This window comes from Talpa europaea (assembly GCF_964194135.1).
Source record: "Talpa europaea genome assembly, chromosome: 4".
NCBI classification, from domain to species: Eukaryota; Metazoa; Chordata; class Mammalia; order Eulipotyphla; family Talpidae; genus Talpa; species Talpa europaea.
Window position 1 is genome coordinate 62,089,660 of NC_140070.1, and position 72,089 is coordinate 62,161,748.

General features: G+C 40.3%; 1 protein-coding gene across 1 annotated transcript; it reads right to left on the bottom strand.

The window, feature by feature from the left end:
• Window positions 1-10,972: 10,972 nt before the first annotated feature.
• MINDY4B (MINDY family member 4B) lies at window positions 10,973-58,467 on the bottom strand (the record flags this gene model as incomplete). The annotated part of the gene is made up of 12 exons (XM_084232622.1): window positions 10,973-11,115; window positions 13,082-13,262; window positions 31,387-31,548; window positions 32,180-32,252; window positions 34,167-34,237; window positions 38,052-38,117; window positions 38,649-38,814; window positions 42,473-42,564; window positions 43,603-43,722; window positions 56,337-56,504; window positions 58,089-58,116; window positions 58,355-58,467. The coding sequence occupies 12 exons, from the start codon at window positions 58,465-58,467 to the stop codon at window positions 10,973-10,975; spliced, it is 1,383 nt and encodes a 460-aa protein (XP_084088748.1).
• Window positions 58,468-72,089: the final 13,622 nt, after the last annotated feature.

The window sequence follows — 72,089 nt, forward strand, 5'->3', positions numbered from 1 at the left end:
GTGGTGTCATCTCCAAGCCTCCAGCTGCTACCATGAGTTGGGTCCTGCCCTGCTGCCTGCCGGTGTGCCCAGGCCCTCATTGACAGGACAGAGCCATCCTGCACGAGCGGCCTTTTGTTTGGTACTTCTGGACACTGTGGACACTCTCTGGAGTGAGGTAACTGGCCACCTGTGACCTCAAAACCTCTTCGTTTCCCTCTTGGTTAAGTAAACCCCATTGTTGTTCCCTGAGCCTGAGTGGTCTTGTAATTGTGCTCACAGGTGAGAACTCAGACAGTGACCTGTCCTCTACCTTGGCACTGGCCTTTGTCACTCTATAGCCCCTGCTATAGTTCCTATTTCACAACCATCTCTCAATGTCTATTTTGAAAGATGATTTTTGGTACTAAGCTACTATCTGTTCCCTACCTCCATGCTAGAGTCATACTAGCACAGAGAGAACCACCTTCTGGCCCACTCCCTTCCACCACATTTTTCTTGTCCTCTGGGGACTTTGCCCATGACTTTGTGGACGCAAGTGGTGGCCAATGCAGTTTTTTCAAAATAGGGGAAACTTATGGGATATGTGTAGCACCAGCAAGGCACAGAACAGTTTCTCTATGATCCAGGCAGACAGGTAAAGGAGAGTATTGGAGGCCTCAGTGGCTTTTCAGGCTTTTGTTGAGCTTTTTACACCATTTGCAGTGCGGCACCCAGGCAGGTAGGGGTGCTGGGGGGCTGGAAGGCTGGCAGTGTCTTCACTCTTTGGGCAGTGTCCTTGGCTAGTTTTAGTGCCCCTTGCTGCCCTGTATCAGTTGGCGCGCTTTGATGGTTTGAGAGCATGACCAAAAAAAGGCTTCCCTTTTCTTCACTCTTCCAGATCTTCACTCTTTCCGGACTCTCTAGCATTCTCTCGCAGCCTCTTCTCTGCTGCTGCTTCTACTGCCGTTGCTGTTTCTTCTACTACTTTCATTCTGCGGCTCTGCTGCTCTTCTTCTGGTATCCCCATGATACCACTCTTATAAGCCCAGTCTCAGCCCAGGTGTGCCCACCTATTCATGCTCACATCCTACTCCAGGTGCCCGCCATCAGGCAGGCATGTAAGACCACAGAGGTCTATCATTAATGCTAATGGCAGGAGGGTGGAAAATCCTGATAATTTTCACTTATCCTACAATATGTGTCTTTATTAAACATGTTTTTATTCAGAACACACAATGTGCCCGTTACTATATTAAGTGCTGGGACTGATCAGTGAACAGGAGACAAAAATCCCAATCCTTATGGAATTTATATCCTAGGAGAAGGGGCAGACAATGAGTGAAAAGGTGAATGAATGAATGAATGAATGAATGAATGAGTGTTGTATAAACACGGGGCAATGGTCTGCTGGAACTGGTGAGCCTGTACCTGGTGCTAATGTAGCATCGCCAGAGCATGGGGTGGGATGGGAGGAAGGAGCCCCAGAAGGAACCAGAAGTCCGTGAACCCTGTCCTTGCAATTTCCTAGATATAGGACTTTCGGAAGCTTGCTTACCCTTCTCTGAATGTCTCTCTTCACCTGGAAAACAAGGTACTAAATCCACCTTCAGGTTTCTTATGAAGCTTACGATAGCTGATACATGGGGTAACATGTTGCAAAACTAACACTACTTAAATGTAATCTATTTCATATTGTTTTGATTATGAGTTTAAAAAAACAGTGACAGAGATGAGTCTGTTTGGATATTTGTTATATGCTTTCTGTGGGATCTTTCTCTTGCTATATAAACATTATTTCAGTATTAGATACTAAGACCATTTCAAGTTTGAGATTTAAATCAAAGCTTAAAGAAGCATGTGAAATAGCCAGTAGTCGTAGGTGGCCTCTGTTTAAGTTTGAGGCTGACTTTGTTGTAGTAGAGTGCTCTTAGGATTTGACATGCTAGGAAGATTGCACTGGGTACTTCCCTGGTTGCTAAACTGAAGGGATGATAGACCCAAGGGAGGTTGAAAGAGTTGTTGGTGGGGAGTCCAGTGGAGGTGGGGTGTGATGACAGAGTGTCCCGGTGCAGGAGTGTTAGGGGAAAGACCCTCGGTCAGTGTGAAGAGTAGCCATTTTATCAATCTGAGTCTTTCTGTCAACTGTGGCCTTTAATGGAAAAGGCATCAGTAGTTCTGAACTGCACACACAAAGTGCCCCTTGTCATAACTTAGTAACAAGCTTAATTTAGGGTCATTATTTGCCTGATACTGCAATGCTACTTATTTCCTCATAGGCAGCCATTTTTTGGTCATGCTCTCAAACCATCAAAGCTCACCAACTGATACAGGGCAGCAAGGGGCACTAAAACTAGCCAAGGACACTGCCCAAATAGTTTACTGGTCACTGTCTGAGTTCTTCACCTGTGCACACAATTGCAAGACTACTCAGGCTCTGAGATCAACAATAATAGAATTTATTTAACAAACCAGGAAAAAAGAAAGTGTTATTGAGGCCAGAAATGGCCATTTCCCTCACCCAAAGCAATGTCCAGTGTCTTAAAGTCCTAAGCACAAACGCTCCCAAAATGGTATCTTCCCACCACTGAGGACTCAGAGCTCCTCTCCCGAACAATAGGCCACAGTCCCAAGATGGCGTCTTCCTGCCACTGCAGACCTGGAGTATGTGGCAGCCAAACTATAGGTCAGGTTCCAGTTCACAAAGACAACCGAAGACACAAGAGATGCTCCCCGGAGATATCGAGGTGTCCCAGCGCAGCACCAGACAAGCGACACTGAAAATAACAGCTGCAGCAGCAAAACAACCCGACAAATGGACACAGTCACACAGCTCAGCGAGGCACCCAGTTCCAGGTTTTTGCTTTCCCTGCCAGGCTGTAACAACAACAGAACTGAAAACAGTTTCAGTACCTCGGCTACCTATAAAGCTTCCAAACTATTCCCTCGTGGAGGTTCACTGCTGAAAGTCTCTCCATATCCTTCAAAGACCCACAACAACCTTCTAAAAAAATCAAACAGTGGGGGCAGAAATCGGTGACCCCAAAATCACTGAAGTTCTAAAAATGCTAAAATCCCCAAAGCTGAATCCCAAACACTAAATCCTGCAGGTTGTTTTGCAGTCCCTTTTATTTTTTTTTTCAATCAGTCTCCACTGCCATCAGTACTTTGTTCACATTTTCCCTGGGACTATCCATCCTCACCATCACCCCTTCAGGGGCATCGCATAAAACAGTCTTTGGCCTTAACCACCAGTTACAGTCATGGTCTCAAAGTGTCAATTTGTGTCAAGATGTTTGTGTAAACAAAATGATGGCTTTTAATATTTTTTAATCACAAAATCTTTATGACTCAAGAGGCAGCAGTGAGGACAGAGAGAGCAATTGACTAAATATGGACATAAGTCAAAATTAGGGAACATTTTCCATGCTCTTCAAGCCTTTTAAAGAGTATACACACATATTTGAAAACATATGCCAAATTATTATCTATTAAACTTCAACTGAAGTTGGAATCATTTTATTCTTTTCTTAATGATTGTTTCACTATTGTTTGAGGGAACCTAAAATATTTAAGATATAACAGTAGTCCAATTATTTTTGAAAGCAGATTGTGAGCTCTAGTTACTTAAATATGATAAAACTGAAGTTCAGGGAGGGAATACTGTTATCATCTGATACAAAATGGCAAGCTAGTCTTATGAGAAGTTAGTTTTTGTGACTAAACAGGTATGTCATGGCTTCTATAATACTGCTCAGTTGCTATATTTTACCTTTCCTCTCTATCTTGCTTTCTGGGCAATTTACTCCTTACCAGTCTGTCTTGAAATACCTTAGCTCTCTCTCTCTCTCTCTCTCTCTCTGTCTCTCTCTGTCTCTCTCTGTCTCTCTCTGTGTGTCTCTGTTTCTGTCTCTCCCAAGCATGCACATTCACGCACACCCACACACATCATCATCTTCAATCTCTACTTTCATTTCTTATTCTTTTCATCAAGAAAGGGGAATTGTTTGATTAGATCACCAAAGAATATATTCTAGCAACTCCAAAGGACCAATTAAATTTATTTCTCAGGCCAAAAGATAACTCATAAAGCACTGCATGAAAAAGAGGAGTGGACAAAATGGAAGGGACGGGATGGTTTTAGGAGCTATTTATTGAGCAGCAGATTCCATGAAAACAAAACTACCCCCAAACTAAGCATTTTCAGGGAGAAGCAGCTGTTAAAAACCAGTCCAGCTGTTGCCGGTAGGTTGGAATAGCAGTGGCTGTTCACACACATTTTCTTTGGTTTTTCCTGTACCATGTTGAAGGCAGAACAAGAAGATCCATCAGCTCTTATATCATTAGCTATTACATTCTTGGGTAGTGATTCCGTCTTTCTCTGATGCTAGAAGCCTCAACCTAAGTATGCAGGGCACAGTGACCCCGATCATTGCCAGGAGAGAAGTATTTTACATGGTGTACCATTCCTTTTTAGAAATGAGAAATGCCATTTTATGGAAGAGATTTCAAATTGGCTTTTCATTGGACATGCCAACATCTGGGGCAACTACAAGCAACTTAAAGCCATGGTTACAACCATGTCCACATAACAACTCTAGCCATTTTATTACCTTAGAAATTCAGACTCTGGAGTATGGTTGATGTTATTCTGGATTGGATTTTCAATTCAGAAATGACTCAGTGTGCATGCTCACACACATCTTGTCTGTGATCTAGTACTGCTTTCTGAACCATTCTGTACACCCAAAACAAAGAGGCTATTTTTCCTACAATGAGTGCTGGGTTCACTTAGCCCATTCATTTGCACACCATTTTCCTTTCCTGTGGTTTTAAATCACTTAGTTGGTGAATCTGTCTTACTTTTAAGTAACAGTCAAGCAGGTTGCTTAACTGCCAGTTTTGTTTTGCCCTTCAGGGCACCTGCCTTTCTTCCAGGTCATGTCTGATTAGATGTTGCACAACATGAATGGCTCTCAGACCATGGCCCCAGGGAGCTGAGTGCTTATTCCCCGCAGCACATCTCAGGAAGGGACCACATGCCCTTTCTCTCCCAGGGTTATAATCTCATGCAAAAGGAAAGCTGGGTAGAGGCAAAGGGACTTGATCAGTAAGGGAGGGTCTGATTTTAGCATGTGAAAAAGTCAAACACCAGTTTCTTTTTGTGGAACTGTGTTGGTTATGTTGGGAGGAGGATGGTGCTAAAATCTTTACTCAAATTCTAGTCCATCCCTTGCCCCTAGGCAGAGTTATGCTTCTTAAAGCTTGCCAAATTGGTATCAATACCCAGCGTCATAGCTGCTTTTATAAAGCAGCTTTATTGACTACAATTTACATTCTATAAATGTTTAACTGTTTAAGCTCCTTACTTACAGAGTTGTGCAACTATTACCATAATCTAATGTTAGATCACTTTCATCATCCCATGAAAATATGTCGTACCCATTCCACTTATCCCCTCCTCCCCCTCTGCTACTCACTTCTTCCTGCAGACCCAGGCAGCCACGGATGCACTTTCTCTCTCTGTAGATTTGCCTATTCTGGTGATTTTATATAAATGGGAACGTATATAAGTGGTGTATTGTGACTGATTTCTTTCACTTACATAAATTTTGAAGTTCATCTGCTTAGTCATCAAGGATGTAGCCATCTATATATACCATTTCTTTTCAACCTGAATAATATTTTGTCATGTTACAGAATGCATCTCTGTGCAAGGGGAAGAGCATTGTAGTGCAGTGAATGGGCCGCATTTTCTCCACCTCTGTTTACATGCAGCTGCCTTGGATTGCAGCTCCCAGGGTGCCATGGTCCAGCTTCCTGGGACGAAGGAGGAAAGAGAAACAATGGCAGAAGAGACATGAGGGTGAGAGGCACTTAGGGAGGCTGCTCTTGGTCCCTTTTACAGCCTGTTTGTTTTTTCACAATATAGGTTTTCTGCACTTAGGTGTGGTCACCACACTTTACCCACTACGAAAGCATCCAAAGTCCTCCACCACGGTCCATGGTGCTTCCCTCCCCACCCTTTTTCTTCCCTCCCCCTCCACCCTCCTGGGTGCCTCAGATCTATGGTCAGTTGCAAGGGTTGGTTTTAAAGTTTTTCATTCTCTGATTGTTTGTTTGACTTCTCTAGATTCCACATATAAAAGAAATCATCCATATTTATCTTTCTCTTTCTGGCTCACTTCACTAGCTTAATCCCTTCCAACTCCATGTTGCTGCAAGTGGCATGAGTTTATCTTTTTTTATTTTATATATGTACCACTCATCTGTTCTGGGACATTTAGGTTGTTTACACATCTTGGCTACTGTAAACAGTGCTACACAGGAGTGCAGGTTTCCTGTGGTAGATAGCTAGGAGTGGTATTGTTGGGGTATATGGCAGATCCACTTTTAGTCTCTTGAGGAATCTCCACACTTCTTCCATGGGGACTGGACCAGTCTACATTCCCATCAACAGTGTAAGAGGATCTTGACCTCCTGGTGGGTTATATGGTACATTTTTATTTCAGGTGTCTCCTTCTGTCCCAACTCTCTCAGACCTGCCTAACCCCTTTCTTGTGGTTCCCTGCCAGAAAGTGTCTTAGATGTTTGGCAAGCATTTGGGTCTAAGATACCCCGCTTTGGGCCAAGTCTGTTTTGCTGGACATTTGCCCATGAGGGGATGGGTAATTTTCAGAGTTTGATCAGGAGTCTGTCATTTGAAATTCTCCTTCTCTCTCTCTCTCTCTCTCTCTCTTTCTCTTACACTCTACACACACACACACACACACACACAAGAATTAAAGATCTTTGACTCTAACACTTTACATACTGCTTTCTTTCCCTTTGTGCAAATGGATATGCACCCCTGAACAGCTGGGAGTCCCTAGGTTCCCCTTGGTTGCACAGTAACAATTGTTTGGATATATCAATGTTGTTTATCCATTTATCAAGTGATATAACTTTGGGGTGTTTCTACCTTTTGACTACTGTAAACATACAACATCTGTGTGCAAGTTTTTGTGTGTACATGTTTTTTGTTTATCTAGGGAGTGGAGTTGGAGCTAAAGTGATAACTTCATATTTAACTTTATATTTGAAGAATTGCCAAGCTGTGTTCTAAAATGGCTACACATTTCACATTCCCACCAGCAATGTGTGAGGATTCCGGCATCCTCACCAACACTTGTCTTTTCGATTATAGCCATCTTAGTAGTTGTCAAATGATATCTCACATGTTGATTTGCATTTCCTTATTGGTCAGTGATGTTGCACATCTTTTTTGTATGTTTTCTCAATCATGCATAGATTTTTTTCTCTAGAAAAATACCTATTCAAAACATTTGCACATTTAAACAATGAGCTATCCTTTTATTATTGAATTATCCGAGTTCTTTATAAATCTGAATACAATTTTTCATCAGCTATGTGGTTTAAAATTTTTGTGTGTTGTTTTGATTATGTGAAACAGAAAATTTTTAATCTTGGTGTATTCCAACATATCAGTCTTCTGTCTAATGGCTAGGGCTTTAGGTATTATATCCAAGAAATCATTGCCTATTCCAAATCACAAAGATTTACTCCATTGTTTTCTTGTCAAGAGTTTTATAGTTTCAATGTTTACATTTAAATCTATGATCTATTTTGAGTTATTTTTTTTTATTGATGTCGTAAATTATGTTGATTGATTTTTGGATAAACCATCCTGTGTGAATCCCACTTGATCATGAAGTATGACCCTTTTGATGCATTGCTGGATTCAGTTTGCTAAGGTTTTATTAAGGATTTTTGCATCTGTGTTCATTAAGGAGATTATTGTATAATTTTCTTTTTTTGTCTTGTGATTGTTTGGTTTTGGTATTAGAGTTATTGGAGTATTTGGAAGTATTCTTTCTTTTTTAATTTTTTGGAAGTTTGAGTGAGATAGGCATTAGTTCATCTTTGAAAGTTTGGTAGAGTTCACTTGGCCCTCTGAAGTGGCATTTTTTAAGCAGAGATGCGAAGAATGATGCTGGGGAGGGAAACCCATGCACAAAGCCTCTGAGAGGTGATGAACTTGGCTTGCATGGAGCATGGTGACAAAAAGGAGAGTGGCATGAGCTGATCCAGGAGCTAAATCTTATGACTGGAGATCATTTTAAATTTTTCATTTTTGCCCTAAGAACATGAAATGAATCTATACTATGAATATATCATATTCAAATTTTAAAGAGATAACTGAGTGCTCTGTTGGAAAAGAATTTGGAAGGGGATGAGAGAGAAGGTGAAGGAACACTCAGGCAGCTATTTTAATAGTCCAGGGCCTTCCTGATGCAAGTGGAGCTATTCTGAGTGACAGTTCTTGCTGCCCTCATTGAATGGAGGAGAAAGTCTGACTCACAGGTGAGAGCAATCCTACCCACCATACTTAGTATGCAATCCTAAGTATCATAGAAATTAAATATACATCAACTTTATAATTATTTACTATTTTTGTGTGTGTGACAAAATTGCCCACACTGAGCTTTGTTTGATGAGATTGAAAAAATGTCATTGTTATAGCACCACCTTGTGGAAATTCATGAGAAGTTTTTTCACTGGCTTCAATTAAAAAAAAAAAAAAAGACACACAATGTTCTCCAGGAGGTTTAACAGTTATCAGTCACCCCAAGCCCTTCTTCGAAGGAGATGGGCTTTGTATGCATCCAACAGAATTTAGTTTTCATCTTCAAAAAAATCAAGTATTACTGGGTCCTCTGTTCATATGTTAAAACAAAAACTCATTTTCACTGAACACTGACATAGTGATTAATACCTCTCTATATATTGCAACATTATTATGTTATATGTAAAGCCTAGGTAACTAACCTTCCCTGTTTATTTTACTTATTTATAGATTTTTTCTAAGAATTATTTAAGACAGACTATAATAACATGCCAAATATGGCAAAATAATATAAATAAAAATTCAAAGGAAAAAAAGCATAGAGACAGAAAATAGATCAGAAATGAGACCAATCAAATATGCCTATATAAGGAACAATAAACTGCCAGGTAGTGCTTTTGGTTGTCTACACACTAGTCAGCCTCCCTTTCCCTTCTGCAGTGGTTTGGTTTTGTCCTGGTACTAAGTTCCTGTGTTGAGTCCTCAAGGATGAACGAGATTAACCTGAGACACTCATGTACCCCCTAGATAAGCCATTTTTGTTAGACATTTGTGCGAGTTCTTTTTAGTGAGATGTACTTCCTATGATTTCTCATTTGGCTCTAAACTTTCTAGAAGTCTTCTCCAAAAGGGACATTCAGTTAGAAATAACTCAGTGTCCATAAATTGAAAACGGACATGCATCTCGGGAAAAACACAATATTGCTAAGACTAAGACCAGGGTCTACAGAGACCTGCTCATTTGACTAATGATTTAAAATCCCAAATAAAACACCAATGATAAAGATACTGTAATCAGCAAGCCAAGCCAAATTGGCTTTCTCTTTTGACATAATCTGTTATTCACATTGAAGTTTCATTTTCTATATGCTCCTTAGAGTTAAAACATATTCACCGAGCCAAATGAAAATGCATTTAACAAATTAACTTTGGACAACCGGTGTAGAAAAGTCGTTCTTTACATGCTAACCTTTGGCTTGTAAATACAAAGCTCTAAGTCTCTGAGTTGGCAGACCAGTGAGGCCTGTAGGGAAAAGTTCTAGATGGTGGCTAGGTACTTTTAGAAAGAATATGTGTCTACTTTGTGTATTTCTTCAGGAGACATGGGCATTCAACAGGACAGGGAAAGATTATATTCTAAAAAGCACTGGTTTCCCCTTTGAACGACGACGTAAGAAGATATTTTATTTTTACATATACCTTTATCTAGGAATCAGACTTCTTTCTTTACTTTTAAACATTTTTATTGAAGTAAGATTGCATTATAACATTATGTAGGCTCCAGCTATTCATCATTACAAATCAACATCTGCATCTAATACATCCTGGTCACCACTAAAATGTCCAATTCTGTCCTTCATGATACATTTGATCCTTTCACCCGATTTACCCATGTACTTTCCCCCTTCCCTTCTCATAATCATTAATTTGGTCATATAGTTGTGAAGTTTATTTTTGTTTTATTTAGTTCATTTTTTAATTTTATTTATGTTCCACATATGAATGGAATCACACAGTGTTTGTCTTTCTTTGTTGTATTTCACTAAGCATAATTCCATTTAGGTCTACCTATGTTGTTGCAAATGATAGGATTTCATCTTTTTTAATAGCTGAGTAGTGACATTATGTGTATCCCACATTTTCTTTATCCAGTCCTTCATCAGTGGGCATTTATGTTATTTTCAACTCTTGGTTATTGCGAATAGTACTGCAATGAACATGAGGGTGTGTATATCTCTTCAAAAGCAGGGATTCTTTCTGAATTTATATATTTGTCCATCTGTGTATTTATATCCAGTTTATAAAGAAAAGAAGCAAACGTAACACTGATAGAAGTAATGTCTCCTTCATAAGCTTGCCTTGATTATTTAAGCCCATGAGTCAACTGCTATAGATGCTAAGCTACCAGGAATAGTCCCTGCCTCCAGCCCAAAGAAGCACATTTACTATTTTAATGACAAGAACTTGCTAAAGTGGGCATGTGAAATGTAACCTTGGAAAGGAATGTTTTCCATGCCAGGAAGTCTTTGGAAAGGTTTGAGTTTTTGCCATAACTAAAGATCTGATGATGCATGACCAATGACTTCATCCCCAAATAAAGGCTAGTTGCCTGCTTCTGCAATCTTCGGGGAGAATCACACACACAAAAAATAGGACTAATTTGGAAATAACATGCAGGAAAGAGACTTCATTTTCTCTTCTCAATAAAATGAAAGAACCTGTATATGTGAGTACAGAGGCATCGCTGTGCAGACACTGGCATAAGCGCCTGTTACTCCCATAACACTGAGAGCAACTACAGAGGACTACCTGAGATGAGAGACACAGAGAGAGACAGAAAGAGACAGAGAGAGTGCATCATTGCACATTTGCACATTCTGGCTGTCTTCAGAAAAAGGGAACTGTTCCGTTCCAGTTGATGGTGGCTTCTCTCCACTTGGTTCTGATGACCATCTCCACAGGAGAATGCCGTCTCCGCAGTGTGTGTTCATCTTCATGTTGGCCCCTTTCCCAGTGATGGGAATGAGTATCTGAGGAAGAAATGGTGCTATTTAGGACCCCACTCTCTTTAGGTCATGCCAGAAAAGAAGGGGAAGAGGAGTGGGCAGGAGGTGACCTCAGCAAGTGGGTTCCTACTAGTTAAGCAGAGGGCGATTCCCGAAGATGGCATGTTGAAATGACCCCAGATAACAAGTCTGAGGGCCTTCCTGGTGGCGCATGAGTTAAGCTCTCAGCACTATCAAGCTATCACCAGCCACTGTGGCCTGAGTTCCATCCCGGCCAGGGAGCCACCACACGGTGCAGCAGACCTCTCCTGCTACCCTGCTGCTCCCCTCAGCAGTGTATTTCAGCCAGTCTGCCTGTTCTGTTCCCCGCTCTGTCTCTGGTGGATCCTCTCACTCTCCTGCAACTCTGGCCTACACTCCAGTCTTTATATGCATAAATAAATAAAATAAATCTTAAAAACAAGTCTGATAACCAGGTTGTTGTGTATTTTGGAATGTGAATATTGACAAGTCATGTAAATGCAGGTTGCAGCCCTATCATGTGACAGGCATAGGTCTGGAGATGTCAGGAAAAACAGGAAAAGGGAGAGATCACCACTTTACTGCTTCTGAGAGTATTTTTGCATATTGGGGAGGAGGGTGAGGAAGTTGAAAACTGGGTTCATGGGTTTGTCTCATGTGAGCTAGGTCACACTGAGAAAGAACATAACATCTCTCAACCTCATTTGTGATACTAGTAACTATTTAGGGGGCACCGCATTTTCCTCCAGTAAACAAGGATATCATAGGACTCACCTCCTATAAATGTTGGGAGAATTTAGTGGAATAATGTATGAAAATTTCAACATGGAGTCCAGACAGAATGTTTGTGATGCATGTGAGCTAATAAAGAAATGATACTTTCCTCAAAGAAAATAGCAAAATGGAAAAGATAATACATTTTCAGGAACATGTTATCAATGTCCCAAATACATTAAATGGGCTAATACATATTTCTCATAATTAAAAGAAAAAGAATCAGGAACTGCACAAATAGCAGTGTATTTCAGTAGATCTGCCTGTTCTGCTCCCCACTTTTTCTCTGGTGAATCCTCTCACCCCCCACAACTCTGGCCTGTACCCCAGTTCTTGTATGCATAAATAAATAAATCTTTAAAAAAAATGGTCACTAAGACACTTTTTCCGAATTTACTTAAAATAATGAAAAGTTGTTTAACACCAGGTCTGTGATGCTAACTGCAAATAGTCAGATATCGAATTAACAAGGCCCCTTTCAAGAGTCAAGGCTCCCAGATAGAGACTTCCAATCTCACCATGTTTTTTTCTTTTGTAAAAGAGCAAATGTTTACAGGTGTTTTTAAAGCTTGTCTTTTTTTTTTTTTTTCCTCATGAGTTAAAACAAATCTATGGTTGTCATTGAATTGAAGTGACCTGTGTGGTTGTCTCCTTCTACCTTGGACTGGAACTTCCTAAAAGTTTGTTGGGACTGTGTCTTAATTATTATTGCTTTCCTACAATCTAGCCCACTTACTGTCTAGTAAGCCCTCAAAAATGCTTTTTGAACTATTTGAACAGAAATGTGCTATCAGGTTGGATATTTACATCACTGGTGATCATCTGATGTTTGGTTGTGGGACAGACTCAGCCAACTGATTCTTCTACCCTTTGCTTTTCCAGTTCTTTTCTCAAGCATAAAATGCCTCATGTGCAAAGATAAAAGACCCCAGAGAAGGCTTTTTGGAAATTTGAGTCCACCTTTATCCCCCACTCTTACCTAAAAGTTGTTTGATCTGTGCTACTTCTATCCCACTGCATGTTTAAAATGCCCATGTTACAATGCTTGGGCCCACAGGATTCATGAGTTTATTTCAGAAATCAAGCCTAGCATTTTCCTGCAAAGCTAGTGGAATAGCCACACAGCTATTAAACATTGTGACCATGTCTCTTTGAGCACGTGAAGGCATGCGGCACTTGGATCTGAAATGCTCACCTACTGTAAGATGCACAGGCTTTTCCTGTGAGGGCTTCCCACTGTAAAAGAACAGATCAAAGAGATGTTCCATTTTCCAATCTGATAAGAGCTGCCTGTTTGTGCTAAAAAGGACACTGTAATTTCCATTGATGTTGCACAGCCAAATAGGTAATTTGGGTGTCTTCAGCATGCTGCCCACCTGGAAGGGGAGAGGAGAGTGAAGATGAATACATCATTTTTGCCACATTGCTACAGATGCCAGCATATCATGATCAAACGGCCACTGTGAGGCTCCTGGCTGCACTTGCAGCTGTGCGGGTTTGGTGTATGGAGTAAGGTTAGAGAACGAGGCTTCATCATGAAGGAATTTACAGTTATGAATGGTATGGTGTAGTGAGGCTGCTGCAATTGAGAGTTTCTCTCAATGGCTTTTATTTTTTAAAAATTTGGATCAATAAATAATGTGACCTTGAGGGTGAGTTGGAACCACCCCAGGTTTAGTTTGGGAATGAGGTTGAGAATAAATAAACAGAAATATAATTAAGTGTAAGACTGGAATAAAGGAACTTCAGTTCTGTCTTTGTCATCACACAATGTATTTACTCCTATTCCCAAGATAGGATGCTACTTGATACAGCAGGTGGCCAGATTCTGGCCATAATAACCATTTAGAATATAAGAAAAAGAATATTTAGAAGATGGAAATATATAATATTTCAACTATAGAAGAAAACTTGGGGGAAATAAGTAGGCCAGTTGTGAAGGTGTTATATAATGATATTACAGTGTATTTCTATTAATAATACCCCCCACTTTATTTAAAAAGACAGAGAAACACATATTTTGTGACTGATTACCATAGGCTAAAGGATAGCATTGAACTTTACTGGTGAACTTCATGGGGTGTTTATACACATGTTGATTTTCACTGATGCACAACTGAGACATATAGTGTCATAACATTACCTTGATAAATATAAATCTCAAGAATATATCAAAATGTTGCCATCAAAACTCATGATAGGCTTAATGTTCAAGCCAATTTTTTCCTATTTAAAGACACAAATAGAAGCTACTGGAAAACCCATCATTCCCACATGACACCAAGGAGTGCTACCTTGATTCTCTGTGTGTCTTTTTCACACAGAAAAATTCAAAGTTGTCATTCTGTTTCTTTTCTTCTCAGTTCTCAGAGTTCTACTGTGTGCATAGGAGCAAATTCTGTTTTATGAAATGTGCAACTTGGAAAACTTATCACATGTTTCATAATAAACCCAGTATTGAAGACTAATAACTTGACATTTTGATTTCTCTACAGTTCTATTCAAATCTCTTCATTTTCTTTAGTTTAAATTTGTCGGTTGTGGGTGAGTGGGTGAAACAGAAAGCTTTTGTCTTTCAGCTTTTCACTTTTAGCTATGGTAGAAAAATTATATTACTCTTAAAAGAAATAAACTCAGTTTTACTCAAAAAGTGGTGTAAGCCTAGCATCCCCATCTTAACATCCCCATAGTGGGTATAGAATTTGCTCATTATTCACATCAGAATTAGCCCTTCCAGGCTCATTATAACATAAATATCTCACATCAAACATAGGGCCAGTCACCCACTGAGTGCATCGGAAATAAAACACAGACGATGTGGCACTGAAGCAGAGGCATGGGCTTACATTCCAGAATCCACCCCCAAGGTCCAGATCTTATTATAAGCATTTCTTTGTTCAGCCTCCTGAAGATGGCACCTGCTGCACCAAGGTCATAATGTAATCTGAGGGACATTAAGGTTGGAAAGCAAATTAACTAATTAGAAATTAGGAATAAATAAACTAAGAAATTAGTTTGTAGGAAAATGCTACTCCATATGAACTTTGGGTAGATATTCTGGCTGATTTTAAACCAATGAAAGTTCCTGTAAATTATGTCTGAGTGGATGTAATAAAATAGAGACATATATGCCATTGCATCACAAGATCATTGTAGTGTAGGAAAATTCAACTGACTCACAGATACTCTACAATAAGTTGATACCGTACCATTGTTGTTTTTGTTATTTTATACGACAATGCAACAGTTTTCTTTCCTGAAATCAAAAGTTTCTTAAGATTTTGTTAGAGTAGGAGGAAAATAAAGTTCTCTTAAATGGAATGCCCCCCCCCCATTGGGACCATATAGAGACCCCACGCTGAATAGACAGACCCTCCCCTGCCTTGAAAAATGCTAGTGTAAAGGTAACACCATACACAGCACTTAGGGCTCTATGAAATGAGCTTTAATACTACAGTTGAGCACATACTTGGTTTAAAGTGAGTCCTGCAGAAACACAACAAGGCACTTCCCAATTGAATCCAGCCATATATCCCACCCCTTTCTTGTCTAGGCACATCATATAATCTGCTTGGAATTTTCAGGAGCTTTTGGGTAAACACAGTTTAACAGTCAGCCACCGCTCCCCCCATCAAAGTAGGATTCTAAATATGTTTTATTGGTGAGATTCCACCAAAGCAGAATTTGTGCATGTTGCCTCATGTTGCCATGGTAAAAAGGAAATTAAATTGTGATACAGTGGTGCTATAAATAAAATACCTTTCTCCTGAAGTTCACTATTGTGTAATAAATCTAGTAGTTCAGCAGTATGTGCAGTAGTCAAGCCTCTCAGAACATGTATCATTCAAGTCAATGTAAAATTATGAGGACCAGAAGAAGGATGGGCATGTTCTAAATACTCTAGGGCAAGAATTGAGTCCTTGATGGTGTCTAGAGCAATGATGTTTAGAATATGCCTTTGCATAATGTGTTTGATATTACAGGTCACAAGAGAGAAAGGTATTGGAAATGTTGTGCTTTCTTCGCTGATTCTGGTGGCACTCGAGTGCCTGACTGTTAATGGCCTGGCTCTCATCTCTGACACCTGGAATACAGAGCTAATGCCACTTCTCTGACTGAGTCTGCAGGTATGGTGTCATGTCTACGAGTGCCAACTCAGCGACTTGGTAGTGGAGTGCAGTGTGTGGAGCTTCATTTGGGACTTTTATGGTTGGATTTCTTCCTATTAGTCTCTTTAAAGGGAACATGTAAAGAGAGAAAGTGGTGTGTTCTGCCAGAGCAACTGGGGGCATGATTCCAGCCAGACCTAAATAGCTTCCCTCCTTCCTAAAAATCAGAGTTGATTTTTCTTCAAGGTGGCAGTGCAAGGATAATGTGAATCTCCTAAGGCTTTCCAGATGGTGTTAGACTCAAACTGCTTTATGTTCTCTCTTAGGTATTGGAACCTCACACTCAAACCTGTACCTTCAAAAAGAAATGTGACAGGAGGTTTCAAAATAGAGCCTCATCTTCTGGGTAGCTGGCTGGATTCCCCAGGAACTGCTAGTCTGGTAGCTCCAGGGGCTTGCCATATCATCTAATGAGAACTTCAGCTTTTTTTTTTTGTTTTTTCACATCTCACCCACTGGGCTGTGACACTGGGACTGAAAAGTGTGCATTTTTGCAATCTCTGCAATTTTCTCACAGAATAAGAAAAGATTTACTTTGGGAAGACAGATGCAATATTATGGGCTTTCACCTCAACAACAGAATGCAATTGCCAGGCAGCACACTGGCTTTCATTTGAACTCAGAATCCTTTCTTATGTTAGGTTTTTATTATCAATGTACATTCTTTAGATTTAGAACACCACCCTAGACAGGAGCCTGTAAATACTCTTAAGTGGTTGTACACTCAGTGGGCATATGCAGAGTCCTGTACAGAGTCACTATGCTTTGGAGCAGAAAGGAAGGGAGTGACTGTGGGGTCCTCAACTCAGTGATACTTAGAGACTATTGTCAAACCACTTCTGGTTCTTCCTAGAGCAACGTTCTGCTCTGCAAGAGTATTTCAGTTCTGTGGCAGAATATTGTGAAATGTCAGACTTCTGTGTACCCTGCGGTCAGTGGGACCTCTGGTTAGTATGAATCTGAGCACCACTGAGTGTGTCCTGGTATACACCTGACAGATGTGGCTTGCCCAGCTAGCAGGTGGAGGAGGAACCCCTTGGAGACTCGGTCCCAAGAGCCTGTAGCTCACACTCGCAACAGTTGAACTTTAACTTAGATGTCGCGGATAAAGTTCTTGCTTGTTGAGCACAACTGTCCATGATTTTACCACCATCTAAATGTTTGGTTTTTTTTTAAGATTTATTTATTTATTTATTCATTCGTTCATTCATTCATTTATTTATACAAGCACTGGGTACAGTCAGAAGCGCGGGAGGGTGAGAGAATTACCAGAGCCAGAGCAGGGAGCAGAGGAGGCAGAAGGACCGAAGCAATATGCTGAGGGGAGCAGCGGGCGTCAGGAGAGATCTGCACACCATGTGGGACTCTCCTCCGGTGGCCCCGGAGCAGCCGGGGATCGAACCAGCGCTGCATAGGCTGCGGGCAGCTTCGCAACCCAGTGCTCAACCGCTGCGCCACCGGGGAGGCCCCCAGGGGAGGCCCCCACCATCTAAATGTTAAAGCCCAATTTCAGCATGCCTCTGATAGATGTTATAGTTTATATAATATAATCTTCATCTATATAAATATATAAATATAATAGATTATAAAATCACTTATGATAGCGCATTTGCAAGAACTGGCATTTATATTTACCACTTTATCAGAAAACAAAGATGACAGAGACAGGCAGCATGGCACAGAGGACAGAATGTGGACTGGGTTTATAACCCTGGCACTGACACGTAGCCTTGGGAAAGTCCCTTCATTTCTCCCAATCTGCATTTTCTCATCTCTAAAATGAATAACCAAATAAGAGACACTGGACACTGATTATATCTTAGAGTGGAAGTGAGGATTAAAGGAGCAAGTGGCTCCAGAGAGAGCCTGGCACATGGTGATGTTCAAGACAAGTAGCTGTTCGTACTACAATGATTAAGTAAGCTTTCTGTATACTTTCTTTAGTTACCATCTTCAAGGATGGTAAAATACATGTTTATAATTATTATGTAAAAAGATATTTCAACAATATATATGAGTTGAGCTGATACCGAAAGAAAAAAGCACCTTCAGATAAAATAAACTTTATATGTAGATCTAGATATACATGTATATGTCTAATATAGTCATATATTTCATCAGTTCAAATGAGAAAACCAACTGTCAGCTTGTATTTGCTCTTTAATACATTTGTTCTGAAACCAAACTCCAAGTACATGACAGAAAAAACATAATAAACATCCTCAGGGTTTCAAGTCATTAGCGTACAATTTCAGGCAATTTTCACTAAGGGCAGGAGTCATGGGGTCTCCCTGGGGAGAGAACACTGTGTGCAAGAAGGAAGGATGAAAAGACGTATTAGTCACTTTTTGAAAAGATGGAAGCATTGTAGATTTGACTTCTATGTAGATTTTAAAGCTAACCTGAGCATTTCCTTTGTCCTACTTCAATTTGTGAGCAAAGCATTTGGATGGCGCTGCTGTTGTCTGGTACATTTTGCCCTCTTCCCAGCAGGAAAGCCTCTTATTTTTTACCTTATACCTCAGCCTCTTGACTGACTTTAAGGTCCCAGCAAACATCCACTTTATTATTGGAAGTTATTTTAGGCTCTGCAGGTAATTTTCTTTAGCAGCTCTAGTGCTCTGACTACTGCATAGCAAGAAATGTGATCCAGAGAAAATGTAGCGCTGGATACCTGCAAAATCTTGACGCTCAGGTTCTAGGGAACAAACCTACCCCCCTCCCCCAACCAATACTCTTTGAATTAATCCTTTTTCCCAGAGCACCTTAGAAACTACTTACCTCTTTAATTTAAGCTAGGGCCTCTAATTTGTCCCCCAAACCTTGCAAATATTAAAGAAGAACAGAAAGTTGTCAACCTTTCTGATACAGATTAAAAGAAGATACTCATTCTTATCATTTCAGTTGAAATAGCTAATTTTCATTCTCCACACTATGGATTTAATCAGCTAAGTGAAATAAAGATATTATTCCCCTTCCTTTAGAGCAGTAGCTCAACCAGGGGCAATTGTTACCACAGGGGACACATAGCAATGTCTAGAGACATTTTTAGTTGTCACATTGGGATTGGTACTCCAGGCATCTATTGAGTAGAGGCCAGGAATGATGTTAACCCTCTAAGACACACAAGACAGACCTCCACCACTGAGAATTATCCAGCAAAACATGTCAGTAGTGCCAAGGCTGATCTGCCCTGCTCTAGATCTGAGGTTCTTAAGCTTAGCTGCACCTTAGAATGACCTGTGCCCTTTAAAAAATTCTGATCCCAGGGCCTCCCCGGTGGCGCAGCGCTTGAGCGCTGGGCTGCGAAGTTGCCCGCAGCCTCCGCAGCCTCCGCAACACCGGTTGGATCCCCGCCGGCTGCCAGGCAAGGGTCCCACAGGGCACGCAGACCTCTCTTGCCACGCCCGCTGCTCCCCTCAGCAGGGTACTTCATCAGTCTGTCTGTTCTGCTCCCCGCTCTGGCTCTGGTGAATCCTCTCACCTTCCCGCGCTTCTGACTTTACCCACTGCTTGTATAAATAAATAAATAAAATCTTAAAAAAAAAAAATGCTGGGGCCTTTCCGGTGGTGCAGTGGTTAAGCGCTGGGTTGCAAAGCTGCCTGCAGCCTCTGCAGTGCCGGTTCAATCCCCAGCTGCCAGGCAAGGGTCCCACATGGTGCAGCAGACCTCTTCTGCCGCACCCGCTGCTCCCCTCTGCAGTGTATTTCGTCAGTCTGCCTGTTCTTCTCCCCGCTCTGGCGCTGGTGAATTCTCTCACCCTCCCGCGCTTCTGATTGTACCCAGCGTTTGTATGAATAAATAAAATAAATCTTTAAAAAAAAAACATTAAAAAAAATTCCAATTCCCAGATAATCCCAAATAGTCTTTGGACAGGACTAGCTACATATATGTGTAGAGGCCAGTACAAAATGAAAATGTACATCCATCAAAAATTATTAAGAAGTTCAAGACAATGACAGCAGAACACTAAGTCCAGAGCAGACCTTCTAACTGCGGGCCCTGGACAACCATACAGTTCCCACGCTCACGAAAGTGACACTGTTCAGGGGATGACCTGGGCACTGATAGCTTTAAAGCTCCCCAGGTGTGCCAAGACCTTTAACAGGCATCTCATGAAAGAAGATATACAAATAAATAAGCACATGCAAAGATGGTCCACATTGTATATTAGCAGGAAAACATTATATATTAGCAGGGAAACGCAAATTAAAATAACAAAGAGATACCACTTCATACTTGCTGAAATGGCCAAAATCCACAACACTGAAAACATCAGATGCCAATGAGGATGTGAAACAATAGGAACTCACACTCATTGCTGTGGCTATGGAGAGTGCTACAGCCACTTTGGAAGACAATTTGGCTGTCTCTTACAAAACTAAACATATTTTTATCATATATCCAGTAATTGTACACTTTGATGTTTACCAAAAAGAACTGAAACTTAAGTCTTTACAAAAACCTGCAAAAAGATGTTTATAGTAGCTTTACTGGTTTCCCCTGATATATAATAGTTGAACATTCCTATTTGGTATGATTTGGTAGGTTATTTTTGGTCTGGAAATGCTTAAAATGTGTCTATATAAATTAGTGGCAATAACATTCCCAGAATCAAAAAACAGCCTACCAAGAATGCTCTACTTTTGGATAGCAGGGGAAACCTGTATTCAAAACTGCCAACTTGGAAGTAACCGAGATGTTTTTTGTAGGCAATGGATAAATAAACTATGGTGTATTGATGAAACATTATTTGTTCAATGGTGTATTATTCACAACATTTCAACAGAATGTTTTTCAGTCATGTAAAGGAATGAGCTTTCCAGCTGTGAGAAGCCATGGAGGAAACTTAAATGAATGCTACTGAGTGAAAAAAAAACCAACCTGAAAAGACTATATGCTGTCTGATTACAGCTATATAACCTTTTGGAAAAGACAAAACTATGGAGAAAGTAAAGACCAGTGGTTGCCTGGGGCTAAGGAGGAAAATGAGTTGAATAGGTGGAACGCAGAGGGTCTTCATCTTAGTGAAACCACTCCATATAGATGTCACAATGGTAGATACATGTTGTAATACATGTTTCTAAACCCACAGAATGTAAAACACCAAAAGTGACCTGTAATGTAAAATATGGATTTTTGATAATGATGTGTCTATGTGGGTTCAAAATTATAACAAATATAACACTCTGGTGGGGAAATATTGATAATAGGGAGGTTATGTATGTGTATCTTCCACTCAATTTTTTAAAAGATTTATTTTTATTTATTTATGCATACAAGAAACTGGGGTGTAGGTCAAAAATGGGGGTGCGTGAGAGGATTCACCAGAGACAGAGTGGGGAGCAGAACAGGCAGATTGACTGAAATACACTGCTGAGAGGAGCAGCAGGCAAGTCAGGAGAGGTCTGCTGCGCCATGTGGATTAGCTCCCTGGGTAGGGATCGAACTCATGCCACGGTGGCTGGTGATAGCTTGATAGCACTGAGATTTTAACCCCTGTGCCACCAGGAAGGACCTTCTTCCCCTCAATTTTACTGAGACCCTAAAGCTGCTCTTAAATAAAATGAAGTCTACTAAAAATTCAACACTCTCTGAGATTTCAATGAGTAGTCAGTGTCAAGACCACAGTTCTCCAACATTGATTATCTAAATCCTTTTTATAGCATCAGTGTATGAAGAGTTGAGTCTTGAATGATGTAGATTTGAACTGTGAGAGTTCAGTTATATGTGAATTTTCTTGTAACAGATAATGTGAAATGTATTATTAAGTAGTGTAAATGTATTTTATCTTCCTTATGATTTTTAAAATAACATTTTATTTTCTCTATCATATTTTATTATAAGAATACAGTATATTGGGCCTCCCTGGTGGTGTAGCGGTTGAGCGCTGGGTTGCGAAGCTGCCCGCAGCCTCTGATCCCCAGCTGCTCCCCGGCCACCGGTGGAGGGTCCCACATGGAGCGAAGACCTCTCCTGCCGCCCGCTGCTCCCCTCAGCAGTGTACTTTGGTCCTTCTGCCTGTTCTGCTCCCCGCTCTGGCTCTGGTGAATTCTCTCACCCTCCCGTGCTTCTGACTGTACCCAGTGCTTGTATGAATAAATAAATGAATCTTTAAAAAAATACAATATATTATATCATTGAATAAAACATTGTACTGTTTTTCCTTTTTCACATCTCTGATAAAGTTTTATATAGATAGATAGATAGATAGATAGATAGATAGATAGATAGATAGATAGAACATTTTGGTTTTCCAACTGGCTTTGGCATTCATGATTTCTTTGCTCTCCACATCATTCCTATGGTTGTTGAGCCAGTGTTAGGACACTAATATGTAGATGAGGAAACAGGCTCAGGGAGGGGGAGTGACTGGTCTGAATCACACTTCTGTGAGTTGACTGCAGGCCTCCAGCTAAGTGTCCTGGTTTCCTGGCCAAAGGTGTTTCCCACATGTCACAGGAACTCCTTCACTTTTATTCCAAAGTGTGATACAAGGTGCTTGTGTCATGAAAGTTAGTGGCACACAGGGTGAACTCTAAAAAAACATGTTTCTTGGTTTATTTAAGTGTGTATTAAAGGGAAAAAGGAGAATAACAGGTCAAGTCTGTGACATGTGTTACTGCTGCAGTAAAGGTTAGATTCAAATAAGCCAATACATGCTACAGAGCTGCTGCAGAGACAGACAAAAGTTTATGAATTTCCTACTTAAGTGACTGCAATATGATAAACACTTTTAAATCCTTATAATAAGGATACAGTAACATAATATTGTGAAAGAATTTTGTAATAATAGGAAAAACACTAAAATTGTTATTGTGGCTTTTGGGCCCCTTAAAATTTGCCACCAGTATATCTCACTCTTTTTCTCTAAATTGAGTCTTGGAATAAATATTTCTTGGCTTAGGGACATCAAGAGGTCATGCATGGTTGAAAGAAAAGAAAAATATGTAAAATAAAATGTAAAGGCTTAGTTTTCCTAGTTAGTACATATAAAAATTTAAGTGTAATTCTCAAATTATCTTAACAAGTGAAATAATAACCAATCTATTCTCTATATATAGTCAAAGCAAAGTCTCATATTTATACAGTGTGACTCTGAATCCACAGAATTTGGTGAAAGACATGTGTTCATGGATATAAAGATATTTGTGTTAAATGAGAAAAGCAGGCTTTAGGAGAGTAGAAAAGAATGTATTTATATAAGAAAGAAAAAGAAAAAGAAGCTTTTCTGGAAGGATTTACCCCTGAGTGATTTAGTTGATTTCTTTTACTTTTAGCTTATTTGTCATTTCTCAGTTTTCTATGATGGACTTAGATTACAAAATGAAAAAAGGAGCAAATTTTTAAAACACATTTGTACACAATATGTAGTAATTCTGTTCTAGGCAGGCACTGTTTTCCAATTGTCACCAGAATCATGATTTGTATGTGTTGTGAGAGGCTGATTTAATGAAGACCACACTGCAGCTGGAGTCAAAGGTAGGCGGGAAGACTGATGAAACTATGGATATGAAAGGACTGTATAAAGTGTGAAACTTGTGCAGGTGAAAGGGGCTGTGAGCAGGAACTGGGGCTTTAAGCACAGGAGGGACCTGGGGCAGCAGGGGTCTCATTTGGCCCTCATGGTTGGGAGGCCCTGGGGCCACAAGGTTGAGGGGTTTGCCCCTACATTGACTTAATCCTGGCTGTTTTTAAGACCACTCAGGACCAAAGAACTGTTGCTCTTCACAAACTCTGCCTTGCCTTTCCTGGGGGTTGGGATGAAAACTTTTGTGCACATATCACTGAGGTACTTCTGATTTGTAGTTTGGGGTGGGTATAATTACTATCTTTCCTGTTTGTTTGGTTGTGCTTTTCTTTTTTTTTTTTTTTTTTTTTTTTTCTTTTGTAACTTCATTTAGGTTTTGTTTTTTTTTTTTTTTTTTTTTTTAAATAAATTTTATTGTTATATTCCCCATACAATTGCAGCCCCCCCATTCTGACCCCAATCCCTCCCCTCCCGCCCCCCTAAAAGTGTCTCTGGTTCATAGTTTTTTGTTGATTTTGATTTTCACTATCTTATAGTTATTCATTTTCCTGGTCCCTTATTTAAGTTTTCTAGATTCCTGCTATGAGTGAGACCATCCGGTATTTTTCTTTTTCTTTTTGGCTTATTTCGCTGAGCATGATCCCTTCCAGCGCCATCCATGTTGCTGCAAATTGCATGTGTTTATCTTTTTTGAATGCTGAGTAATATTCCATGGTATATATGTACCACATCTTCTTGATCCAGTCATCTATTTTTGGGCATTTGGGTTGTTTCCAAAGCTGAGCTATTGTAAACAGTGCTGCTATAAACATAGGGGTGCAGGTGTTCTTTGGAATTGATGTTTCTGTGTCCTTTGGGTAAATACCTAGGAGTGGAATTGCTGGATCATATGGAAGCTCTATGTTTAGTAGGTCCAGAAATCTCCACACAGCTTTCCACAGTGGTTGGACCAGTTTGCACTCCCACCAACAGTGCAGAAGAGTTCCTTTTTCTCCACACCCTCGCCAACATTTGTTGTTGCTAGTTTTTTTAATATGTGCCATTCTCACTGGTGTAAGATGGTATCTCATGGTAGTTTTGATTTGCATTTCCCTGATGACAAGTGATGTTGAACATTTTTTCATATGCCTGTTGGCCATTTGCATTTCCTCTTCAGAGAAGTTTCTTTTAAGCTCTTCTGCCCATTTTTTGACTGGATTATTTTCTTTGTTGTTGTTGAGTCTCATCAGCTCTTTGCAGATTTTTGTGATCAGTCCTTTATCATTAGTGTTGGGTGCAAAAATGTTCTCCCAGTTGGTGGGGTTTCTCTTTGTTTTTGTTATTGTCTCTTTTGCTGTGCAAAAGCTCTTTAATTTGATGTAGTCCCAGCTGTTTATCTTTGCCTTCACTATCATTGCTTTGGGTGATGTGTCTGTAAAGATGTCTTTGATGTGCAAATCACGTAGTGTTTCGCCTATATTTCCTTCTATATATTTTATGGTTTCAGGTCTTATGTCTAGTTCTTTAATCCATTTTGAGTTGATTTTTGTGTATGGTGTGAGGTGGTGGTCAAGCTTCATTCTTTTGCATGTAGCGACCCAGTTTTCCCAGCACCATTTATTGAACAAACTTTCTTTGCTCCAATGCATAGTCTTTGCTCCTTTGTCAAAGATTAGTTGACCATAATCTGTGGGTTTATTTCTGGATTTTCTATTCGATTCCATTGGTCTGTATGTCTGTTCTTGTTCCAATACCATGCAGTTTTGATGATTATGGCTTTGTAGTATAGTTTGAAGTCTGGGAGTCTGATGCCTCCATTCCCTTCTTTTTTTTTCAGGAGAGCTTTGGCTATTCGGGGTTTTTTGTGATTCCATATGAATTTCATCAATAATTGTTCTATTTCTTTGAAGAATGACATTGAAATTTTGATTGGAATAGCATTGAATCTGTATATTGCTTTTGGAAGGATGGCCATTTTAATAATGTTTATTCTTCCAATCCATGAGCAGGGGATGTCTCTCCATTTCTTTGTGTCTTCTTCTATTTCTTTTAACAGTGTTTTATAATTTTCTTTGTATAGGTCCTTTACCTCTTTTGTTAGATTTATTCCCAAATATTTGATTTTTTTTGTTTCAATAACAAAAGGGATGGTCTTTTTGATTTCTTCTTCTTCGGATTTATTGTTTGTGTATAGGAAGGCTACTGACTTTTGCGTGTTGATTTTGTATCCTGCCACTTTACTGAACTGATTGATGAGTTGAATTAGCTTTTCTGTGGAGTTTTTGGGGTTCTCTATATATAATATCATATCGTCTGCAAATAGTGATAGTTTGACTTCTTCTTTTCCTATTTGGATTCCTTGGATGTCTTTCTCTTGTCTTATTGCCCTGGCTAGGACTTCCAGTATTATATTGAAAAGCAATGGTGAGAGTGGACATCCTTGTCTTGTTCCAGATCTTAATGGAATTGCTTTCAGCTTTTCACCATTGAGAATGATACTGGCTGTTGGCTTGTCATAGATGGCCTTTATGATGTTGAGGTATGTTCCTTGTATCCCAAGAATTTCAAGGGCTTTTATCATGAATGGGTGTTGCACTTTGTCGAAAGCTTTCTCAGCATCTATTGATATTATCATATGGTTTTTATATTTCTTTTTGTTGATGTGTTGGATAACGTTGATTGATTTTCGGATGTTAAACCATCCTTGTGCCCCTGGAATGAATCCAACTTGGTCGTGGTGAATTATCTTATGGATACATTGTTGGATTCTGATAGCTAAAATTTTATTGAGGATTTTTGCATCAGTGTTCATTAGGGAGATTGGCCTGTAGTTTTCCTTTTTTGTGTTGTCCTTGTTCGCTTTTGGTATTAGTGTAATGTTGGCTTCATAAAACGTGTTTGGTATTGTCCCTTCCTTCTCAATTTTTTGGAAGAGTTTGTGAAGGATAGGCACTAATTTGTCTCTGAATGTTTGGTAGAATTCATTTGTAAATCCATCAGGTCCTGGGCTTTTGTTTTTGGGGAGGTTTTTTATTACCATTTCAATTTCGCTAATTGTAATTGGTCTGTTTAGGTGTTCTATTTCTTCTTTATCTAGCTTTGGGTGATTGTAGAGTTGTAGGAATTTGTCCATCTCCTCTAGATTGTTGAACTTGTTTCCATATAACTGTTCATAGTAGTTACTAATTATTCTTTTGATTTCTGCTGTGTCCGTTGTGATTTCTCCTCTTTCATTGATGATCCTGTTTATTTGTGCTTTCTCCCTTTTTTCCTTTGTGAGCCTGGCTAGGGGTTTGTCTATTTTATTGATTTTTTCAAAGAACCAGCTCTTGGTTTCATTGATCTTTTGGATTGTTTTTTTAGTTTCAATTTCATTTATTTCTGCTTTGGTTTTTATTATTTCTTTTCTTCTACTGGTTTTGGGGTTTTTTTGTTGTTCTTTTTCTAGATCTTTGAGCTTCGAGATTAGGTTGTTTCTTTGCGTTCTTTCTTGTTTCTTGATGTGAGCTTCTATTGCTATATATTTTCCTCTTATTACTGCTTTTGCTGCATCCCATACATTTAGGATATTGGTGTCCTCCTTGTCGTTCAATTCAAAAAATTTTTTAATTTCTTCTTTGATCTCCTCATTAGTCCAATGGTCTTCCAGTAGTGTGGTTTTTAATCTCCATGAGGTAGGAAAGTTCCTTGCCTTCTTTTTATGGTTTATTTCTAGTTTGATGCCTTCATGGTCAGAAAAGATGGTTGATATGATTTCAATCTTGGTGTATCTGTTGATGTTTGTCTTGTGCCCCAGTATGTGATCGATCCTGGAGAATGATCCGTGTGCGCTTGAGAAAAATGTGTACTCCGTTTTTTTGGGGTTTAGTGTTCTATAGATGTCTGTTAAGCCCAATTGCTCTAGGTCCTTATTTAGAGCTTTAGTTTCTTTACTTATTTTTTGTCTTGTTGATCTATCCATTGTTGATAGTGGTGTGTTGAAGTCTCCCACTACGTATGTGTTTTCTCTGATGTCTGTTTTCAGAGAGGACAACAGTTGTCTGATATATTTTGGTGCTCCTTCGTTTGGTGAGTATATGTTAATGAGTGTTATTTCTTCTTGAAGTATTGTCCCCTTGATCATAATGTAGTGACCCTTGGGGTCTCTTTTTATCTTTTTGAGTTTGAAATCTGTTTTATCTGATATAAGTATAGCTGTTCCTGCTTTCTTTTTTGGTCCATTTGCTTGTAGGATTGTTTTCCATCCTTTAACTTTGAGCCTATTTTTATCTTTTGTAGCTAAATGTGTTTCCTGGAGACAGCAAAAGGTTGGGTTTTGTTTCTTAATCCAGGCTGCAACTCTGTGTCTTTTTATTGAAGAGTTTAGTCCATTTACATTCAGAGTTATTATTGATATGTTAACATCTGTATTTGCCATTGTGTTTGTCTTTCCTTTGATTTTATTTATTTATTCTTTTAATAACTTTTTTTTTTGGCCTTCTTTCGTTGTTATTCGTCCCTCTGAGGTTCTGGCTTTAGGACTCCTTGTAGTATTTTTTGGAGTGGGGGTTTAGTTGCAATGAAATTCCGGAGTTTCTGTTTGTCTGGAAAGGTCCATATTCTTTCTTCAAAGAGGAAGGAGAGCTTTGCGGGATAGAGTATTCTTGGTTGGCATCTGTTTTCTTGGAGTCTGTTGACTATGTCCCTCCACTCTCTCCTTGCCCGTAGTGTTTCTTCGGAGAAGTCTGATGTCAGCCTGATTGGTTTTCCTTTGAATGTTATCTGTTTCTTCCCTCTTGCCAGCTTCATTATTTTTTCCTTGTCCTGGATTCTTGGGAGCTTTACTATTATGTGTCTTGCTGTATTTTTCCTTTCGTCGTGGAAGTTTGGTGTTCTTCTTGCTTCTTGTATATCAATTTTCAGCTCCTTCTTCACATTTGGGAAGTTCTCTTCAATTATCTCTTTGAATATTTTCTCTGTTCCTACATCTCTCTCCTCTCCTTCTGGTATTCCTATAACTCTTATATTTCCTTTCCTCATGGAGTCAGATAGTTCCCGAAGTCTTTCTTCGTTCTTTTTCCTTCGTACTTCTCTTTCCTTTTCTGTTTTGGTTCTTTTTATTTCTATGTCTTCAAGATTACTTATTCGTTCTTCCATTTCATCTATTCTGCTTTCATTGCTTTTCCCAGAATTCTTTAGTTCTTCCATTAATTCTTTGATCTCCTGCATTTCTTTTACTTCCCTCTTTAGGGACTCAATTTCTTTCTTCTGACCATTGTTTTCCCTCTCTAGGGACTCAATTGCATTCTTCTGATCGTTGATTATTTTTCCCTTATCATTGTTTTCCTTTATGACTTCTGTTAGTTTTTTAATCACGGCAATTTTAAATTCTCTTTCTGGAAGGCTCAGAAATTCTTCCAAGTTATTGTCTTTGCAATCTGGGGGCTGGCTTTCTTTTTGTGGTGTGCTTTTTCTCTGGAGAGTTGCTAGGTTGCGTGTGGTTCTTCTCTTCCCTACTGTCTGTTTTCTAATTTGCCGTATGCGTTGGGACACTGTGTAGTTGGGACTGGCCGGCATCTTGGGTGGGCTTCTCTGTTCCCCTCTGGTTCTTCCAGGAGTCATCTGTCAGTTTCAAGCAGTCTTTACTGGAGAAAGGTCCCTGTTCTAAAATGCCGATGTAGGGACACACTCCCCTGTGCGCCTGGTCTGCCCCGGCGGTGGGTTCCTGCTCCCCTCTGGGCTTGGACTGCAGGCCAGAGGGGGTCTGGCGTGGGCGAACTTCCCCCGCTCACCTCTGGCTCCTGAGGAAGCCTTCTGCAGGTAGTCTTTACTGAAGAAATGTCCCTGTTCTAAAATGGTGATGTGGGACACACTCCCTGCGTGTCTGGTCTCAGGCACACTCTTCTGCGCACCTGGTCTGCCCCGGCTGTGGGTGCTCGCTCTCCCTGTGGGCTCAGACTACTTGTTCGGAAGGGGCCCGGTGTGGGCAAACTCCCCAGCTGGCCACTAGCTCCTTCAGGAGCCTCTGCTGGCTTCAAGTCGCTAGGTGGTGCCAGAGATCTCTCCTAGAGCCCTTGGGGAGCTGATTTTCCACCCCGTGGGACAGGGAGCAGAGCGGGGATGGTAGGGTACACCTCAACGGCTTTGGGGTGCTGTGTCTGCCTTGTGCCCCACCGTCGTGGGGAACCCACGCCCCTAATTTCGTGCCGCGGGTCTCTGTTCCAAAGCCCTCAGTTCCAGGACGCGGGCTGTAGCCCAGATCAGTGGGGCGGGAATGGCGCCTTTTGAATCCTGCTCCCCTGCCTGGGCGCCTTGTTCCTGCTCACTCAGGATGGGCCTCCGCTGTCTCCCCCTAATTTCGTGCCCAGGTCTCAGTTCCAAAGCCCTCAGTTCCAGGATGCGGGCTGTAGCCCAGATCAGTGGCGCGGGAATGGCGCCTTTTGAGTCCAGCTCCCTTGCCTGGGCGCCTTGTTCCTGCTCACTCAGGGAGGGCCTCCGCAGTCTTCCCCTAATTTCGTGCCCCGGGTCTCAGTTCCAAAGCCCTCAGTTCCAGGACGCAGGCTGTAGCCCAGATCAGTGGCGCGGGAATGGCGCCTTTTGAATCCAGCTCCCTTGCCTGGGCGCCTTGTTCCTGCTCACTCAGGGAGGGCCTCCGCAGTCTCCCCCTAATTTCGTGCCCCGGGTCTCAGTTCCAAAGCCCTCAGTTCCAGGACGCAGGCTGTAGCCCAGATCAGTGGCGCGGGAATGGCGCCTTTTGAATCCCGCTCCCCTGCCTGGGCACCTTGTTCCTGCTCACTCAGGGAGGGCCTCCACCGTCTCCCCGCAAGCCTAGGTCGCAGGCGCGGGGACCTGGGCAGCTGCGATCCGGTCCGGATCCGCGCCGCTTTCCGCACGCAACCTTACCAGGCGGCCGGGGCTGTGTGCTGGTGCTGGTCTCCTCCTGGGGGGCGTGGCTCTCTTTAATGGCGCCTGGAGCTCACCTCCGCGGCGGATCCTGCAGGGTTCGCCTCTCCCGTTCACGGGGTGTGGTGGCTGCAATAGTTCCTTTCCACTCACAGTCCCACTTGCTGCGTCCGTTTTTCTTGTTGGCCGTTTTGGTTTGTTGTTTCCCTCCTTTCTGCCGGTCGGAGAGTGCCGACTTTGTGGGCGGGGGAGGGGAGCAGGGTTCTGCGCTTCCCTCCCTTCTCGTCCTCTTTTATGGCAACTTTCTTCTTCGGGCAGTTTGCTGGCGTCGTCCGTTTATCTTCCGTGTCCCGGTTCTCACTGGGACCTGCCGCTTTTCCTCCCTATTAACTTTTTTTAATGGGAGATCTTACTCGCAGCGTCTCCTCGCCGCCATGTTGCTCCGCCCTCCTTGGTTGTGCTTTTCAATGGCACATTTTCACCTGAGCTGAAAGCTATTTGAGGGGAGTTTTATAAGTGAGGTTCCTTTTATTATGTGACTTTTTGAAAGCTTCAAACAATAAATAGAATATATGCATCTATTTGCACAAATTCAGGATTGGGAAGGATATGCATTAGTTGCTTACAGTACCAATTTCTAAGAAGGGGGCTATAATAGTGTTTTTTTTTAAAATAATTGCTTATTACTTATGTTACCTATTCTCTCTATGCATAAGAATATATAAAATAAAATGAGACAAGTAGACTTGGATATTTCCATATAGACCCAGAATGTGTGTGTGTGTGTGTGTGTTTGTGTGGTATATGGGCACGCATCATGGGTGGTATGCAGTAAAGGAAAAAGTAAGGTAAGGTTTGAATTGCTTTAATATAGAGACCTTTTAAAAATATCAAAATATCGACACTGGTTGTGTGGCTGTGAGTAGAAACACACTCACCTGTGAAAGTCTGTCATCTGCTGAAGCATCCTTACCCCATTGCAAATAGCCAACCTCACTGCGGGTCAGGACACCACGTAATAATTCCTGTGTCTTTCCTTTCTGACAGCCATTAAAGACATTGGGACTTGCTCTTCCAGTCAAAATCATATTCAAAACTGCCTAGATGACATATTTTACAAATATTTACACTTTAGGTAGCAATGAAACAAGGACTTAATTTCTTCTTCCTTTTAATAATCACTTAAAATTACCATTTTTACTGAAAAGAATAACATTACTAATCACCTAACATTACCATTTTTACTGAAAATAATAAAATCATACAATTTGTAATTCTGGGAAAACATGTCATAAACATTTTGGTAGTATTAAAATGATATTTTATTGCCTATTTTTCTTAAACCGTACGTCCTATTTTCCCATGGGCTTCACTCTGATCTTTTTGCCCTTCCCTGCCTTTGCATCTCTTTTGAGTGTTGGATTCCACAGTTGTAATTTAAGAAGTGTGGAGTTAAGATATTTTTATGGTATGATACTTTTTTCCCAGTTATTAGGGATTTTTGGTGGGTCTTGTCAAAGTATTTTCCAATGTTTCTAGAACTTGGTAATGTAAGGTTCTGAGGGGTAAACTAGGAACGATAGTGATAGAAATTGGATAACAAAGTTAAAATTTTTTAGTCTTTCAAAGATAACTTGATAGCTCATCATTTAAGAAGAAAATATGCTTTGTTGAAAAACAAGTCTCTAGAATTCAGACTATAATAAAAAAAAGCAAAGTCTTCCAACCCACCTGCCTGCACAGAAAGCCTCCAGCAGTTGGTTGTAGCAGATGAGTGGTGGAGACGTCTAGGTCCTCCTGTAGCCTCCAGCACAGGAGAAGCCACCAGCATTCAGTCAGACACAATGACTTCTCAGAACTTACAGTCCCCCACTTCCCCCCCACAAAGTGAGGCAGCAGCTTGCCTTATCTCTCACCAGGAAAAGTTTCCAGGACTGGGGTTGCAGAAGTGATAGGTGGGCTAAGAGTGCAGTTGTGGGATGTGAATGATAAGGGGTGCGCACACACTCCCTGTGTGTGCTCTGGGGAGATGCTGGGCTCGGTGCAGATGTCACTGCTCTGAGTGACAAGGGATGTTTGGATTTGGGTGGAGATGCAAGATGTTCCAAATAGAGAGCTCTGACCCAAAGCAGAGTAGAGTGGACTATTCAAAGGAAAGATACTAGCTTGGGAATTGTGCCCATTTCTTGACTGCAGATGGGCTACAGAAGTGCAGTCTTGACTACTTAGACAGGGAGCAGAAGTTGAGACCCTACCCTTGACAATATAAAATCAAGATGGACTGTGGCTCTGCTGTCACTTAGGAGGAGGTACTGGATACTGGCATGTGAACTGTATGCGTTCTTGAAGGAACGTATTTTCCGACTACAGCAAGCCGAAAGTAAAGGTATTTGTGCTATGCCCACCAAGACTTCACACCTAACCTAACGGTAGTTCCAAGCATGGAATTTTCTGGTCGGCACCAAGAGGTTCTTTTCCATTCCCCAAAAGTATATGAGATAATGAGTTACAAGACCTTTATCCATTCCCCATAGGTAGGTCACCTAAGACTGAAATAATCCCTCTTCCCTTATCTTGCTCTCTTTCTACCTATAAAAATGTTTCATTTTGTACGTCTTTTATGTGTCTTTCTGCTTGCTAGCTGGGATGCTGCCCGATTTATGAATTATTTAATAAAGTTAATAGATCTTTAAAGTTAATTTGGTTAGATTTTTTCTAACATAGGATTGGGGGTCATGCCCTTCAGTGAATAAGACCCAAAGACTTGGAGGAAACATGGTAATGCCTTGGTAGCATCAGATATAATTTGGGGCAGGATTTCCCAAAGTGTAGCATTGGTGGTATAGATATGAACATTTTAAAGTCCTTATGGTGATGTGTTTATTTTAATATATTTTTTCTTTAGCACAGCAAATACATGATTTAAAGGATATTAATGTTTAAAAAGAGGTTGATATTTAAATATGTGTTGAGTAAAATAAAATTGTTAAACAAATAATATAAACTATAAAAATGTGATGGTGATATGCAAAAAACAAATTTCAGGAACACTGCTTCAAGTCTTGTAAATATTCCCTTTTGGGGGCTCACTATCTACCTTGGACTCTCAAAAGCTTATCTTTATTTTCAAGCACATAAAGAAATTCCACTTCATCCAAGCTTTCTTTGACTACTCTCTATGTTGGTAACTCTTCCTCTTCTGGAATTCACTAAGGCTCATTGACTCACACCTTATTTACCACATCAGTTACCACCTGGGGTTAGCCCAGTACCTCTGTGTATATTTCTTATCTTTCCCAGACTGGAACCTGCCATATCTTCTTTTATTTATATTTCCCACAGTGCTAAGAACATGTCATAGAGATAAAAATAATAATTTGTGGATCTATTTTATTGCGTATATAAATAATAAAACATTTTCATTTATGAAATTTGTACAAATAAACTTGGTGTTGTGTGCCAATATCTATAACCACAAGAACGAGTCTGCTACTATACAAAAAAAAAAGCAGATCTAAACTATACTGATGATTTCTGCTTGCCCATTAATAAAATAAAAATAACTACAGAAGAGGGCATCCCAACAGTATCCACTAGGGAAAAAAAAATATACTCATGTTTCTAATAGGCCATGAAAATACTTTTCAACAAAAAGGTATATAGTCTATGTGACCCCAGTCCTATGGGAAACAGCTGTGCAAATATTTGGAGAATTTACCTTTCAAATGTTCTGGAGAAGATTAGACTGTAAAGAAATAGAATGACACCATGGCTTCCTTCTTCTTTGAACTATTTAGAAAACAAAAGAAAAGAATGTTTGCCTGAAGCAATACAGATTGTACAGTTGATCCTTGAACAATGTGGAGGTTGAGGCTGCTGACCCTCTCCAGCAGTAGAAAATCTGTGTGTAACTTTTGACTCCCGCAAAATGACCACTCATAGCTGAAGTCTTATCAGCATCACAGTCAATTAGCACATATGTTTTGTGTTATATTTATTATATACTATATTTTTACAACAAAGAAATGGAGAAAAATATCTTCAAGAAAATCATAAGGAAGAGAAAATATTATATTACTGTACATATTTATTGATACCAGACATTTATACCCTCTGTTTACATGAAAATCCACACATAGTTTAAAGCCCTATTACTGAGGGTCAACTGTATGGCTGTGGGCAAGAATTCATGGATTTACAGCCAGAGACAGTTTGTTTTTAGCTGTTTCCTAGGTCATCTTCACCCTCTAGAGCTTCCTTCTTCCTTGCTCCAGGCATACCAATGGCACCACCAATCTCTTGGTTTTTAACTTACTTTTCTTTCCTCCACTTCTATCATGTGATTGTCTTAAAGTCATGGCTAGGATGTAGAGTATCTTTCTTTTCCACTTCCCTAGTGTCCATCCTAGCCCTGAACCTCAACCCTGCTCTTGGCTGACCCTCCTTATCCTGTCTCATCAGTGCATACCTCCTCATGACTGGTTTTAAACTCAGGGGTTGCAGAGGGGGTTTATAGAGATAGCTGGAGAGTTATCCAGATGTAGGTTCAAACCCAGTTCTACTGCTTATTAACTCCTTTGAGTTTCCAACTCCTTCTCTGCATTACAGATAAAAATACCATTACTTGAGATTTATTGTAAAAGTTAAATGAAATAATGCAATCTTGGTTCTTGGAATATGCTAGATCCACAGCAATATTAGTGTCTGTTCCTCCTTAAGGTGCTTCTCTCGTCTCTTTTTTTAAACTTGTCTACTTTCAGCTCAGAACTTTCCAAAGATTCCCTTTGATCTTCAGGATCAAATCTAAATTGCCCAACCAACATTTGGGATCCCTTACCAGTTGGTCTTATTTTAGCTTAATGTTAATAGTCTACCTGCTGAAAAGGAAACTCCTTTACTGACTTTCCAGGATTAAAATCTCTTTAATAAAGGCATTGTGTCAGGATACTTTGGTGAAGTAAACCTCAAACATAGCTTTCTACACATGAAGAATGTCCATTTTCTCTCTGAAGTAAAATTAATTCCCAGATTATTTTTTCATCCTAAGAGCAGAGGCTTCATCTCAGTGTACCCCAGAACATGCTTGGAATTCGAGATGGTACCCGCATAGGATGAACCACTGTTTCTCAACTCAAACTACATTCAAGAATACCTTGTAGGTATCCTTCCTATTGAATCAGACTCTCCCAGTATGGATTTGAGAAGTTGGAAGACAGTAAAAGAAGGGTTTGTCTCTTTTCGTTGGAAGGGTCATTTCTTACATGGTTCCCCTATCTGTGTAAGCCAATTAAACATCCTCCACCCACACCAAGAAACCCTAAATTGGCTTCTAGCTTAACATTTCATGTCAGGTATTTAAAATATATCATACAGACTTTATTAGTTTCATGTTGCTGCTATAACAAATTATCATACATTTAGTAGTTTAAGTAATACAAACTCATTACTTTACAGTTCTGGAGGTTTGAAGTCCAAAATTGGTCTAATTGGGCAAAAATAAATGTCAGCAGTTCTGGTTCCTTCTGGAAGCTCTAGAGAAGAATCTGTTTCCTTGCTTTTTCCAGTTTCTAATGGCTCTGACCATATTCCTTAGTTCATGACCCACCACCCTTTCAGAGCTATCTATGGCAGGTAGCACTCCTCCTTTATCACACTACTCTGCTTCTTCTGCCTGTCCTTTCTATGGGTTGAGACTTCTGTGATTACATTGGGCCCACCTGGGTAATCTAGAATAATCTCCCTATTTTAAAGTCAGCTAATTAGCAACCATAATTCCCCTTTGCCATATAACAATTTTTCACAGGTTCTAGGGAGTAGGGTAGAGACATTTTTGGGGGTACCATTCTTCTGCCTACCACACAGACTAGGAGATGGTGGGGAAGTTAGCCTTAGGGGAGGCACTAGTGTAACAAAGATCATATAACTAGTATGTGACTGTGAACTTAACACCAAAGTTCTCTGCTTTCATGACCTTTTGAAGGAATGGAGCAGTGGGTTTCATGAATAATAGTTATATGGCTTTGTTGTTATCCAGCTAGTTGTCTTCTGCTCTCACATCACTAAGTTCTGATTCTTCAGAAAACCAACTTTGATTTCTTTCTATGCTGAGGAATCTTTGAAACACTCCTTTTATTTTCTACTATTATTGTCCCTTCCTGTGTCCCACCTGTGGATTCCCTAGCTCCCCTTATTCTCGGGATATTGTCTTGGCACCCAAAGTTCCTGCTGGGCAAGCTAAAATATAGAGTCATGCTGGGGGGAGGGGGTCCTCACCAGGACAAAAGTCTTGTATGAGGAACATACTGGCAAAACCAGTATCTGCTGAAAACAGCAGGCAGACATTATGACTAGATTAGCATAACCAGCTAGACAAACTTGTCAGAAAGTTAAGTATAAACAGAAACTAGAGATACAATGTTTTGATCAACATTGCTGCTGGTGGATCCCCCCAGGCAGCAGCCCCTATTCACTACCCCGTAGCCTGTGGCAGAAAATTATGTATCCTCAGTACACATCCTCACAACATACAATCCATATCCCCATCATGCTTATTCCTCCATACACTCCTCCGCGTACTTGCTCACCTTCCCTGAATCTGATACCCAATAAATGTGAGACTGGCCTGGAAAACATTGCTGCATCTCCAAAGGCACAAGGCCCTCTAGGTTTCTCTCTCTCTCTCTCTCTCTCTCTCTCTCTCTCTCTCTCTCTCTCTTTCTTTCTCTCTCTCCTTGGACTTTGAGTTGTCTTTCCTCTGTTCTGCATTGCTCCCAACACTCCTGCTGCCCCGTGAGGCTACACCCAACCCTAACCTCAGGGTAGGGAGGAAGTGTAGTAGGAGAGGACATGGTGTGGAAGATGCTCAAGATGAGGAGAAATATGTCTCCCCTTCTCAGACCAAAATCCACCTCACTGGATTTTGGGGTCAATGTGAATGTCACTGGGGTCAATGTGAATGTCATTTAAACAGTCTCAACCATTCTTATTTATTACCTATTAGATGAGGTAAGGAGTTTTCTATTTTTATATCTTCTCTTCCCACACTCACATACACAAAAAAATACTAGTATGTGCTCTCCATAGTATTATTCTCTGGGTTTGATGAACCCAGGAGAACCAGATATTTGTGAGTGGAATTGTGTGTGATGTGGCCTCTTTTAAAGGTGTAGGGAGCTAGAGGTGGGTTTTCCTATTCCTTGTTATATCCTTTCTTGGCCCTCAAAATGACCTGGAATTTTTAAATAAACATCACTAGGAATATATTCTTTAAAAAGATGATTCCTAGGACCTCTCTGGTGGCTCAGGGGGTTGAGCACAACAGTGTGAAGCTGTCCACAGCCTCCACAGTGCTGGTTCAATCCCCCCAGCCTCAGAGCAACCCATATGGCGAGCAGACCTCTCTTGTCTCGCCTGCTGTGCCCCTCAGCAGTGTATTTCGTCAGTCGCCTATTCTTTTCCCGCTGTCTCTGGTGAATCCTCTCACCTTCCCACGCATCTGGCCTGTAGTTCTTGTATAAATAAAATAAATCTTTAAAAAATAAAAAGAAGATTCCTGTAAGATCAGTTTAACATAAAGGAATTATCTCAAGACTTGAATACTTACACATGGTAAATGATCATAGATGAATTTCTCAGTGGCTTCCTTCTCTAAGAGTTCAAACAGGCACAGCTATAAATCAAGAATAGAAGACAAAAATGAAAATCACATTTAAGAGGTGTCAGGTCACAATTACCCACAGGGGAAGGGGTGTTTCAGTGCAAATGCACATTGCTAAAAACTGACAGTATCTTATACAAGGCCTTGCAAAGCATATATGGTAAAGCTTGGTAACTATTGGTAGCACTTTTATATTTTTCTGATTTAATTCAATATGCTATCTTCAGTGGTAAACTGGAAATCGATTTTTTTCCTAATATGTAGAATTTAGCTATCTTTAAGGCAGTGAATAAGGAAATGGAGTCTAAGATGCCTTCAGGTATGGGATATTGTTGATCATGGTCAATTGTGGAACTGGAAATTCACAGTAGGATTCTACACTTGGGCTGCTTGGACCACTTATAGTCCTCAGTCCTTGCCTCCTTAGAAGTGCATTTGGCAATATCAGACACTAAAAGAACATTGACGGACTCCCTCTCATATCCAGGGTAAGTCTAGTATGAGCTCAGACTTCCCTGACAGGATGGGAGGGTGGATACTCACCCTCTCCGTGAAATTATCCCTGGAGTAGTCAGGAGTTGAAGCAATGTAGGTGTTTTCAGTGACAAGACAGACGGTAGCCTTTTGAGCTGCTCCTGCAGTCCACAGGATCCCGGCTAGTGCTGAGGCCAGGGCTTGCTCCTGCTCCTGCTTGCTTATTGCACAGAAACTATAATGCAGGAGGTAGAGGCAGGAAAACACTGGCATGAACTGTCACCTCACAGTGTGCTGGTATCTCCCTTTTTATGTTCCCTTCTGAATACAGCAGGAACATCCTACTATATTCCTGACATCCTCTGTGAGAATGTTGAGGAGGACTTGGTCCTCCCTGCTGTCACTGGAATGGACATCCTTATATAAAAGGGACCTTATGGAGACCAGAGGCCACTGGATATGAGCAACAGCAGTCTCCTGCCCCACTGCCCAGCCCTAGCAGCCACACTGAGGCTGCAGCTGCAAGGCTCACCCCGCCTGGCCTGGCATGAACTGCAGGAGAAAGGCCACCGGCATGCCAAGCCAGCAGGGAGGTTTATTGGGGCTAAGGCAGCTGCCTTAGCCTGCCACCAGCGGGCAGCTCCTCCCCTGGTGCCAGGTACTCCTGCATGTGTGCTTGGACCTCAGTGGTGGGAGTTTCCCCACCTGCTGCCCAAGCTCGCTACCTCTGAGCAGGTCCCAGGCCTTTGTGAAAGTGATAACAACAGCAGCGGCTGCGGGCATTTCACCACTTGCCACCCCCAGTGTGAGCAGACCCCCTGGGCCTCTGGCAGCCAATTCCCAGGCCACTCTAAAGATGGTGGGCAACAGTGGTGAATGGTGGTGCCCCTCTGACCCCAGAGCAGGCAGCCACACTTGGGCTGCAGTGGCAATTTCCCTGCCCCTGAGAAGGCCATCCCTGGCTTAACAGCACCAATCAAACACTTAGGATGGAAATGGTCCAACCAGGCTTGTAGGTTGAGGACACTGAAGAGGACATAAGAAAGAGCTGGAGCCAGCTTGATTCACTCAGTGGCCTCTGAAGAGGGAAGAATAATTCAGCAGAAAGCCTCTGAAGAAGCATCAAATAGATGACTTCCATGGCATTCAGTAGACCTCAAGCAGATCTCCACAAGACCCCAAAACCTCCATAGATCTCTAGACCTCCTTAAACCTGCAGGCCGCCATAGAACTTTGCAGAGAAGCTGCTTCAACCATGCCTCTGATATTACATGCAAGGAGTACCATCAACCTTGGGCCAGCGTCTCAAAGAGCTGTTAACTATTGGTTGATATAAGTAACTCACAAAGAGCTACAGTAGTGGTGTCTCTGACACTGCCCCCTGGTGACCAGTGCTGACTGGCACTCTTGACCAGTGCAGACTAGCACTGCTGATCAATGGCCGGCATTCTGTCTGGCCACCTTTGAGAGCTGTCCACTGCTTCTGATTGCCCATTACTGCCTCCCAGTATGCTACCAGATTCAGGCCTTTGTTGATGGGACAGTGCATCCTGAATGAGCAGCTTTGTTTGGAACTACTGGACATTGCTGAACTATTTAGGGTGGGACAGCCCACTTACGACCTCAGAAACTCTCTAGTTTTTCCAGTCTCTTAATTGTTAAATAAACCCCTTTGTAGTTTTATCCTAAGCCTGAGTGGCACGGATGAGAACCCACAGATAGTGACCTGCCCCTATGTTCAGAACTGTTTTAGTACTGTTTTAAGTATTGTCCTTTGACATTGTTTTACTTACAGTAGCATATTGTGTCTCTGGTGTTTCAGCCAATCCCTCCCCACATACCATCATCCCATTGAGTCTCAACACTATTCTCTCCCCTAAATCCCCACAGGATGCATCCAAATGCTTTATCTCGATAAAACAGGCCCTCTCTAAGCACAATCCCAAACAATCTTTCCAGTTCTATCTCCCAGGTTTCAATTTTACGAACCCTCTGCCAAAGATGATCCAGTCCCCAGAATATATTTTCACACTCTACCTCCATCACTTTTCTCATGCACTTGTCTGCCTTTAACACTCACATCTGCTCTTCCACTGATCATGCCCTCCATGTAGCATGAGGTCTACTGCTGGCTGCTCTCACTGACTGTAGCTACATTCATCTGGCTGTCACTATGCCCAGTTTTGGGCTAAGCACTTCACCTCATTCTATACTCACAATAGGCCTGTGAGATGGATACTACCACTATTCCATTTCAGAGGTGAAGAGTATCACAGAGAGGTGAGTAATTTGCCCCTGGTCATTCACCTTTAAAGTGGTGGTGCAGGGATTTGAAGAGATGTCCTGGGTTCTGACTCCCTGTTTTTAGCCATTTTACTTCATTGAGTGATCTCAGGCTGTCAAACTTCCCCAGGACAGAGGAGCCAATCTTTCTGTGGTAGACTTTACTGGACTTACTCTCTAAATATTTACATTGACAACTTATTCTGATGAAGAAACACATGATAGAGACTTTTAATGAACTCAGCTGTCATTTATATCACCCACCCACCTCTATGGCAACACAGACATTTGTAACAAGGAATTCAAACTCCGAAACCCTAGTATAAGGTAGATGAGAATAGAAGTGTTATGAGAGTACAGAAGAAGGAGGAGAACTCATAACCAAGAAGATTCAGAAAGGTTTTGTAGAGCAAGTCTAAAATAAGTTACCCATTACCGTGTATTTAATATTTATATACCAAATATTAAATCAAATACTCTACATTCATGTAGCAAATATTCTGCACATTCCATCTAGATTCCCTGGGCTCCCTTTTACTTGGTGGAAATGGCTGTGTCAGGTACTACTGCTTTTCAACTTTCTCTGAAGAATTGAAGCCAACACTCCGGTGGTGACGAGGAGCTGTACTTCCTCCCTAAAGATGGCCCAGAGCCTCTACCTGACTGTGATGGGAGGAATGAAGCCCTGCTCTCCTATCAAACACAGGCAACTGACGCTCCAGGGTTCCCACAGATCAGGCAGAAGTGAAACATCATTGGAAACCATGTTCTTCCTTAGCTTCTTCTCCTTCCCAATTCTGCTCCCCTCATTCTTACAGGTTTCTCCGGAGTGCATTCCCTAAATAAATCTCTTTATGCAAGAGGGTAGTCTGCAAGGTGGTCTGCAGTAGAGCATTAAACTGTCAACATTATTCCTGCAACTGTCAACATTATTCCTGCAACTGAGCATTGAAAGTGACTCCAGAAGCCAAATCTCCTTATGCAAGAGATTTATTTAGAGAATGCACTCCCTGTGGGCTCCCATTTCTGACTTCTAAGGAACCTGACTATACGTGATCTTAGAGTGTATTATCCACTTAGTTTCTGTTTGGGATGATACCTTATCCTGCCTGTGGGCAGACATGTGCCTTTTACTTTCTTGTATTTTCTCTTACATCAAGCATAGAGCTTTGTACCTCTTAGGGATTTGTTAATTTCTAAAAAAAAAAAAAAAGTAATTTAAACTGATTATTTAAGTAGACAACTACCAAACATGTACAATGCTTCATTTATTATCCCTTTTGGTCCTCCCTGAAGTTGTTAGGTTGAAGCTTCCAGTCAGATATTGTCAAGTACCATATCAGATCTGGTGATTAATTTCACCTGACAGGGTGGTCTGCAATAGAGCATAAAACTGTCAACATTATTCCTGCAACTGAGCATTGAAAGTGACTCCAGAAGCCAACCTTAGTCACGAAATCAGATCTGTCTGGGAGATCAGAGCCATTTCTGTGTAATAAAGCAGAAGTCCCTTTCCTGAAGCAACTCAGGGGCTTGATTATGACAACTTAGCATATAAAAGTTGTGGTGAAATGAGTAACTCTTTGAAGTAATTATTGTAGACTTCTTACCTGTGACACTTACAGTCTTTTCCATTCCCTGTAAACAACAAGTGTTTGATGATGGATCCCTGTACAGCCATCTGAATGCTTTGGACACCACCCTGAAATAGAGGGAAACATTGAAGCATGAGAAGGCTGGAAAAGGGCTGTATGATCTCAGCAGAACCCCCTTGGGGCCGGCCAGTGTTACAGAAGAGAACTTTTGGCAATGTATGCCATTATCTATTCTCTGAAACTGTTCCCCTCCTGGTATACCACGTTCCCTAGGCTTAGTAAAGGGACATGAGTTCTCTTTACCTGAGGTTTTGCTTTCTGCAGTTTTAATTGACTAACCCACAATGATATTTTGAGATGGGGGAGTGGGAGAGAGATAGCATTTTCACATAATTATCATTATATATATTGTTATAATCATTTTATTATTTAGTTATTGCTGTTACTTTTGGTGTCTAATTTATACACTAAACCTTATCATGGTATGTATATAGAGTCAAAAAACAACATAGTTTATATAGGATTCAGTGCTCTCCATGGTTTCAGGCATCCACAGGTGTCTTGGAGCCCCTGGAATCAGGGAGGCTACTATACTATGCAAGTGCCATCCCTCCCTATGGGCTGTGGCTGGACACCGAGGGACATCTAGAAGCTGCTATGATCATCTTCTTTGTGAGCCTTATAGACTGGCATGGGGATATATGGCCTTTTCCTACTTCTTCCTATCTTTACTATGCCCCTGCTTAATATGAAACTTTTAGATTTGTAGAAAGTAATGAGCTGGCTGATAGCCCTTGAACTTCGATGTGACTGGTCATCAATGATATGAAAAATTGAGATTTTAAACAAGTTAGAGAGAAGCTTCTAGACATCCTCCAGCCTTCTAAATCCTCAGGGATGCTTAGAACCTGGAGAGAAGAGTCAGAAAAAGTAGAATGGGGGAGGGTTGGAGAAAAAGAAGTTTGAGAGTTTGCTGCAATGCAGACAGTATACTTTATAACAGTCTGTTATCATTTAAGGGTGAAATTTATAAATAATGATTTCAAATGACTATAATAACACATTCATATGGATGAGAATGGAAAAAAACACGAATAGGGAATATGGAGATAGGAATTTTTTAAAAAATTAAGGCGTGCTATTACCTTTCTTATTTCCAAAGTGAAAGACAGGTCAGAAAAAGACTCATGGAACCTGAAATGGGCCTTTTTCCAGTCACAACTGAAGACACGCACTGTATTTCCGAAGAGGATCTGCCGCAGTTTCTAAAAAGAAAGGAAATAAATGATTCAAAGAAATGTGACTCTTCCTAGACATATTTCTCATCAAACAGCCTTGAGTAAGATAATGAAATCATGGGGATGGGCCTGTAATTCCCCCTACATCCAGGGGCTCATATTGCTCTATTTCCCTATTCTAATTTTAAAACCCTAATTTTAAAACCCTATTTTTGCGGTCCACATCAGGTCTAGGGTCTGTTATCTTGAAGGGTCAGTGTGTCAATCCTCGCCATGTCCCTCTCTGATTCTGTCCTTGTGTCTGTCTCACTTCCATTGTCAGCCATTCTCCTTTACCGTCTTACAACCCACTGTGGGATGCTGTTCAGTTCTTTCTCTTTTCGTTCCTCTACCTGTAACTACCTCTCCCATTTTGGGGATGGGAGAAAAAGGAATAGACTCATCTCTGTGTTTCTAGCTTGAGTACAATAGTGGCTCAATAATATTAAAATTTTCTCTTTTCTCTTGTTCCATAATCTTAAAGGTTTTTTTTTAAGATTTATTTATTTATTTATACAAGCACTGGGTACAGTCAGAAGCATGGGAGGGTGAGAGAATTCACCAGACCCAGAGCAGGGAACAGAACAGCAGACTGATGAAGTACACTGCTGAGGGGAGCAGCGGGTGAGACAGGAGAGGTCTGCCGCACCATGTGGGACCCTCGCTGGCGGCCAGGGATCGAACTGGCGCTGCGGAGGCTGCGGGCAGCTTCGCAGCCCAACACTCAACCGTTGCACCACCAGGGAAGGCCCTGTAGATGTTCTTTCAGAGCTTCCCAGAAAAACAGGAATAAACCTCGATCAACCAAACACATGAAAGAAAGCACCTCCACAAACAATCAGAGATGTAGTAAACACTTAGTGTGTGCTAAGTCCTGAGTGGGAAATAGTTATGTCAGAAGTCTAATATTCCACAGCTATTTACAAGACAGTATGTGTGAAATTCCATAAGACAAATACAAAGTACTGTGAGAGAGAGAGAACAGAAGGAGGAGAAAGATTGTTCTGACTAAAGAAATCAAAAAGGCTTCATGAAAAAAGATGACATTTGAACTAGGCTGGCGATGATGTCAGCATTTATTGAGCATTTTCTGTGCACCCGGCACTGGATTGAGTGCTCTGCATTCATTATATTAATTTAATTCTTTGAGGTGTTTTCCTTTATTATACTCCTTTTGTTTTTAATTATGCTATTGAGGCAATGTTGGTTTGCAACACTGTATAAGATTTAGGGAAATAGGTTCACACTTCTACAAAATTATGTTAGCACACCACACCCACCTCCACATCCCCAATTATCCTCCACTATTGCTCACTGGGACCCATCCACCTTTGCTCTCTACCTCCCACCCTCCCCCTCTGGTAGCCTCAGTTCTGTAGTCATATTTCAAGGGTTTGTTTTGGTTTAGCATTGTCTGTTCCTTTGTCTTGTTTCTTTATATTCCATGTATGAGTGAAATCAACTGGTATTTGCCTTTTCCTTCTGAATGATTTCCCTAGTATAATCCCCTTCAGTTCTACCCATGTTGTCACAGATAGTCACATTTTATCTTTATTAACAGCTGAGTAGTATTCCATTGCATCTATAGTCCACATCTTTTTTTAATCTTTTAAAGTTATTTATATATATTTTACAGCATTGTTCATTTTTGTACAATATTTGCTTTCTCCTATGAGGTGTATTCTTCATAAAATTTCCACCACCAATACACCCGTGCACCACCACCATAGTTCCTTGCTCTTCCCTCCTCTTTTTTGATCCCTTTCCTTCCTCCTTCCCTGCAGAATGTCTGTGATTTGTAGTTTCCTGTTAATTTTGTTTTTCTATTTATTATTTTTCCCTGATCCCTTATTTGTTTCCCCTATATTCCTCCTATAAGCAAAACCATTCAATAATTTTCTTTTTCCTTCTGACATTTTTCACTGAGCATTATCCCTTCCAGTTCAATCCATGTTGTTGAAAATAACATGAGTTTATCTTTTTTGATTGCTAAATAGTATTCCATTATGTATATGTACCACATCTTCATGATCCAATCATCTATTTTTGGGCATCTGGGATGTTTTCATATCTTACCTATTGCAAATAGTGCTAAACTTCTCTGAAGAGGAAATGCAAATGGCCAACAGGCATATGAAAAAATGTTCACCATCACTCGTAATCAGGGAAATGCAAATCAAAACTACCATGAGATACCATCTCACACCAGTGAGAATGGCACATATTAAAAAAACTAGCAACAACAAATGTTGTGAGGATGTGGAGAAAAAGGAACTCTCCTGCACTGTTGGTGGGAGTGCAAACTGGTCCAACCACTATGGAGAGCTGTGTGGAGATTTCTGGACCTAATAAACATAGAGCTTCCATATGATCCAGCAATTCCACTCCTAGGTATTTACCCAAAGGACACAGAAACATCAATTCCAAAGAGCACCTGCACCCCTATGTTTATAGCAGCACTGTTTACAATAGCTAAGCTTTGGAAACAGCCCAAATGCCCAAAAATAGATGACTGGATCAAGAAGATGTGGTACATATACACCATGGAATATTACTCAGCATTCAAAAAAGATAAACATGCAATTTGCAGCAACATGGATGGCGTTGGAAGGGATCATGCTCAGTGAAATAAGCCAGAAAGAGAAAGAAAAATACCGGATGGTCTCACTCATAGCAGGAATCTAGAAAACTTAAATAAGGGACCAGGAAAATGAATATCTATAAGAAAGTGAAAATCATAATCAACAAACAACTGTGAACCAGAGACACATTATGAGGGGAGCGGGGCGGGGGGGAGGGATTGGGGTAAAAATAAAGGGGTTGCAATTGTTTGGGGAATATAAAAATAAAATTAAAAAATAAATAAATAAAAATAATAATAATAAGGGGGTTGCAATTGTATGGGGAACATAAAAATAAAATTTATTAATAAAAAATAAAAAAAATGCTTCCTGAAAAAAAAATAGTGCTGCAATAAACATAGGGGTGCAGGTATCCTTTTGAATTAATGTTTTTGTCTTCTTTGGAGAGATTCTTAAGAGTGGAATTTCTAGGTTATATGGTAGCTCCAATTTTAGTAGTTTGAGGAACTTCCACACAGCTTTCCATAGCAGTTGGGCCAGTTTGCACTCCCTCCAGTAATGTAGGAGAGTTTCTTTTTCACCACATCCTCGACAACATTTGTTGTTGCCTGTTTTTTTAATATGTGTCATTCTCACTGGTATAAGGTGGTATCTCATTGTGGTTTTGATTTGCATGTCCCTTATTATGAGGGATGTTGAACATTTTTTCCTATACCTGTTGGCCATTTGCATTTCCTCTTTGGAGAGGTGTCTTTTTAGCTCTTCTGCCCATTTTTTGACTGGGTTGTTTATTTTGTTTTTGTTGAATCAAGTGAGCTCTTTGTAGATCTTTGTGATCAGTCTCTTATCAGTTATATTGAGTGCAAAAAATTTCTCCCAATCAATAGGGTGTCTCTTTGTTTTGGCTAATATCTCTTTTGCTATACAGAATCTTTTAGCTTGATGTAATCCCAGCTGTGTATCTCTTCCTTCACTTTCTTTGCTTTGGGGGATGAGTCTTTAAAGATGTTACTGAGATTTATTTTCTTCTATTTTATGGTTTCAGGTCTTATGTTCAATTATTTTATCCATTTTGAGTTGGTTTTTGTGCATGGAGTGAGGTAGTACTTTATTTTCATTCTTTTGCATGTGGTGGTCCAGTTTTCCCAGCACCATTCATTGAACAAACTGCCATTGTCCATTGCATATTCTTTGCTCCTTCATCAAAGATTAGTTGTCCATAAATATGTGGGTTTATTTCTGGATTTTCTATTCGATTCCATTGGTCTGTGTGTCTGTTTATGCTCCAGTACCATATTGTTTAAATTATTTTGGCTTTGAACCACTATGGAGTGCTGTCTGGAGGTTCCTCAGTCTACTAAAATGAGTACCATATGACCCAGCAATTCCACTCCTAGGGATCTACCCAAAGGACACAAAAACATTGATTCAAAAGAACACCCATACACCTATGTTTATTGCAGCACTATTTACAATAGGCAAAACCTGGAAACAACCCAAATGCCCAAAAATAGTTGACTGGATCAAGAAGATGTGGCATGTATACACAATTGACTATCATTCAGCAATCAAAAAAGATAAACTCATGCTATTCGCCACAATGTGGAAGGAGCTAGAAGGAATTATGCTCAGTGAAATAAGCCAGAAGGAAAAAGAAAAATATCGGATGGTTTCACTTATAGCAGGAATGTAGAGGAAATAAATAAGACATCAATGTAAAAAAACAATAACAGTACAAAAAAACCAAGCAAAACCAGACAATTATAAATCAGAGACATACTGCAGGGGAAGAGGAGGGAGAGGGATCAGAGGGAGGGAGGGAGGAGCACAGGGGACTGAGGTGATGGTGCACGGGTGAACTGGTGAAGGAAACTCTATGGGGACTCAATCTGAGGGGTTGGGGGGAAGCAAATATTGTTTAAAAATGAACAATGATGTAAAAAATATTAAAAATAAAGTAGATGAATCCCTTTCAAAAAATTATTATGGCTTGGTGTAGTTTGAAGTCTGGGAGTGTAATGCTTCCATTCTTCTATTTTTTAGTCAGGAGAGCTTTTGCTATTTGAGGACTTTTTGTGACTCCATATGAATTTCATCCATATTTGTTCGATTTCTTTGAAGAATGTCATTGAGATTTTTATCGGGATTGTGTTGAATCTGTTGATTGCTTTTGGTAGGATGGCCATTTTAATAATGTTAATTTTTCCAATCCATGAGCAAGGGATGTCTTTCCATTTCTTTGTGGTTTCTTTCATTTCTTTTAACAATGTTTTATGATTTTTTTTGTATAGATCACTCACCTCTTTTGTTAGGTTTATTCCCAAGTATTTGACTTTTCTTTTGGTTTCAATTATAAATGGGATAGTTTTCTTAATTTCTTCGTCAGATGGATTGTTTGCATATAGGAGGTCTGATTTTTGCATGTTGATTTTGTATACTGCTACTTTACTAAACTGGTTTATTATTTAAATTAGTTTTTCTGTGGAATATTTCACATCTTTTTAATCTACTTATCTTTCATTTAACACTTAGGTGGTTTCCATAGCTTGCTGCTGTTCAGGAATGGATCTATCCCTTCAAATTAGTGTTTGTGCTCTTTGGGTATAGATGGTAGAGAGATTTTTGGATCATATAGTAGACCTATTTTTAATATTCTGAGAAACCTCCATACTATTTTTCCATTGAGCCTGAAACAGTCTACAATCCCACCAACTGTACAACAGGAGTCCTTTTTCCCACACCTTCCCCAACACTTGCTTCTGGTCTTTTTAATATGGTCCATTCTCACAGGTGTGAGGTACTCATAGTTTTTATTTATATTTACCTGATATTAAGATAAACATTTTTTCACATGCCTGTAAACCATCTGTATGTCTTCTTTTTTTTTTTGTGGGACCCTCGCGGGCGGCCAGGGAATGAACCTGCGCTGCAGAGGCTGCGGGCAGCCTCGCAGCCCAGCGCTCAACTGCTGCGCCACCAGGGGAGGCCCTCTGTATGTCTTTTTCTGTAGAAGTGTTTCAGTTTTTATTTGGGTTATTTGTTTTCTAGTTAAGTATATGATCTCTTTATAGATATCAGCTATTAACCCATTGTCAGATATATGATCTACAAATATTTTCTCCCACTTAGTGGAAGGCCAATTTGTTTTCATGATAATTCCTTTCACTGTGCAGAAGATTTTTATTTTGCTATAGTCTCATTTGTTTGTTTTTGCTTTTGTTGCCCTTGCCATTGTAGTAGACACTCCAAAGACATTACTGAAGGCAATGTTGCCAGAGTATTTTGCCTTTGTTTTATTAATCTCCTTTTAAAGAGAACTGTTTGCCTCATGTTACCCAACTAGCAGAAACAACTGGATTTACCCCTTTTACTAACACTAACTCAATGACCACTCCCCTCCTTTAACTCTGTGTGTCATCTTTTTTTGTGCCTCATTTTGGGGTACTGATCATTAATTAATTCTCTTTATTATCTTGGGTCACTCTTTTAAAACTTACAAAATATTCTTTAAGAAAGAACTCTAGGGCCTCCCCCAGCGGTTGAGCGCTGGACTGTGAAGCTGCCCACAGCCTCTGTAGCGCCAGTTGGATCCCTGGCTGCCCGTGAGCGTCCCACATGGTGCACAGACCTCTCCTGCCGCGCCCGCTGCTCCACTCAGCAGTGTATTTCATCAGTCTGCCTGTCCTGCTTCCTGCTCTAGTGAATTCTCTCACCCTCCCACACTTCTGACTGTACCCAGTGCGTGTATAAATAAATAAATAAATAAATAAATAAATCTTTAAAACTCTGTATATAACTTCCTTACAAAATGAGAATCAAAATCATTTGCCATACCTTTTAAAATATATAGCGAAAATAAAACAATGTATTGAATTATTCTAAAAACTGTCGCCTGAGAAAGCTCTGACTAAGCCCTGGACATTCCTTTTGATTAAAAATAGAGATAAGAAGTATTAAAGAAATGTGAACTACTGCCCCTACCTCAGTCTTCCTCCCTGACCTGTCAGAGTGCAGAAGTGACTAACTTTCCCCCAGGTAACTCAGTGTTATTTAATGTGTTACTTACAACCATAACCTTAAAAGTGTTCCATGTTTAGCAGAGATACACAGTCCACACTCTGGGACACACCACCCAATGGCCTGCTGCCTTTAATAGTAAGGAGGCCAGACAGAGAAATATCTGCAAACACCCACACACAGTACCCAGTGTTTCGGGACAGGGAGAAGTTTTGTGGGGCTAGACAATGAGTCTCCGTGTGTGTGTTCTAGGGACACAAGGCAGGAAGTAAATAGAAGTTGAGTGGGGAAAGTACTTTGGGCCCGATTCTGGAGGTAGGAGCTAAGCTGGTCCAGAGACACAGTACCTCCTCCCAGCTGTACATGGCTCAGGCCCCTTATGATTTCTAAGGGTGGATACAGGGCAAGTATCTTTTTCATGACTGGAGTCTATTTCCTAGTAATTACTGCTCCACCCTCAAAAGGAAAGATTTTCTCTACAGAGAAATGGAGGCAGGTGCATTTCAGTGTAAGGGCCCAGAATTGCACTTGAAAAAGATGATCTGTCTTGTATGTCAGGGCAGCAGAAAGTCAAGGGGAGGAGGGAAACAAGCACTGGGACTGCGCTTGGAAGATACAGACTCAGTGTGTGCCGTGGCCATGAAGACCACCAACCTAAGGCATCCTCAGCAGAGACTTACAAATGAGGAAGTGTTTCCCTGGCATCAAGGTCACCAAGTGCAGAAGAATGATTGCTGACTCCAGGGTGGAGAAGCCCCAGTTCTGACCCTTACTCACTACGTGAACAAATTGCCAAACCTCTCTAAGATTTTATTTGCTTTTCCAGAAATAAGGATAACCCCTGCTTGGTTGAATCGTGGTTCTTAATGAAAGACAAGAAGTATGGAAAAGGATTGTGGGAACTGTAAGTGCTGAATAAATGTAGAATGTTATTACCTTTGTGCAAACACAGCCTGTCTATGCTGGAACATTTGTGCTGTATGGAAGAAAGTTCCAGCACAGATGGAAAAAGGCCAGAAGCTGGCAGGAGTAAGGAGAAGTCATGTATAAATGCAAGAGATTAACACCATTGAGACTAAGAAGGCTTAGAATTCAAATTCAATTAAAAAATTTCTGCAAGCCAAACTGCCCCATCTCATTTCTGTTGCCAGTTACCACTCAACTCAGAGAAAGCCAGATAAGCCCTCAGGGAGGCCTAGATATGGCCCTTCCAGATGTGCCCTCCTCCCCCATGCAGTCCTCTCCCATGCCTCCCCCAGCTTAAGGTAGAATAATTCTACTTTAATAAGATAGAATAATAAATTAATTTTCCAAAATCCTTTCTTATCTTAAAAATTACTGGACAGGGAAGGGTGAGAAAGAGGGGTGAGAGACCACAATAACCTTTGGTAGAGGATTATGGGTCTTTGGTAATGGGAGAACTGTGGTGCCTGAAGGGGGCATCCTATACTGTCAAACGCTGGCATGGGTGTGAAGCAATGGTTCTTCAAAAACAAGTAGTAAAGGGCCTCCCTGGTGGCTCAGTGGTCGAGCGCTGGGCTGCGAAGCTGCCTGCAGCCTCTGCAGCGCTGGTTTGATCCCCGGCCACTGGTGAGGGTCGCCGGCCGCCAGTGAGTGTCCCACATGGCGCGTAGATCTATCCTGCCGCCTACTGCTCCCCTTGGCAGTGTACTTCGTCATTCTGCCTGTTCTGCTGCCCGCTGTGGCTCTGGTGATTTCTCTCACCCTCCCACGCTTCTGACTGTACCCAGTGCTTGTATAAATAAATAAATAAATAAATAAATAAATAAATCTTTAAAAAAAAAAAAGTAAACTAAATTTTTTTTTAAAAAAAGGAAAAAAAGTTAATTATGTGACCCATCTGGGATTGATTTTTACTATACGGTAGGAATCAAATTTAATTTTTTTCCATATAGATAGTCAGTTATCTTAGCATCATGCATAGTCCATATTTTCCCCCATGTGATACAAGGTGTCGTATTTGAGATATATATATCCACTCATCATTGTTTTGGTTGTCTTAATTTTGTTACACTGGTTAGTCTGTCATTTCATTAATTAAAAGAAATTACTGGACCACCATGGAATCAGAAATGTGAGAACTAGTGAGTCCTAAGAAGATACTCCTACCCTGTCAAGTAAAGTGGCAGACTCTTGATTAGATCATGTTCACCATGGTTTCCTATTCATCTGGTGTGACACATAGGACATAGTAGGCTTATAATAAATATTTGTGAATAAAAAAAAAATCTGTTTTATAGTTAAAGAACTTGAGGCACAAAGCAGTTCTGTGATGTGTCCAAAGTCACATATATAGGAAATGGCAGTTTGAGGACCCAATACAGCATTTTCAGCTTTTACCAGTCGGGGCCCAGCATGAAACAGATGGTACTTTCAATCACAATAATTAATTTGAGGGAAGTTTAATACAGGGACTATTTACAAAGATGTGGGTTGCATGTGGGAAAACCACAATGGCTAAAGCAATGTCCCAGCGCTAATGATGGTAAGAAGTGATTATGGCCCCTAGTCCCGAAAGGGCAGGAGGAAGAGTGCCCTGAACCAAGGAGAGGGTCCTGAGAGAGGGCTGCCTTCTGAGAGAGGGGATCAGCCAGCTCTTTGCAACCTCACCTCATTCCCTCTGGCCCTCCAGTCACCCTCCAGGTCTCCCATTGGCTAAACTCAACAAGAAGCCAGAGGCAGAGGGAGGCTAGTTGATGGAGCCCCTAGGAGGCAGGGCTCTGGCAGGTGGGGAAGGGGAGAGAGTACATATGAAGGGTGATAAACACTCCCCACTACTGAGGCGATTTAGGAGATCATCCAGAGTCGGCGACTTAAGTAAACACCTATTGAGGCCTCAGACCTTACTTAAGCTGGTGGTTCCAGTCTGTGCTTCTTTGTCCCCTAGTGCTACTGTACAGCCTGCTATCCTCTACACAGTTTCATTCATCAGAGTCATTCCAAACATATCTTGGTCTCCCAGTATTGCATTTCTAATATGATCCTCCTGGGTGGGGTTGCAAATATTCCCACAGTTTATTTACTGGCTGCTGGTAAAAGAGGCTACAGGAATGTGTCCCAGGCTGGGTCCTGGTTGTGGAGGAGGATGGGAAACTGCCACCGAGGAAAAACAGGTGAGCAGGGCTGTGAAGAGCCCAGAGGATACACTCTACCCTACCTCCCCTTAGGGAAAGGGAAAAGTCTTATTTATTGGAAATTGAACAAGAATGAGAAACAAGAGAACTGAGGAAAGCAAAGGTGCCTAGGGCACTACCCACTTCTTTCCCAGCAGATTCCTGGCAAAAAATGTGGGCCAATGTCAGGAAATCCCAGGTGTCCCTACCCCAAACAGAGGGGAAAGAGAATAGCATACTGACAACAAAAGGCATTCTCAAGTGAGTACTCAGATTCAATAGTTCTGATAATTGACCAGGCAGCTGCACTGCCAAATGTTGATTAGAATTGGTCAAGCTTCCAAGCCCTCTCTCTGGAACACACAGATCCAGCATCCCAAGGCTCATCATCTCGAAATCCCAGGGTGTGTTTAATTAATGCTACTGCTATTTAAAGGACACACTATCATCTGGCTCACATAATGGGAATAAGTCCAAATTCATTTTTTAAAGGAAAAATCCATTATCTCTACTTCTGGGACTTTCTTAACACTCCACCAACTCTATTTCAGGCTATGGTAGTTTGATTCTTTTGTCTTTCAATCTTTTCCAAAGGGAGAGAACTACCTGCCTTGGAAAAGTCACTGGAGTGGTTTCCAGTGGCATTGATTTTGTGTTTGTAGAGAAGGGGGAAAATTCAGGCCTCGACTCTCCTGCCCTCACAGTAGAGAGAACAGAAGATGTGGAAACATCTGAGAATGCTTTTTTTTTTTTAATTTTTAAAACTTGTATGTGTATTTTAAAAAGTAGATTGTTTTAGAATGCAGAGAATACAAAATGCCATGCTATGGAAAGTTTCTCCTACCCATGTCCCCCCACCATGGCCTCCTTACTTTTATATCTTATGAAATCTTCTGCAATTTCTGTATGCTTATATAGGCAAATATAGAATCATACTTTTCTCTCTTTTTTAAAACAAAATGTAGAAATGCACTAGGAAGTAACTCCGCTACCTATCTCCTTTTAACACCTGTCATTTGAGTGGAAGAGGAAAGATGGAAAGATTCTTGATAATAAGAAAGAGCAAGTGGGCTTTCTAGTGCATTTTGCTGCAAAGGTGATGGGGAAGAAAGTTGCTTGGTGAAACCTGTAGTTTTGTGTCTGGTGATGTCAAGTTTGGGGAACTTAAGAAGAGGTTATATTGAGGGTTGGAAACACTACTGTCAGGTACAACCTGGCCTTTGTTCTCAAAAAGCAGGTGGAGACTATTCGATTTCCCCCAAAAATGGCCCTACTCATACCCCTCAGCAGGCACCAGTGTGTGACACAGACTGAGAGTGTGTATGTCCATGGTGGGCCTGACTGCCAGGCAGTTTTATTGGGTTTTGCATCAATGATGGGGCTGGTCCTGGGTGGTTTCTGCAAGCCTTCCCGGATCGTGGCCATGCCCACAGGAAGGACGTGCTTCTTTCAACTCTTGTTCATGTGGCCTGACAAAGGTTTCTGCTTCAGACTACAATATAATGTGGACATTGTAAGGATAGGGTATGAAGAATAGGCCTCCCCAAGATGCCCAGAACAGGCCTTTCTAAGACCTGTCACTTGAATGCATGAAGGCATGAAGATTATTTTAAGCTGAAGTTAATCGAAGACCATCAGGTCCACAAGAAACTTTTACCACTTTCCTTTGAAGAATGAAAATTGGGGGTATTGCCCAAAATTAAGATATTTACCAAAATAACCTTTCTATCAGGGAAACTCTCAAATTACAAAGCATCTGGTCTTCATCATGTGAGTCCCACTGTCCTCATCCTGTGAGTTCCCCGCCTCTTTCCTCATAAGCCCCAGGCTCCTATCCCATTCCTTAGCTCAGGGTATTATACTCCCACTTTGCTCCCATTTACTTTAGAGTGTATATCTATGTAGAGTCTCTGTATGTAATTAAATTTGTTCTTTTTTCCTACTAATCTGCCTGATGTTAATTTGATTGCTTAACCAGCCCAAGAAGAACCAGAGAGATGGGGGGAATTTTCCTCTCTGCTCCTATTGATGAATGTGAGAAAATTGTCCTGACAAACTCTGAGTTTCACTACAATCAAAGGGCTTCAATGGAGACCACTGCAACTGGAGGGCTCACTCACCCTCGATGGAACTTCTCTCCTGGCTCCATCCTTGGCTTAGCTTCCTGTTTGTGTTTTTTTGACTACAATAGATGGTTCTTTGGACATTTGCCAAGGTATTGTTGTATCCAGCCTGTGTGAGTCAATGAGATGCCTCAGGTATTTCCTCCTAACTAGATCTTAGCCTCAGAACCTCATCTACACACTTGTTTTGGATTGACCAAATGGTCCTTGGGACTATTGTCTTGCAGATTCATTTGATCTTACAGTGTCAGGTTCTTTTGAAACCTGCATATTAGTTCAACCTCAGAAAAACAATTTCTTTCCTGAGATCAACAACATGCTGCAGGACTGGTCCCAGCAAAGGTCCTCTGCCTCCCGGCCCCTGTCTGCAGGTAGAAAGGGCTCTGTCTACTGCTCCAGTACCCCAGCATCTGCAGCAATGGCTGTCTGCCACTTAGTGGGCTTACCTCAAGCTACCTTATATAATGAATTACTTGAACTTAACTCCCTCATTCCCTCCAATTTAACTGTCATATCGAGGAAGTGGATAAATTCTGAGTTTGGGAGGGAAAGACAGTAACATTACCATTGTCCTTGAAAAATAGCATAAATAAGTCATTTCAATTATAGTCTCCTTTTACCAATAACAACTGTCTGCAGTCTTATCTTCAGTAATACTCTCACATGACAGCAGATAAGATTCCCCAGTCTTGTTGTTTGGGGAAGATTACGTTTCGTTTCATGTTTAATTGACAAGCTATACTTACTGTGGCCATTTCCAGGGAGATAGGAAAGCTGCCCGATTTTGAAGAGATGATAGAGGGCTTGGGAATAGAACAAAGGCTATTTGATGGCAAATGTCCTTGTCCTTTGGGCTGAGGTGTTCCTGTTCCATCTTCAGTTTCATCAGCAGATATATAGTTGCCTTCATGATTCTGTGTAAAATGCCACCACCAAAAAACAAAGCAAACAGAGCCAGTGATGACCTTTTTTTCCCCTTTTCTTTCTCTCTCTCAAATATCAGTGTTCAGAAAATATTGTCTCCCTTTTAAAGATGTCTGAAATGGTGATAAATAGCAATAAAAGAGGCAGAAAAATCCCAGTGTCTGTGTCAAAGAGGTTTCTCATAACTTTTATGTGAGGAGGAGAGGTTAAATGTAACTATGGAAACATAATTAATGCTATCAAGACCTTGACTTGAAATTGTGTTTCGAGCAGAATGTAAATGTCACTGTCTCTTGTTTTGAGAGGACAACATTATATAAACAATGACTGAATCTTTCTAGTCTGTACTAGCTATTTCTCATGATGTTGTTAACTGGCCAGTAAATGAAGACAGGTTAGATTTTTATAATACTCTCTGATTCCTTTCCCCCAATAAGTGAGCATAACAATGTTCTTCTTTAAAAGCTCAACCTCCACTTTAAGATTTTTTTTTTCTTTTCTTATGGCATTTCAATATAGTTAGCATAACTTCTATACTAATATGAAACTAAAGTGCCCTAATGGTCATGGAAACATGTGGGAAACAGCCTTAGCTTTTCTGAAATCCTGGAGGAAAAGATGTTTCCTTATCTCAGAAGGTCAGTACCCAAGTCACAGACTACTTATGGGATAAGATGTATATTGTAAATCAAATGGAATACCTTTATATATGTGGCAGTGGATCCCCCCATTTCGTGAAGTATGTTTTTCCCTTTCAAAGATTGTTTTCTTTTTTGAATATTCTAGTCTCTTAAATGGCAGCTATTTCCAGAACTAATACTTCCAGGACTAAAATAGAAATATTATCTCCCTGATTCTAATTTAGACAGGTTCAGAGAGTTTTAGCACAAATAAGGCTTTAGTACACAGGTTATTTGGAGCAAGATCTTTTAGTGTTGTACTTAAAGTATTAATAATTCGATTGTTTGATCACATCACATACAGTGCCAGAAAAATCATTTTAATATTTTGTCTTGTATTTGTTCAGTGGCTGAATTAATATTTGAAATGCAAATCTTCTAACCTCCTAACCTCTTCCAATTGCATGAGATATAAACACCTTTCATCTTACATGTGTAAAAGATTTTTAAAACACCCTTTTAACACCTGAATTCAGTCATCTTTCTCTTATTTGAAAATGTTAAAGGAAAACAGTTTTTCAGGAGCTGAATAAAAATGATAATTATTTTCAAAACTACTTTTTTTCAGAGACTTGAAGCACTCAGTTTGTTGTCAGAACCTAGTATCATTTCACTAGTTTAAGAATGCTAGACTATTACTTTTTTTTCTAAAATAAAAGCTATAAGTTGCTTTTAATGATGAAAAATAGCTCTTAAAACTAGGATGAGATTTTTATGAAAAAAGAAAGCTCAAGAAATATCTTCACCAGGCTTTCTAGTTGTATGTTTTCACACATTTAATGCCGGTTCCTGAATGACATTTTGTGCAGAGAATAAATGCAGATAATGCTGTTAATGTGATTGTTTGAAGAAGCAGCTAGAAGAAAACACATTGGCTTTGAGAAAAGTAATTACCTGAGAAGTTGCATTATTGGTTCCCAACCTATAAATGAAAGAGAAACATCAAATAAATTACTCACTCTATTCAACCCTTGCACCCTCAAACATCCTTAAACCTCAACCTTACTAGGAAAGTCTCTTTCCTCAAATAGTTATACCTGAAGCATTTTAAATGTAAAATGGATACTGGAGACTGCTCACATAGCAAGCATAAAAGCTGATTACCTAAACACCCCAAACCCCTTTGGTTCTAGAGAAATGAGAAAATGAGAGCATCTTACCCATGATAACTAAAAATTTCCCTCCATTTGTCAAGAAACGAAATTTTCCTAGTTATCTCCTCTAAATCCAGCCCTTGGGAGCTTTTTTCCTGGTTGGAGACCTCCAAGTTCATGTAGCCAATGTGAGGAATTGGAAGAAATTGAGAGGGTGGGAGAGAGAGGTGTTCCAGCGACTGAACTGGCCAGCACAGATGGCAGAGGAAGGTGCCTCCCCTACTTTTGACCAGCAAGATCATGCCACACAATAGGGCTCTGGGCTGACTGCAAGCCCCTGCTATCAGATCATGATTAAACTTTTATTAGAGGTGTGGAGCTTGCAAAATTGTTCTCAACCTTTCTTCTTGCTGTTTTCATATGATGCTTCATAAAGAAAAATCCAGAAGCAAAATTTTAGGGCCTTTTGAATTTTTAAGGAAATTTCTTTAGTGTTTAATTAACCATACCCTTGGAAAAATTCTTCCTGAAGAGTAAGTTAAATCCTTTATGCTTTAATTATCATTCATTTTCTTTTAGTTCTATTTTCTGTGGTGATGGAAATTTCTTGATTATATTCCTTCCTAAAAGAATTCTACAAATCCACTGGAACCTAGAAGATCTTTGATACATTCTTTTGTCCTTTGGTGGTGTGGTGAGGAATAAAAGGAGACAGGCCCAGGGGCAAATCCCAGGGCCTGTCCCATGAGTGTGCAACCTTGGAGAAGTTATTTCATCTCTGAACTTCACTTTCTTATCTTCATCTGACTTATCTCATAATGAATATGACTGATGTGAAAACTCAGTCTTTAATGAATTTTTTTTAACTTCATATGTTAAAAACTCTCCTTTAAATTTTTATATTTTTCATGCCAATATATATTTTAGGAGTGGTAGCATGGCCCAGGGTAGAGTTAGACGCTAACAATCCTAAAGTGAGAAGACTTTGGCATTGATCCTGAATCACTGGCCATGTGGCCTTTTTGGTTGATCACTTAGTTGCTGGTATGGGCACTAGGCCTCATCTGAAAGCCAGAGTGGTAGAATGGGAAATATATCTATACATAGTTTTTGTTCCTTGTTCCTGGAACAGAACTCCTAAAAACCTTGGAGTTTCTTGAGTATCAAAGGCAATGTACCATCTTTTGTTCTTATGAGCCTTGCTGGTCTCTAGATGGATTCAGAATTGGCACTGGTTACCAGAAAGCCCAAATCTTGATGAAAATCCAGGAACTTGTAGTCCCAGTCCCTAGCTTCATAATGGGCAATGATTTAACCAATCATACCTATGTAATTAAAACTCCATTGAACACCTAAACAGTGGGATTTGGGGGAGCTTCCAAGTTGACAAACACATTCATGTGCCAGGTGGACAGCACACTGCAACTCCATAGGCAGTAGATTCTTGTACTGTGGGCCTCTCTGGACCTCACTCTACATAGCTCTTCATCTCACTGTTCATTTTTTATATCCTTTATAATAAACTAGTAAATCTAAGTAAAGTGGCTACCTGAGTCCTGTGAATCATTCTAGCAAATTACTGTGTCTGAGGAAGATTTGTAGGCACCCCCCAATTCATATTTGGTCAAACACTGGATGCCCTAAAACTTGTGACTAGTATCTCCAAGTGAGATACTCAGTCATGTGCAACTGAGCCCTTAAATCTGTGGAGTCTAAATCCAAATAATATTAGAACTAAATTCAATTCTAGGATGCCTAGATGGCATTTGACAATTAGTTGGTATTGAGGGAACCATTTGGTATCAGAAAGAACCTGACAATTAGCATTTCAAGACACGTGTTAGAGTCAGGTTGCTTGGGTGGGAATTTTTGCTCCTCAGCTGTATTTGATTTTTATTGCTGGCTAACAAATTGCCACTAATTAAGCAGCTTTAAACAACACCCATTTATTATCTCCCAGTTTCCATGGGTCAGGAGTCTAGACATGGTTTGACTGGGTCCTCTACATAGGGTCTCACAGGCTACAGTCAAGGTGTCCGCCGAGTCTTCACTTCTCCTCTAGGCTCACAGGCCTCTTCTAAACTCATAGTTGTAGGCAGGATTCATTTTCTTATCATGATAGAACTCGTTTCTTCAAGAGTAGTGGGAGAAAGAATTGTGTCTGCTGCTCCAGGTCTCTGATCTTGGGAGAAAAATAAGGTATCTTCTAAAGAAGTTATTTGATTAGGTCAAGCTCAACAGGATAATCTTGTTTTTAATTAGCTGACAGTCAAACTGATTAAGGACCTTAATTACATCTGCAAAGTCCCTTCACATTTGTCATATAAGCTAACACAATCATAAAAGTGATAGCCCATCACCTTTGCCATTTTCTGTTGGGTTTTTTTCTTTCACGCATTTTGTCAGATTTTGTCATAAGGAATTAGTCAATTTCATTTAAGTTATCAACTTTGTGAGCATTGAGTTGTTCAGTACTTTTTTTTTATTATTCTTTTAAAGTTCATGGGCTCTGTAATTATACCCCCACTTTCATTTCTGATATTGGACATTTGTATCCTCTATTTGTATCCTCTATTTTTCATTATTAGAATAGTGGCTTATTAATTTTATTGCTTTATTTAAAAGAATCAGCTTTTTGGTTTCATTGGTTTTTTTCTGTCGATTTCCTATTTTCAATTTCATTGATTTTTGCTCTAAGTTTTATTATTTTATTTTCTTCTCTTTACTTTGGATTTAATTTGGTATTCTTTTTCTATTTTCCTAGGGTAAAAACTTAGGTTATTCATTTTATATTATTCTTTTTAATATATTCATTCAGTGCTATAAATTTATTTGTTAAGAACTGCTTTTGCAGTGCAAATTTTGAAAAGTCATGTTTCATTTTCATTTATATAACTATTTTTAATAATCTTGATGTTTCTTCTTTAATTTGTGTGTTATTTAGAAATACGTTGGTTTATCTTCACCAAGATTAGGATTTCCTAGCTATCTTTCTTTACTGATTTCTAGCTTAATTCCACTGTACTCTGAGAGCAGACATTGTATGGTTTTTATCCTTTTCAAGTTTGTTAAGTTTTGTAAAAACTCAAAGAAGTCAACTAGTTAGCAGGCAGGTATGTTTTATAACCTAGAATGTGGTTTATCTTGGTGAGTGTTCCCTGTAAGCATGAGAACAATGTGTGTTCTGCTGTTGTTTTATAAAGCCATCTATAGATGTCTATTATATTCAGTTGATTTATGGTATTGTCGAGTTCAGCTGACTATGTCCAGTTTTGTGCCTACTGGTTCTGTGCATTTCTCAGTGGGGTGTTGACTCTCCAATCATAATAGTGGATTTATCTATTTCTCCTTGAAGTTCTATCATTTTTTTAACCTCACAAAATTTGCACTCTGTTGTTAGGTGCAAATACATCAAAAATGATTATGTTTTCTTGGAGAATCTTTATCTGCTAGTATGTCCATCCTTATTCCATATTCTGTTAATAAGAGGCAAGTCACGGGTCCCCCTAGCACTCAAGGGGAGGGTCAGATGCAAAGGGTGGCATGTTGGAGGGTCACTCTAGGGTGTACTCATAGCACCAATGTGCTGACAGTGGTCTTGGGCCAACCATCTCCTTTCTCTGTGCCTCATTTTCTACAATGGAAAAATGGGGATGATAATTTTAACCACATCCCTGTGCCACTGTGAGGATTCATTGGTTAATACGTAACAAGTATTTAGAACAGTGGTATATAGCAAATGTTCCATAATTCTTAGCTGTTTCTTTTCAAAATAGGGACAACAATCCCTTCCCAGTTGGCCAATTAACATTGTTACAAAATTCAGGGGATTGCAAGTCTCTGTTAAATGAAAAGCACCACACTTTAGGGTGGGTTATTGTTTAGGACTTGGCTTCCTCATTCTCTTAACAAATATCTCTTTTTTTTTTTTAATCGTATATTTTTTTTTATTAAATAATAAATTTTATTTTTATATTCCCCCATACAACTGCACATGCCCCATTCTGACCCCAATCCCTCCCCTCCCGGCCCCCACCCCCCAAAAAGTGTCTCTGGTTCATAGTTTTTTGTTGATTTTGATTTTCACTTTCTTATAGTTATTCTTTTTCCTGATCCCTTATTTAAGTTTTCTAGATTCCTGCTATGAGTGAGACCATCCGGTATTTTTCTTTTTCTTTTTGGCTTATTTCGCTGAGCATGATCCCTTCCAGCGCCATCCATTTGCTGCAAATTGCATGTGTTTCTCTTTTTTGAATGCTGAGTAATATTCCATGGTATATATGTACCACATCTTCTTGATCCAGTCATCTATTTTTGGGCATTTGGGCTGTTTCCAAAGCTTAGCTATTGTAAATAGTGCTGCTATAAACATAGGGGTGCAGGTGTTCTTTGGAATTGATGTTTCTGTGTCCTTTGGGTAAATACCTAGGAGTGGAATTGCTGGGTCATATGGAAGCTCTATGTTTAGTAGGTCCAGAAATCTCCACACAGCTCTCCATAGTGGTTGGACCAGTTTGCACTCCCACCAACAGTGCAGAAGAGTTCCTTTTTCTCCACAACCTCGCCAACATTTGTTGTTGCTGGTTTTTTTAATATATGCCATTCTCACTGGTGTAAGATGGTATCTCATGGTAGTTTTGATTTGCATTTCCCTGATTACAAGTGATGTTGAACATTTTTTCATATGCCTGTTGGCCATTTGCATTTCCTCTTCAGAGAAGTTTCTTTTTAGCTCTTCTGCCCATTTTTTGACTGGATTATTTTCTTTGTTGTTGCTGAGTCTCATCAGCTCTTTGCAGATTTTTGTGATCAGTCCTTTATCATTACTGTTGGGTGCAAAAATGTTCTCCCAGTTGGTGGGGTTTCTCTTTGTTTTTGTTATTGTCTCTTTTGCTGTGCAGAAGCTCTTTAATTTGATGTAGTCCCAGCTGTTTATCTTTGCCTTCACTATCACTGCTTTGGGTGATGTGTCTGTAAAGATGTCTTTGATATGCAAATCACGTAGTGTTTCACCTATATTTCCTTCTATGTATTTTATGGTTTCAGGTCTTATGTCTAGTTCTTTAATCCATTTTGAGTTGATTTTTGTGTATGGTGTGAGGTAGTGGTCAAGCTTCATTCTTTTGCATGTAGCGACCCAGTTTTCCCAGCACCATTTATTGAACAAACTTTCTTTGCTCCAATGCATAGTCTTTGCTCCTTTGTCAAAGATTAGTTGACCATAAATCTGTGGGTTTATTTCTGGATTTTCTATTCGATTCCATTGGTCTGTGTATCTGTTCTTGGTCCAATACCATGCAGTTTTGATGATTATGGCTTTGTAGTAGAGTTTGAAGTCTGGGAGTGTGATGCCTCCATTTCCTTCTTTTTTTTTCAGGAGAGCTTTGGCTATTCAGGGTTTTTGGTGATTCCATATGAATTTCATCAATAATTGTTCTATTTCTTTGAAGAATGCCATTGAAATTTTGATTGGAATAGCATTGAATCTGTATATTGCTTTTGGTAGGATGGCCATTTTAATAATGTTTATTCTTCCAATCCATGAGCAAGGGATGTCTTTCCATTTCTTTGTGTCTTCTTCTATTTCTTTTAACAGTGTTTTATAATTTTCTTTGTATAGGTCCTTTACCTCTTTTGTTAGATTTATTCCCAAGTATTTGATTTTTTTTGTTTCGATAATAAAAGGGATGTTTTTTTTATTTCTTCTTCTTCAGATTTATTGTTTGTGTATAGGAAGGCTACTGACTTTTGCATGTTGATTTTGTATGCTGCCACTTTACTGAATTGATTGATAAGTTGAATTAGTTTTTCTGTGGAGTTTTTGGGGTTCTCTATGTATATTATCATATCATCTGCAAATAGTGATAGTTTGACTTCTTCTTTTCCTATTTGGATTCCTTGGATGTCTTTCTCTTGTCTTATTGCTCTGGCTAGGACTTCCAGTATTATATTGAAAAGCAGTGGTGAGAGTGGACATCCTTGTCTTGTTCCAGATCTTAATGGAATTGCTTTCAGCTTTTCACCATTGAGGATGATACTGGCTGTTGGCTTGTCATAGATGGCCTTTATGATGTTGAGGTATGTTCCTTGTATCCCAAGAATTTCAAGGACTTTTATCATGAATGGGTGTTGCACTTTGTCGAAAGCTTTCTCAGCATCTATTGATATTATCATATGGTTTTTGTATTTCTTTTTGTTGATGTGTTGGATAACGTTGATTGATTTTCTGATGTTAAACCATCCTTGTGTCCCTGGAATGAATCCTTCTTGGTCGTGGTGAATTATCTTATGGATACATTGTTGGATTCTGATAGCTAAAATTTTATTGAGGATTTTTGCATCACTGTTCATTAGGGAGATTGGCCTGTAATTTTCCTTTTTTGTGTTGTCCTTATTCGGTTTTGGTATTAGTGTAATGTTGGCTTCATAGAACGTGTTTGGTATTGTCCCTTCCTTCTCAATTTTTTGGAAGAGTTTGTGAAGGTTAGGCACTAATTCGTCTCTGAATCTTTGGTAGAATTCATTTGTAAATCCATCAGGTCCTGGGCTTTTGTTTTTGGGAAGGTTTTTGATTACCATTTCAATTTCGCTGCTTGTAATTGGTCTGTTTAGGTGTTCTATTTCTTCTTTATCTAGCTTTGGGTGATTGTAGAGTTGTAGGAATTTGTCCATCTCCTCTAGATTGTTGAACTTGTTTCCATATAACTGTTCATAGTAGTTACTGATTATTCTTTTAACAAATATCTCTTTCATCTACTTTCCTATGAATGCACAATGACACACAACTGTTTACATGTGTGGATGGAAGGAAGAGGGGGGGTGCCATGTTGAATCATCAAGTTGGCATTTTACCTCTGCATGCTTCAAGATGTTTTTTGTCTTGTTTTTGAGACTTCTCAGGCTTGGGTAAGGTCACAGGGCAACAAATAATGAAGTATAGATTCACTGAATCTGCTGTGTGATCTGGGATGGACGACACCAGATAACCCCTTTGCTGTTTGCCTTCTCTGATTTTCGCCTAGTATGCCAATTCTATATAACTTCACCTGCAATCTCTTGACTAAAGCCCATGAACACACTTTGATGTACAGGCCATTTGTGGTTTTGTAATGTTTTGTGCTCTGCCTGGACTTCAGATCCTCCAATTTTCTATGGAACCAGGAAAGTCCCTTTAGAGACAGTACAATTCATTCTCAGGAACATAATTCTAGGTATCAGAAGCAGAGTTATGCTAACAAAGTCCAAAGGCAGGCAAAATTAACAGATGCTCCCGGTAATGAACATGGTGTAGAAAGGTTTTTCATAATGACTGCCTCTGTAGAGTATTAATAGGAATGCATCCCTTCCCTCGCAGTCTCCCCTCACACCATCTGTTATTTGTGTCAGGCAGTCAGTAATTGCTATATGTGACCCTTGTTGTTAGTAACAGGGACAACACTGCACACTGCAGCTTTCTTTGCTTTCTCCCATCTTCTGGCAGCTGTGGTTAAAAGGTTTGTGTCTATCCTAAGATGGTAGATCAGGATTCCCCTGAATTTTGCAACTAAATATAAACAGTCATTTACCCTCCCTATTGGGACTAAGTCATAAATAATAAGTGGGAGCAATCTTTCATCAGGATGACGATGGTTACTAGGAAACGGGCTCGGCAGTCAGGCTCTCTGTTGTCATCCTGTATCCATATGGCAACGAGTATAAGCTCTGGTTCTCTGTCTTTGGCCTTTCAAATGGCTCTTGAGTATACTGTTTGTGCATATTAAAGTATTCTCCACTTTTGCGCATTTTCAGGGACAAAGACGGGTTCTAATTTAGCCTCTGTCATTAAGTTGGTATGGGCTTTCAGTTGAATTAATTCACCTCACTGGTCCTCAGTTTAATCCCTGTAACTTCATTTTACAAATTGACTAATTTTCAGCACAGTTTCTTCTTACAAAAGAAACTCTGAGGTTTGGGTGAACAGGGCCTCTTGCTTTAGGAGAAACCCAGCACTTTAGAGCTGCCTGACTGAAAGGTGGGTTGAAGAGGATGGTTCTTGACCCAAAACAGGAGCCATTGCTAGAATCCGGCCCTGTCTTGCTCTGGGTAGGCCCGGGTCGGGGGACCAGTGTAATGAGCCACGGGTTTGTCCCCAGAACTGGCCCTGCAATGGTCGTGTACTAAGGCCCCAGCAGACCTAGTGGGGAGATCAGACTTTAGGACATCCCTGTCATGACACAGAGACCCCAAGTGACAGTGTCTTCTATGAGCCAGAAGCTCATTGGTCTTTCCCATAAAGACCAACACTGTCGTAAATGTATGGCTATAGGTCACCTATGTGTTAACAGAGACATATTAAATGATTTTAAGTGTGGAATTTATTTAAATCTAGCAAAAAAAAGTTTGAGAAACTTGGGGAAATCTGAACACTATATATTTAATAATAATTTAAAAAGTACTGACTTTTTTTAGGTGTGACAATAGTAGTATACTCACATTTTTAATAAAGAGTTCTTATCCTGAGATGTGTACTCAAGTATTTGTGGATGAAGTGATGTGATATCTGGGATTTGTCTCAAAATAATTCACACAGGGAGTGTTGGAATTGATGACGCCATATAGATGAAATAAAATTGGGCAGAAGTTGATAGTTGAACATGTGTAATAAGCAGATAGGAATTACTTTCTCTAATCATATATGTATATTTGAAATTTCCCATAGTAAAAAGTCTAAAATGTTTAATGTTCATAATCAGTGATTTAAAATCTGTCCTTTGGAGAAAGTCTATGAAAAATCTCACACAAGTGCCAAAATGTAATTATACTGCATATAATTATAGTAGTTACATATATAGTAGTAATAACTGGAGAAAAAAGTATTCCTATGAGAAAAGAATCCTTGAGGAGGTGATGTAGTATTAAAAGTTCCAAGCATTTAAAAATTTCAATAGCTGAAATTCTTTATTAATAATTTTATTATTCATCTATAATCACTTAAAATTTTTAAGTAGATAAAACAAATAAGACATCAACATTACCATTAATCCCTTACTCCAATACCCAGATTTTTTCCTCTGTATTATTAGTCTGTACATCAATTTTAGAAACATTTATCATTTTCTGGTGCACATTATGATACATGATGCATAACATTTTGTTATTTTTCATTATAACTTATGTCTTAACATAAAATAAGTCTGAGTTGGCAGTGATTAGTATGGTGGCTTTTCAATCATCAGGCACCCTGACTTCTCCCACTTTTTAATTCTGCCATCTATATATTTGATTTGCATCTCATAGTCTTATATGGCTGCCTCACCTCCTGCCATTAACTGTATTCCAGAGGCTAGGAAAGGGAGAGACAGAACATGCCCTTTAAAAACACGATGTGGAATTTGCATGTCATTTCTACTCACATGCCATAGACCAGAACTGTGCTGGCGCTACTTAGAAGGAAGTTTGGAAATGTAGCCCTTAACTGGAAGCCATTCATTGTGCTAAGTAATTTTTCACTACCTAGTGAGAAGCAACAGGGAAGAAGAGCTCTTGGAGGACAATAGTTTCTGGCATGGATGCCTTATTGAGCTATTTATGTGTGGGTTCTAGGTAATTTCCTTTTTGATGTGAGTCTCTTCCTTTCTCTACTCCTTCCTTCCTTCCTTTTGAGCCTATTTCTTGCCTTTGCCTCTCCATCATTATTCTGGTTCCTCCTCCCCGTTTCCCTTCCTTCTTGTTCCCTTCCTTGCTCTAGGAGCCCAGCGATCACATTCCTGCAGTCCTGAACATTCTGATCTAGATGCCCACTCACCTATCATTCATAGTGGTACCCAAACTTAACAGTTAAGTCAATACTCCTCTTCCTGGCCCCAATTAAGGGGCACAAGATACATGCCAGGGCACAGCTGGTCAGGCCCTGAAGAAACGGTGGCCAGAAGGGGTAAAAAATGATGTCTTTGTGAAAATGCTGTATTTTGAAAATGGCTGCCTCCAGACAAATAAGTAACTTCAAAAAATGTCAGCTCTGAGAGATGTGACATTACAAAAATTTTCAGTTCCCGGGAGATAAGACTAAATAGATTGGGTAAATTTTAACAATCCTCCTTATTTTTCTCATTACATAGACAACATCAGATAGACACTTTAACTGGATCCTTACCCAGATTCTCTGCAGAAATCCCTGAAATGTTTCATGTTCTGAACTGTTTCTAATTCTTATGGAGAAGTTTGGCGTTCAGGCAGCTTGCCCAGAGCTATCTGGAGGCTGTTTCCGGAACTGAGTCCTTGGTCTTGACTCTTTAATAAGCCCACTTACTTTCACTAACTCAATTTATGTAAGCCAACAGTGCATTCCTAGCCACACGGTCACTCTTCACCCCTCACTCCCACCCACACTCACATACTTGGTTCTGTAGCTCAGGATACATAGGTTGAAGTCCTGCCAACTTTACTTCGCCTGTGACCTTGGGTAAGTCAATTAAGTACTATAAAACTCATATTCCTCACTTTGAAGATGGCATCATTGCATCACAGGAAAGAGTTCCGGCTTAGCTCACCTTATGTGATAATTGAATACAAAGATGGGTGTGGAAGTTCTTGGGCTTTATAAAGTATATCCCCATGGCTGCGAGGCATGGAGGGAGCCCCAGGGAATGGCACTTTCCCTAAATCTTATCACTCTGCCTTCTTTCAGAGTGAGCCTCCAGGAGCCACCTATCTGTAACATGACCTCATTCATAACTGGTCAATTCAAGTGTAGAACCCATTCCCAAACAGACTTGATTTTGTGTTTGTGTGTATGTGTGTGTGTTTTGGGGGTGAAGGGATGGAGTGTTATATGTGTGTGTGTATATATATATATATATATATCCCTCATATTGCTACAGGGCAACAAGGGGCACTAAAACTGGCCAAGGACACTGCCCCAATAGTTTACCAGTCACAGTCTGAGTTCTTCACCCATGCACACAATCGCAAGACTACTCAGGGTCAGAGAACAACATGAATGGGATTTATTTAACAAACCATGGAAAAACAAAGAGTTGCTGAGGCCAAAAATGGCTGTTTACCTCACCTGAAGCAGTGTCCAGTGCTTTAAAGTCCTAAACACAAACGCTCACAAGATGGTGTCTTCCTGCCACTGCGGACCTAGAACACGTGGTAGCCAGACAATAGGCCAGGACCCAACTCACAACAGAAGACACAACAGGAGATGCTCACCAGAGCTGCTGAGATGCCCCAGCACAGCACTGGACAAGCAACACTCAAAGCAGCAGCTGCAGCAGCTTCAGTAAATTGCTTTGTTTGTTTTTGCTTAAATTTATGAGACCAGACAAACAGCCACACTCATGCAACTCAGTGAGGCATCTGGCTCTGGGTCTTTGCCTTCCCTGCCAGGCTGTAAAAGCCACAAACTGGGAAAACTTTCAGTCACTCGGCTACTTGCAAAGCCTCTGAACTTTTCCTCTCTGAGGCTGACTGCTGGAGGCCTCTCCATGTCCTTCAGAGGACCACAACAGACTTCTGGAAGATCAGCATGGTGGAACAAAAATTGCTGACCCTGGAATCCCTGAAGATCCGAAAACAATGAAATACCAGATGCTAAATCCCAAACACTCAATCCTGGGGCTTGCTTCTGCAGTCCCTTATATATATTTTTTTAAATATTTATTTATTTATACAAGAACTGGGGCACAGGCCAGAGCCGCGGGAGGGTGAGAGGATTCACCAGAGACAGAGTGGGGAGCAGAACAGGCAGATGGACTGAAAACAATGCTGAGGGGAGCAGTGGGCGAAACAGGAGAGATCTGCCATGCCATGTGGGCATCTCCCTGACCGGCCAGGAATAGAACTGGCACTGCAGAGGCTGCGGACAGCTTCACAGAGCTGCGCTCAACCAACTGTACCACCGGGGAGGCCCAGTCCCTTATATTTCTTATCAAAGTTTCCATCCCCATGGATACTTTGTTGGCACCAATACTTTTTTTCCCTGGGAAAAGAGGTGGAATACTTTTTATCCTCACCAGCACCCACCTCTAGGGACACCACCTGAAATAATCTTTGGCTTCAGCCATGTTACAATATGACTTGAGGGTAACATGATGCTAAGAGTCCTCTTAGTGACTGAGATCTGCAAACCCTGGGGCCCGGAGTCAGACAAGTTCTTATATTCTGTGAGTTTCCTTTGTTCTTCAGTAAATTTCTTTGTTTGTTTATGCTTAAGTTTATGAGTTTCTCTTCCACGCAAAAACCTAAACTAAGCAATTCTATTATTGGCAAAAACTAACATTTGATAACCTCATCATATAAAACTATTCCCTTTCACCCTCTCAAAGTGAAAGGTGAATTATGGTTTCTTCCTGTTTCCATGCTCTTTTTCAATCAAAATTAGTTGTTAAAGAATGCTCTAATAGCTTATTGACACTGAAAATAAAATGTTAGTTTGTAGATAGATACCTCTCCCATAGTGATCATGTTGGCCCTACACTAATTCTAATTACTTCATAAAATACATTTGATTGTATGGAGAAAACTAGACAGAAACTTGACTTTCGGTAGAGGTCATAATGCAACACAAACAGGTGTGGAACCACAATGCTGCCACCAGAAAACTGTATGTTGTTGTAAACCAGTTATTCAATAAAAAATAATTTTTTAAAGCATACATTTTTTCCCAACAAAAGAATGTTATGTATCAGGAAAATAAACAAAGAGGTGGGCTTTCTGGAGAATACAAAGAGTTTTTAACTCACTCCACCTCCACTTGACATCCCACCACACCTAGTTTGTTGTAGGCATGTCCACATTTGCACATGTCCACACCATACTGTGTGTATTCATAGGCATGTTTATGTAAAGTAGATTTGAACCTCATATGTTTGCATGGCTAGATCTTCTTGCAATCTGAGGCACCTCCAAAGCATTTGGCCCACCTATGTGGCTTCTTCGAATGCCCTCACTGGCCTTGGAAGCTCCAGTCCTACAGTCTATCTTCTTATGCCTCATCCATCTTGTAACATTTAGGTGGTTTGTCTGTGGTGTGATACAATTTTTTTTACCATACATTTATTAAAAATGGTGAGACAGATTTATTCAAGTTCCTGTAGTGAGAGAGAGAATTCAGTGATAACCAAATTCAACTTTTGAGTGCAGCAAAGACAGTTTGTTCCCCACTCCTCACATTTGATCAAGCACTAAAACCCTACTATTTTGCCTCAAAAACATTTCTGCATCCCTTTTACTGCCTAAGTCACACTGTCATCCATGACTGAGTTTCTTTAAAATGTTTTGTGATTCCATGGAATATTACTTAGCTTTCAAAAAAGATAAACACATGCAATTTGCAGCAACATGGATGGTGCTGGAAGGGATCATGCTCAGTGAAATAAGCCAGAAAGAGAAAGAAAAATACCGGATGGTCTCACTCATAGCAGGAATCTAGAAAACTTAAATAAGGGACCAGGAAAATGAATAACTATAAGAAAATCAAAATCAAAATCACCAAAAAACTATGAACCAGAGACACTCTATGGGGGGTGGGGGGCGGGGAGGGGAGGGATTGGGGTCAAAATAAGGGGGTTGCAATTGTATGGGAAATATAAAAATAAAATTTATTTTTTAAATAAATAAATAAATAATAAAATGTTTTGTGATTGACCAATCACTGTTCCTCCCCAACAGGCCTCAGTATGTTGTTCTTCTGTAGTTATACCTAACTATGCTATTTCCGCACAGTGAGCTGCTGGTACCACTCCCAAAACACAGCCCCCTCCCTTTGGTCTGTGCTGCTTTCTGCCACGCCATCCTAGGGTTGACCTTCATGCAGATC